Source organism: Cetorhinus maximus, chromosome 21 (genome assembly GCF_964194155.1).
Source record: "Cetorhinus maximus chromosome 21, sCetMax3.hap1.1, whole genome shotgun sequence".
Taxonomy (NCBI): domain Eukaryota; kingdom Metazoa; phylum Chordata; class Chondrichthyes; order Lamniformes; family Cetorhinidae; genus Cetorhinus; species Cetorhinus maximus.
Window position 1 is genome coordinate 12,632,644 of NC_135899.1, and position 71,387 is coordinate 12,704,030.

The window sequence follows — 71,387 nt, forward strand, 5'->3', positions numbered from 1 at the left end:
GTTTTTTAGTGTCACTGGTTGAGGGATAAATAATCGCCCCAGGATAGCAGGGTGAAGGTCCTTGCTCATCCATGAAATAGTGGCACAAGAACCTTTACAACCACCAGGGAGGTCTCCTCTGAAAGATGGATAGGGTGAGGTCAGATAGGGTAGGAGGATGTTCAAGAGGCTCATAAACACCGGCATGGATTGGTTAGGCTGAATGACCTATTTCGGTACCATTCTACGTAATTCTCTAAGTTCTGTTCTCTCTGTAGATGTAGATTGAACCTGCTGCATGTTTTCAGCCTTGAAATCAGACACTGTGAAATACACTGTGGTTCCTTCCACATTTCCTCATCCACTGTAGTGACAAAGGAATCACCCTGAGAGTGAGAACTTTCTGGTTTCCGGAATTCAGAACTTCATACACGTACGTACGAAATAGGAGCAGAAGTAGGCCATTCGGCCCCTCGAGCCTGCTCTCCCATTCAATAAGATCTGTTTGTGTTTTTAATCCCACACTCCCATCTACCCCGATAACCTCAAAATACTGCGGATGCTGGAAATCTGAGACAAAAGCAGAAAATGCTGGAAAAACTCTTCAGGTCTAACAGCATCTGTGGAGAGAGAAAATACTCAACTGTGTGTGTCAAGTGTGTATTTTTCTCTCTCCACAAATGCTGTTAGACCTGAGGAGTTTTTCCAGCATTTTCTGTTTTTGTACTCCAATAACCTTTGATTCCCTTGCCTAACAAGAATCTATCTACCTCTGCCTTAAAAATATTCAGTGACCCCCTCCTCCACCACCTTCTGAGGCAGAGAATTCCAAAGTCGTACAGCCCTCTGAGAGAAAAAAATTTCTCCTCATCTCTGTCCTAAAAGGGTGACCCCTAATTTTAACTCACCCACAAGAGGAAACATCCTTTCCATGTCCACCTTGTCAGGGCCGTTCAGGATCTTGTACATTTCAATCAAGTCACCCCTCACTCTTCTAAACTCCAGTGGAAACAAGCCCAGTCTGTCTAAGACAACCCACTCATTCCAGGTATTAGTCTAGTAACTCTCCTCTGAACCATCTCCAATGCATTTACATCCTTCCTTAAATAATGAGACCAAAACTGTACACAGAATAGGCAGGCACTTTACTCCAGCGCTGAAGTCCTGCCTCGATTTTAAAAATCCTCATTCTTGTTTTCACATACCTCCATGGCTTTCCCACCCAGCCCCTCCTCCCATCCCTAAGCTCTGTGATCTCCTCCAACTCCAACCCCACAACCTTCTCTGCATTTCCCCAATCCTGACCTCTTGAACACGCCCAGTTTTAATCATTCCACCATTGCTCGCCGTGCCTTCAGCTGGTCCGGGCCCTAAGTTCTGGAATTCCCTCCCTAAGCTTTTCCTCATCCTCTTTCATCCTTGAAGAAGCTCCTTAAAACCTACCTCTTTGACCAAGCTTTTGGTTACCCATAGCTAATATCCCCTGATCTGGCTCGGTGTCAAATTGTGTTTGACATTAGTTCGATGAAGTGCCTTGGGAGTTTTACTCATGTTAAAGATGCTATGTTAATTTCTTTTTATTCATTCAAGGGATGTGGGAGTCATTGGCCAGGCCAGCATTTGTTGCCCATTCGCAATTGCCCTTGAGAAGGTGGTGAGCTGCCTTCTTGAACCGCTGCAGTCCATGTGGTGTAGGGACACCCACAGTACTATTGGGGAGGGAGTTCCAGGATTTTGACCCAGTGACAGTGAAGGAATGGCGATATATTTCCAAGTCAGGATGGTGAGTGACATGGAGGGGAACTTTCAGGTGGTGGTGTTCCCATCTATCTGCTGCCCTTGTCCTTCTAGGTGGTAGCAGTTGTGGGTTTGGAAGGTGCTGTCTAAGGAGCCTTGGTGAGTTGCTGCAGTGCATCTTGTAGATGGTACACACTACTGCTACTGTGTGTCGGTGGTGGAGGGAGTGAATGTTTGTGGATGGGATGCCAATCAAGCGGGCTGCTTTGTCCTGGGCGGTGTCAAGCTTCTTGAGTGTTGTTGGAGCTGCACTCATCCTAGCAAGTGGAGAGTAGTACATTGCACTCCTGACTTGTGCCTTGTAGCTGGTGGACAGACTTTAGAGGGTCAGGAGGTGAGTTACTTGCCACAGGATTCCTAGCCTCTGACCTGCTCTTGTAGCCACCATATTCATATGACCAGTCCAATTCAGTTTCTGGCCAATGGTAACCCCTAGGATGTTGATAGTGGGGGATTCAGCAATAGTAATGCCATTGAATGTCAGGGGACAATGGTTAGATTCTCTCTTGTTGGAGATGGGCATTGCCTGATGCTTGTGTGGCACAAATGTTACTTGCCACTTGTCAGCCCAAACCTGGGTATTGTCCAGGTCTTGCTGCATTTGGACATGGGCTGCTTCACTATCTGAGGAGTCGCGAATGGTGCTGAACGTTATGCAATCATCAGCTAATATCCCCACTTCTGACCTTATGATGGAAGAGAGGTCATTGGTGAAGTAACTGAAGGTGGTTGGGTCGAGGACACTACTCTGAGGAACTCCTGCAGTGATGCCCTGGAACTGAGATGATTGACCTCCAACAACCACAACCATCTTCCATTGTGCTAGGTATGACTCCAACCAATGGAGAATTTTCCCCTTGATTCCCATTAACTCCAGTTTTGCTAGGGCTCCTTGATGCCACACTTGGTCAAATGCGGCCTTGATGTCAAGGGCAGTCACTCCCACCTCACCTCAGGAGTTCAGCTCTTTTGTCCATGTTTGAACCAAGGCTGTAATGAGGTCAGGAGTTGAGTGGCCCTGGCAAGACCCAAACTGGGCATCAATGAGTAGATTATTGCTAAGCAAGTGCCACTTGATAGCACTGTTGATGACCTCTTCAATCGCTTTTCTGATGATTGAGAGTAGACTGATGGGCGGTAATTGGCCAGGTTGGATTTGTCATGTTTTTTGTGTATAGGACATACCTGGGTAATTTTCCACATAGCCAGGTAGATGCCAGTGATGTAGCTGTACTGGAACAACTTGGATGGGGGGGGGGCGTGGCAAGTTCTGGAGCCCAAGTCTTCAGTACAATTGCCGGAATATTGTCAGGGCCCATAGCCTTTGCAGTGTCCAGTGCCTTCAGCCGTTTCTTGATCATGTGGAGTGAATCGAATTGGCTGAAGACTGGCATGTGATGCTGGGGACCTCCGGAGGAGGCCGAGATGGATCATCCACTCAGCACCTCTGGCTGAAGATTGTTGCAAATGCAGTTTGCTTTTGTTGTTGAGAGGTGTGCTGTGCTAGCAAGCTACTGTCTTGAGGTAGTGATGTTAAACTGCAGTTCTGCCTGTGTGATCAGAGGCATGTGGAAAGTCCTAGGGTACTATTGAAGTAAAAGCATTGGAAAGCACTTTCACCACAAGGGCTGCAATGATTCACCACCACCTTCTCAAGGGGAACCAGGATTCGGGTGATAAATGCTTGCCCGGCTAACACATTCTGAAAATGGGGACATCACAAAATGCCACGGAACGAGGCCAATTTGTCCATCGTGCCTGTGCTGGCTCTTTGGTGGAATCCTATTCCCCCTGTTCTTTACCCCTGTATCCCTCTAACACTCCCCCCCCCTCCCCCTTAAAGTACTCAACCATTTTTTAAAAATGTTACCACTGAAGCAGAAAACAGTCATCTTACCACTCCAACTCAAAGGCTTCTCTGCAAAATTGTCTCACTTACTGTCTGCGGGATCTTCCTGTGCGTCATTTGGCTGCACTTAAAAAATGATGGGCATGCCCAGGTCCTGACTGGGCATTGTCTAATTGCACAATCTTTATACACAGGTTAACGCTCGGAGCCGAATGCAAGCATTCGTGAAATTGGCGCTTTAAACTACTTTGGGATACTTTTTTTTAAAGAAAAATCCCCAAAACAACGAAGTTGCGCCAAAGTCTCTTGGCGAGTTATTTTAACCTCTTCCTTCATTAATCTTCCTCCCCTGTAAAACCCAGAAAGTTACTCCCAGCAGCAGAGTGCAAATAGTTCCCCGCAAACATGTTATTTTTTGAAATACAAAATCAAGTATTTCCAACGCAATTCCTCCTTGAAATATTTATGTTCATGTTCGGCATTAAGTAACCGCATCCGGATACTGCCACAGACCAGGGGACATCTTTCATGTGTGCTGAACATAATGCACACTTGTTTACACAATTTCTCTCTCTCTTACTTTCCACACACACACACACACACACACAGATTGAATTTCAATCTCTGGACCGAAATTAGCTGCAGTCTGCGTCACAGGAAGATGGCGACTGGCAGGGCTGCTGGAGTCGTGTGTTGTATGTTTTTACCCGAGTTGAAAAACCTCCCTGCAAAGCAGCCACGTGCATAAAGAGAGAGAGAGAAGCTGGGACAGAAGAGAAGGTGCAGCAGTCCATTGTGGGTGTGTGCCCCTGCAGCTCCAGGTGAGTGCTGAGACAAGTGAGGGTGGGTTCCTATACATAGAGATATATACACATATACACACACACGTAATGCTTTAGGGGTGGGGAGGGAAAAAATACTCCGAGCTTGCAGCAGGATCAAGTCTCTGCGCAATTTTTTTTTAATATATAAAAAAACAACTTCTGCAACACAGAGAGAGAGAGAGAGAGAGGGGGGGCAGAGAAATCTGCAGCAACATGTTCCAGTATGAAAGCAGTCTCCAAACAGTTTTGCATCGCAAGATCCCTCAGCCAGAATCAGTGGAGAAGGATTTGGGAGAGGGAGGGAGAGGGAGAGAGAGAGAGAGGGCGGGGACTCCAAATGTGGTTGATTTCAGTGAAATTTATCATGTGAACTTGGCAGAGAGTCTAGCAGAGGGCGAGACACAGACACAGTGTGTGGGACCCGCTACATCCGCGAAATGGTAACATTTTGTATCGTTTCTTCTGTCTGTAGCGGAGCGTCTGATCTGCGGCTCGTCCAAACCGTGGCAGAGGGCAGGTTGGGATCGTGCTGTGCAGTTGGCAGCACCCGGTCCCGTGTGTCCGACAGGAGTAAGCCTGTTCCTAATTAGTTCTTGTTATTCTCTCTCTCTGTACACGCTGTACCAGTGAAGGGGGTGGTGCAGATGCTGGGCTTCAGCACCAGTCCCCTCCCAGCGCCGCCCTCTGTGTTTGTTTGTTTTTTTTTGATGCTGTCGACAACGCGTAAAATCAAAAGTTCCTTCCCGTTCGGTCAGGGCTGCGGAAGTGGGGTTGCCAACTCCTGCACGATTTACCCTGGAGTCTCCGGGACAAGGTGAGGCGGGCAGACCGGCCCGAGTTGCAGAGCCTCCTCCGGGTCACTTAAGACAAAAGCAAAATACTGCGGAGGCTGGAAACCTGAAACAGAAACGGAGAAAATGCTGGGGAAAAGAACTGTTTCCCCCTCCCATCCCCTTGGCAGCGCGTAACCCAGGCAGTTTAAGGGATTAGGATGCCCTTTACTATCTTGTTGCGCCCCCCCCCCTCTCCCTCTCACCCCCTGAGAGTTGCTTTGACTGTATTTAGGAAGTGGTGATGTGCAGAGATTTGGCCAGACCCCCATCTGGACTCAAGTCAGTTCTGGGCAGCTCAGGTAGGAGTGAGTGGAGCAGCACAGATTTCACCAGAATGAAACTGGCTCTAAAAGGGTTAAATTGTGTGTACAGGTTGCATCCAGTGGGTGTGCATTGCCTTGAGTGCAGTCAATTAAGTGGCGTTCTAATCAAAGCATTTAAGATGTCTGGGCTTGATAGGCTAGGTACAGAAAAGTTATTTCCAACGGTGGGGTTTAGGGGTGGAGGATGGGGAGTTTAGGAGACACCTGAATCTTAAAATTAGACTGAGGCCATTCGGGGGTGGGGGGGGGGGGGGGGGGGGGGTTTATGTCAGGAAGCACATTTTCACAAAATGGATGCTTTAATCCACCCCCCCCCCCCCACCCCCCACCCCCCACCTAAGGCTGGTGGTCAATTGAAAATTTCAATCGTGAGACCGTGAGATTAATGTTGGGGGAAGGTTGCCCCTAGTTTAAGAAATGGGGTGGGGGGGGGGCGGGGGAGGGGGGAAGAAAGTTTAATTTTCTGACAAGAGTGATGCCCCCATCAGGAGAAGAGCATGTCATTGCACTGTGACATGTTTACATAAGCAGTTACCGTTATAAATGTGCATACATAGGTTTATAAAAGTTCTGTGGATAATAGAAGTGGGCAGCAAGTGTAAAAAAGATTGTTAATATATTATAGACAACGTTTTAGATATCCTCTGGACCCACTACCCTGACTTATTTGAATAGTCTGGGGTTAATCTATCCATACTGTTCAATGATTTGTACAGCTTGATGCCCCAATTTGAACATTGCACTGAGACACTCCTTCAAGGCCATCCCTTTACACATGGAAATAGTCACATTGCAATCAATTGGCCGTATTGTAAGGTTCAGTTGAACAAGAAATCATAAGGAGATCTTAACTATCCAATGTAAATGAGTACAAGGGCAAGTTGATTTAATTCAACACTAAAAATGTTATTGAGCTGTATAATTGTAAATGCCACTTATTTCAAAGTCACTGAGTTAGTCGATAGTTCAAATTGTTCAGCACTCGATTCCCACTTTGATCTGTTACTCTCAGTAATTAATTCAGATTGTTGACTAATTCAGAATTTATTAGCGTTAAAACTGACTGAGTCATCTGGACTGGTTCTAACATTTGAAATGCATGATTATTGGCACTCTGTATCTAACCCATGCTGTACCTGCCCTGGGAGTGTTTGATGGGGACAGTGTAGAGGGAGATTTACTCTGTATCTAACCCATGCTGTACCTGCCCTGGGAGTGTTTGATGGGGCAGTGTAGAGGGAGCTTTACTTTGTATTTAACCCTGTGCTGTACCTGCCCTGGGAGTGTTTGATGGGGACAGTGTAGAGGGAGCTTTACTCTGTATCTAACCCTGTGTTGTACCTGCCCTGGCAGTGTTTGATGGGACAGGTAGAGGAAGCTTTTCTCTGTATCTAGCCTGTGCTGTACTTGTCGTGGGAGTGTAGAGAGAGCTTCTCCTCACCTCCTGCCTTGCCTCCCTGCTTGCTACGATCTACAGATACTTGAACCCCCAGATTGATTGTCCATTGCATTTTCACTGAACTTCCCTTTATACTTAATCTGTATCTCTTGCTGTGGAGCCTGAGCCTGTGCTCAAGCTACAGTCAGGCCTTTTGTGTTGGATTTCTGACCCAGGCCTGAAAGTTTCACTAGTTCTGTGTCCATTTACCAAAGTTTAACACAGCCTGTGTTGTGCCCATAATCATAGTGACAGTCAGGCAGCAATATTGTCTCTGCATGAATGCTGCTGGCAGTTTGATATAGATAAAGTCCTGAATCCCTATCACCACTCTGCTCGCTGAGGTACACTGGCTCGACCCTGGCTAAGCAAAGTGCAGATTTTAAAATTCTCTTTGGTTTTCAATTCCCTATATCGCTCCCCTATCTCTGCAATCCCCTCTGGCTCCACAATTTCATTTCAAAATAGGAGCAGTAGACCATTCAGCCCATCTGAGATATCTGCGCCTCATTGGCTGCGTCGTTAGTGGCCGAGCCTTCAGTTACCTGGGCCCCAAGCTCTGAAACTCCTTCCCTACGCGTCTTGGCCTCTCTACTTCACTTCCCTCCTTTTAAGGTGCTCCTTGAGACTGACCTCTTCCACCAAGCTTTTATCTCCTTGCGTGGCTGGGTGTCACACTTTGGCTTGATAATGCTCCTGCGGAAGCGCCTTGGGACATTTTCATTACATTAAAGTAGAATTGCTGTGCAGATAGGCTGCGGTGCGACTCCCTCCTCTGCCAGAGTGTCATGCAACCTTAAGCTGGATAAGATGAGACTTGAATTGGCTTCAGTCCACACTCTGCTATGCCTGATCCCACTTTGTACAGAAAGAAATGAATAGGACTAATGGAATGTTGGCCTTTTCCTTGGGTGGGGACTGGAATTCAAAGTGGAGGAAGTGATGACTCAGGTGGCGAGAGCCTTGGTCCAAACCCAGTAATGTATAGGGCTTTGAGTAAAAGGATGTATTGGCCTGGGGTGGGGGGGTGCACTGCGAAGTTGGGGGGGGTGGAGGTTGCGGCGTAGGTTCACCTGGATGATCCAGGGGGCACAAAGGGTTAAATCAAAAGGAGACGCTACGTAGGCTAGGTGTGTAATCCCTTGTGTTTAGATGGTTGAGGGATAATCAAATTGAGGTGTTTGATTGAAGAGTTTTTTGCCATGGTGGTTAGAGCGAAACTCTTTTTTTCCCTGGCGGGGGAGGGGGCATCCGAAACAAAGACGGGGGCGTAGCCTAAAAATGAGAGCTGGGTGGTTCAGGAGTAAAATTAGGAAGCGCTTCTCCACATAAAGGGTAATGGAAACCTGGAGAGCATGCACCCGCTGTAACTTCCAGGAGTCAATTGAAATGTTAAAGACTTGAGGTTGACAGATTTTTGTAGGGTAAGGATATCAAAGGATATGGAGCAACATTGGGTGCATGGAGTTCAAGCACGGATCAGGGCTGACGCAGTTGAATAGTGGGAAGGGTTGAAAGACGGGCTCCAGTTCCTCTGTTTCCCAGGTATTGTGAGGTTGAGTCTGTGGCTGGGCAGTGCTTCTAGACTCCAAGTAATAATTAGTTCTGTTTTGCTCACCTCTGCATCCTGACATGCGATGGTGGGGTGTGTGCAGAGTTTGTACATAAACCGTAGTAAAATGATAGGCTTTTTTCTTTAGCCCTTCCACTCAGCTTGTGTGTCTGGAGAGAGAGCCGTATAAAACCGAGGGCGAACTGTACTCCCTCGGTAGGGATGAATACCCCTCGTGCTCCAGAAAGTGTGGATGCGCTGACCCCACCCCCCCCCCCCCTCCATTCGAGTTCCCTCTCCACATGGTTGGTCCGGTTGATCACTCCAAGAGGTGCACAGTGGATCACACACTTCATTAGAATCACCCTGTCCCTTTAAACAGGGGCTCTCCCTCCTGTTCAGTGGGGTCCACTCGAGGACTGGAGCCGCTGCTCGAATGTGAGAGTAGGGGAGAGACACGTGGTCAAGCAGGGATTATTACTGGAGCCCTCGTCTATTTGAAGAGTCTCCCCCTTTTTCTAAGGGGCAGGACCTGGCTATTTTACTTAAATTTGCGCAAATCTCTCCACTCCTTCAGTTTCCGGATTTCGGAACGTCCGGGGTGTCAGTCGCTTCGCCTTCGCCTGGGCCCTGAGCTCTGGAAAGCCCTCCTTACATCCCTCCTCCTTTTAACTCGCTCATTAACACTCTTTGAGCAAGCTCTTTGTTTGCCTGTCCTAACACTTCCTTGCCTGGCTCCCTATCAGATTTTGTTTAATCGCTCTTGCGAAGTGTCGTTGGGTGTTTTACTATAATCGATCATTTTGAAGGACACATCAGAGCGGCAACAAGACTGATTGCCCAGGTGTTAAGGAGACGGGGGTCATGATGACGCTCTGTAGTTTAGAACAAGTGGTTGAAAGGTGAACTTGCGGAGGTATATAAATGATTAACTGGTATCATTAGGGTGAACCTAGCAAATCAGGCCTGAGAGACTGGATGGAGTTTTTAAAAATTCATTCATAGGATGTGGGCATTGTTGGCTGGGCCAGCACTTATTGCCCATCCCTAGTTGCCCTTCAGAAGGTGGTGGTGAGCTGCCTTCTTGAACCGCTGCAGTCCATGTGCTGTAGGTACACCCTCAAGGTTAGATTCTCTCTTGTTGGAGATGGTCATTGCAGTCGAAAATAGTTGGAAATGATCTCTTTACCTAAATGTTGTGAATCATCTTCAGAGTCAGACCAAGGGGGTCAAAGACACTGATGTCATGTGAGACGTTGATGCAGTTTAAAGACACGGTTGGGTGCTGGGCTAGTTTAGTTGGAACACCAGAGGGACAGCCTCAACATGCCAATTGACCTTTCCTCATCCCTTGGCGCTTTCTTAACCCAAGCTGGCAGGCGATGGGGTTGTCTGACTCTTGCAGGTTGGAACACTGCCACCAGAAGGTGGAACCTGTATCTGCGCGCCGCTGGCAAGCTGAGCATTGACTGCCCATCCTTGAGGCAACGCTGGGGAGCCGCTGCCTCTAAGTTAAGATTTATCCAAGTCATGGGCTTGGAATTGTGTTTCTCGCGTGTCGGTGCAGACTCGAAGGGCCTCTCCTTCTGCACTGTGATTCTCTGAATTGTATGAAGGCCGGACTGGCTTCCCTAAAGGACTGGGAGCGTACAAGATGAGGTTTATAATGGCAATCCAGATGGTCACCATTACAAGCTAGATTACTGATGCTAGATTTCCGCTCTAGATTTTAATTAATTAATTGAATTTAAATTCCCTGGCTGCTGTGGTGGGATTTGAACTTGTGGCTCTGGGTTATCAGTCCCGGCCTCTGGATTACTAGTCCACTGGCGTAACCACTATGCTACCATAGCCCCGTGGGGGTACTGCACCACCTGCGGCCGTGTAGTTGAGGTAAGACTTTAGGGTTGCTTAAACCAGTGGGCTAATTGAGGCGCACCTGAGAGGAGGCAGAATTCGCGGAGGGGTTTTTTTTTGTATCCAGGGTGACAAGTGATTGTGTAATTTCTACACCCCCCTACCCCCCAAATTACCACCTGATTCATGCCGAGGTCAGGGTTTTACCCTCATAATGAAAGTGAGAGTCTGGACCTAGGAGTCGAAGACTATGCTGATCCCCTGTAGTTATGGGTTCTGCGTGGGCTTCCCCTCAGCATTGAACCCTGGCTGATTTTAGTACCCTGTGGCCCAGCGCCTTGACCACAAGCCTGACTGAGATGGCCCAACCTCGTGGCAGGCCGGGGATGGAGGCCTGAGGCGTTTGTGGCCGGGTTAACTTTGAGCATGGACACGTGTACAAACTTGAGCTGGTTGGGCCAATCCTGTGAATGGTTTTATTTTTGCAGGTTGCTATCAGGAAGCAGATAGCATCTGTGGCAGCCCTCCCATATCTTCCCCCTCACCTCTGCCCTCCACGTGCGGTTTGAGTTCCCACGACAACCGTGGCCTGCTGGCTCGATGTGGGTTATTCATTTCTCGATTGTAGCTCAGCAGGTCGTGGGTTAAAATTGTTTCTCTCAGCAGTGCCTTGTTGAGGGTCACTCTGACAGTGACTGGGCTCTTTTTTTTATAAATCTGAAGGCTTTTGACATCTTGCTGCGAGGAACACGGGTTCCCAGCGGGTTAAAATGAGTTTCCTGTCTGATCGACTCTGGCTTCTCGTAAATCTGGCTCTGTAACCTTTTCTGGGATTCGGAGAGAACCGCCCTCTCCATTTTCTGCTTTGCTTTTGTAGTGTTTTTTTGGGCTGTTTTGTGAGGCTTGGAATTCATTACCAACCAGCACAGTGTGTCCTCCTTTTATTGCATTCACAGGACCAAGAGGCTGGACTTGGACAGACACCGAGCATACCCACACTCTCAGATGTGAAAAAAAAACACCCCCTGCTCCACCCTCTACCCACACACACGTACACACAACCCTTTGCAACGTTATACAAGTGTGAATGGCAGAAAGCCAAACTCTGCCTTCAAGGCTTGTGTGTGTGTGTGTGTGTGTGTGTGTGTGTGTGTGTGTGTGTGTGTGTGTGTGTGTGTGTGTGTGTGTGTGTGTGTGTGTGTGTGTGTGTGTGTGTGTTTTTCCTCTCTCTCTTGAAGGCTCCCTGTTGAGCATTGCGCCCAGTAAAATGGTTTTAACCTGGCTTTATATAAGTGTATGTGTGTCAAGCCTTAGGAGTAGGCCTCTTAGGTCCCAGATTTGTTTCAAAGGCTTCTGTAAGTTCCTTCAATTCTAACTTGAATCTGAAAATACCTCCTGTCTTGCAAGTAAAAGCTGAGAATTGGTGAGGGAGAGAGAGAGAGAGAGAAGAGAAAGCAACTGTTAAGCCCAGGAGAACTGAGGGCTGGGGCTTTTTGGACAGCTTTCAAAAGGGGGGGCGGGGTTGGGGGGGAGTTCAAAATTTTTGAATCCAGTAAAAATCAGTAATAGCGGAGTTCCATTTTGAGATGTAGAAAACCAGTTTGGGCAAGTTTTACTGGTACACTTCATTTCCAAGTTTTGCTGTGTTACTTTGTTTTTCTTTTGGGTGGACAATGCAGCCAAGAAGACCTGCCTCTCTCTCAGGCGCTGTCACGACTCAGTACCTCCCACCTTAACAAATCCCATCTAAGGGAACCCTTGCCTGGAGATGCCATCTTAATGGGTGTGCCCAAGCTGGCACTGCACTTGCAGGTTTGCTGCATCCACATGAAAAATTTAGTTGTCATCTATATTTTTGCCCGTGGACCACTGAGGCAGGGGGAAAGACCCTGGGGGAGGAAACCACCTACCAGTTCTACCCCACCCACTGTCGATTGCCACCACAAAAAAAACCCATCAGAATCGATTGGAGGGTATGGAAACTATAAATACATCACTGCTTTTTCATGACTCAATGTGTGAAATCTATGTGTGTTCACTTTTTTAAAAATTAAATATCGTTAGTCAATTATTAATTCATGCCAGAGACACAAGAATAAATAAATTCATATTATAAACATGAATACCATTGAAAAGGAAGATATTCTTTAAATGGAGAGAGACTGCAGAATGCTGAGGTACAGAGGGATCTGGGTGTCCTGGTGCATGAATCAAAAGTTAGCATCCAGGCACAGCAAGTGATTAAGAAGGCAGATGAAATGTTGGCCTTTATTGCAGGAGGGGTAAAGTACAAAAATAGGGAACTCTTGTTACAAATGTACAGGGCGTTGCTAAGATAGCATCCAGAGTACTGTAGAGTCCTGATGAAGAGTCATACGGACTCGAAACGTTAACTCTCCCTTCCTCTCCACAGATGCTGTCAGACCTGCTGAGTTTTTCCAGCAACTTTTGTTTTTGTTTCAGATTTCCACCATCCGCAGTATTTTGCTTTTATCTAGAGTACTGTGTACAGTTTTACAATTACACTGTTACAGCTCCTTATGTTAGAGCTGCACTCATCCAGGCAACTAAAGAGCATTCCATCACACTCCTGACTTGTGCCTTGTAGATGGTGGACAGGCTTTGGGGAGTCAGAAGGTGAGTTACTCTCCACAGAATTCTCGGCCTCCGACCTGCTCTTGTAGCCACAGTATTTATATGGCTAGTCTAGTTCAGTTTCTGGTCAATGGTGACCTCCAGGATGTTGATAGTGGGGGATTCAGTGATAGTAATGACATTGAACGTCAAGAGGCGATGGTTGTATTCTTTCTTGTTGGAGATGGTCATTGCCTGGCACTTGTGTGGCGCGCGTGTTACTTGTCAGCCCAAGCCTGGATATTGTCCAGATCTTGCTGCATTTGGACATGGACTGCTTCAGTATCTGAGAAGTCACGAGTGGTACTGACCACTGTGCAATCATCAGTGAACACACCCACTTCTGACCTTATGATGGAGGGTAAGTCATTGATGAAGCAGCTAAAGATGGTTGGGCTGAGGACATTCCCCTGAGGGACTCCTGCAGTGATGTCTTGGGACTGAGATGATTTGACCTCCAACCACCACATACATCTTCCTTTGTGCTGGACCTGACTCCAGCCAGTGGAGAGTTTTCCCCCTGATTCCCATTGACTCCAGTTTTGCTAGGGCTCCTTGATGCCACACTCCGTCAAATGTGGCCTTGATGTCAAGGACAGTCACTCTCACCTCACCTCGGGAATTCAGCTCTTTTGTCCATGTTTGAACCAAGGCTGTAATGAGGTCAGGAGCTGAGTGGCCCTGGCAAAACCCAAACTGGGCTTCAGTGAGCAGGTAATAGCTGTGCAAGTGCCGCATGATAGCACTGTTGATGACCCGTCCATCACTCGAGAGTAGACTTATGGGTCGGTAATTGTCAGGATTGAATTGGTCCTGCTTTTTGTGGACCGGACATAGCTGGGCAATTATCCACATTGTCGGGCAGATACCAGTGTTGTAGTTGTACTGGAACATGGTGATGATCAGATCAGCTTGGGAGCAAGCTCGAGGGGCAGAATGACCTATTCCTGCTCCCATTTCATATGTTCTTCTGTTTTTACATACAACAGAACACATCTTTGAAACAAAATCATCACAATAATCTTCCTTTTGCGAAAGAAATGCTTGTCTTAACATCGATGCTAATCAAACAGAATCAGCAGTAACATCAGCCTTGCTTTATAAAACTATATTGTTGTAGCTCGCACTTTATGACAAACTCATACTGTGCACATGGGGGTAGCTGGGCTGGTTGTGTGATGTGCGGGCGGTGGGGATGAGAGTTCTGGCCTGTGTTCTCATATGGCGTGGGCCATGGCAGTGTGGGTCATTGGGCATTTTGGAGTGACCCATGGACCACCCGGAGGACGCGCGCAGACCATCCTTTGAGAGCCAGTGTTCTACTTGAGCCAAGGCACGATCCAGTGTGAATGTGGTGTGACATTGCCACCTACTGGTGGTGTTGCGTGTGACACACAGATCATGTGATGGTGGTCTCGGAATTGATAGGTTCAGAGCAAGTCATCTGACATCAGCCACTTGTGGGTGCATCAATAAAACTCACTATCGGCAATTGTGTCCCCAGATTGGTTTAGAGTTAAAGGCAAGCCTCCAATGGATTTCCTGCTGCAGTAAGTGCATCACTGTGTAACCTGCTTGTATTTTCTGTCTGTCAATAAAGCCAATGTGTTTGTTTATCTCTGGCACCCAACCTGCCCTCCTTTGCCTAGTATTATAAAGAACATTGCAGTATAGAAACAGGCCATTTGGCCCAACTGGTCCATGCCAGTGTTTATGCTCCACATGTGACTCCTCCTCTCACTCCTCCATCAGCGTATCCTTCTATTCCTTTCTCTCTCGAGCCTTATCTAGCTTCCCCTTAAATGCTTCTATTTTATCTGCCTCAGCCCTCCCTGAGTTCCACATTCTTGCAGCTCTCTGGGTAAATGAATTTCTCCTGAATTACCTGTTGGTTTTATTAGTGACTATCTTAGACTGATGACATTTGGTTTTGGACTCCCCTCCCCTCCCTCAGCAAGTGGGAATATCTTTACTACCTCTAACGTATCAAACCCTTTCGTAATGTTGGAGCCCACTATTGGGTCACCCCTTGGGCTCCTCTTTCCCGGAGGAAACAGCCCCAGCTTGCTCTGTCTTTCCTGATGGTCAAAGCCTGGCAGTTATAGTGCCACCCTTTGTAAATCTTTCTCTCACTCTCTTTAATATGAAGATCAGAATTTGGATGAACTCAGTTGATCTAACACACACCACAAGCTGTAGAGTTGGGGCACGGGCTGGAATGTTATCGGGTTCAGCACTCTTGTTTATCCTTTGCTACCCTCTCATTTTGTTTGTGTTAACTTGTTTACCCTCCATAGCTTTGAGCATTGGGAGCATCCTGTTTGTACCACGTAATGTTCTCACCGTGCCAGGGTCAGCACTACATACTGTGCAGAGAACTCACTGCTAGATGCCAACCTGAGGGAAGAGAGGACATCTTCGGACCTCAAGCGGAACCCCTCTTTTAAGCCAGTGGATCCCCACCTCAGTGTAAGTTCTTGCTTTTTCTTTTCCTTTCCCTCGAGCGGAGTTGCCCCAGATCCCATGAGTTTCTCGCTAGGCAAGTTAGTTTAAAATTAGCCCCACACCTGCCCTCAGTATTTGTTCATAAAATTGAATTGCTACTTGGCTAATGATCTGTAGATCTCCTCTGTGGAGGCACCCGGAGTGGAGATATCTCTCCAGCATGGAGATCTCTGTCGAGGCACCCGGAGTGGAGATATCTCTCCAGCATGGAGATATCTGTGGAGGCACCCGGAGTGGAGATAACTCTCCAGCATGGAGATATCTGTGGAGGCACCCGGAGTGGAGATATCTCTCCAGCATGGAGATATCTGTGGAGGCACCCGGAGTGGAGATATCTCTCCAGCATGGAGATCTCTGTGGAGGCCCCCGGAGTGGAGATGTTCCGAGCCATTCAATGACAAGTGGTTTGGTTGTACATGTTTAAACCAATTTTTTTCCCTCCTAAATAAATGTTCCGCATGTTCTCTTCTTGCAACGGATTTCTGGTTGTGTTTCTTCCTTGTTTTTTTGACACTGTTTCTCTCTGTCTCTCTGTTTCCTATAGATAACGGCCCACCCCACCCCTTGCCAAACACCATGGAGGGTGGGCCTGTGGGGAAAAGTCCAAAGGCCAAAAGAAACAGCGCGTCAGCGAGCAAATCTAAAGCACGAGCAAGCCGGGCTGGTGCCAAGACACGTCTGTGGGAAGGTCAGGATGTGTTGGCCCGGTGGACTGATGGCTTACTCTACCTGGGGAACATCCGGAAGGTGAGGGACAGTTTGGGTAACGCCGGGGCTGGAGTAGTGGGGCAACTCCCTGTCTCATCTCTCAGAGGTGGGTGTAGCAGAGGCTCACTGTGACGATACTAGAACTGAAAGGTGATCCCTATTGGATAACTCTATGGGGAGGTGATGACCTAGTGATATTGTCATTGGACTAGTGATCCAGCTGTTCAGGGGGCCCGGGTTCAAACCCTGCCAGGGCAGATGGTGGAATTTGAATTCAATAAGAATCTGGAATTAAAAGTCTAATGATGACCATGAAACCATTGTCGATTATTGTAAAATCCCACCTGGTTCACTAATGTCATTTAGGACATTATTAAGGACGAGGAAGCCTGCCGTCCTTACCTGGTCTGGCCAACATGTGACTCCAGTTCCATAGCAATGTGGTTGACTCTTAAAAGCTGTCTGAACTAGGGATGGGTAAGCGATGCTCGCACCCCATGAACGAATAATAAAAAAATGTTTTAAAATTTGGGAAAGGCTACTTCTTCTGGGAAGGCAAAGGGAGATGGAGATTGTGAAAGGCTATGCTAGGGCAGACGTAGTAAAGATAAGGGGAACATGATGAACATAGTGATAATGGACTAGTAGGCTAATGTGCTGGGGACACTGGTTGGACACCATGGCAGCTGGTGGAATTTAAACTCTTAGCAAAATCTGGAATTTAAAAAAAAAACTAAAAAACTAGCAATGGTGACTATAAAACTATCACTGTTGTAAAAACTAATGTCCTTTAGGGAAGGAAATTTGCTGTCCTTACCCGGTCTGGCCTACATGTGACTCCAGACTCATTGCAAAGTGGTTGGTTCTTAACTGCCCTCTGAAATGGCCCTAGCCACTCCGTTCAAGGGCAGTTTGGGATGGGCAACAAATGCTGGCCTTGCCAGTGATGCCCACACCCCATGGAATAATAAATAAAAGATGTTTCCATCTGGGGGAATATTTTTTTTTTTTAAAAAGTCACCAAAGAAAGCTTCTTCTGAAGGGAAGCTAGACAGTGAGATGGTTACAATGGTAGATTAAGATAGGAGGAGGCTCGGGTGCAGCATAAACACCAGCGTGGACTGGTTGGGCCGAATGGGCTGTTTCTCTGCCACACGCCCTGTGTAATCCAATGACTGCGGAGCAACAATCCTGAACGGTTCTGAGCTCTGTGGCTCGACCAGGAGATCTCAGATTAGTGGGAGTTTGTGCTCAGAAAGGTGGTGTGGGGAAGGGTCAGGAAGCTGATCCCTCAGCACCAGGTTGCGAGGAAGGACTGGACAAAATTGGAAAGGAAGCAGCTGAGAGGTGGCCTTGCGGAAGTTATTTAAAGCAGCAGGCGGTTATGCCAAGGTAGAGCGCAGAACACGGCTTCAAACTGAATCGCGAGAGCGAGGCAACGGGCGGAGATTTAAAAAAATAATAAAAATGGGGACGTGGCAAATTGAAGAGTGACCAGGACATGGACCGCACTGCGGGAAGGCTGACACTGTTTGGACTCTGTGGATTCCACATCACAGCATCTCTTTCTCCCCCCTCCCGTTTCTCCCCCCTCCCGTTTCTCCCCCCTCCCGTTTCTCCCCCCTCCCGTTTCTCCCCCCTCCCGTTTCTCCCCCCTCCCGTTTCTCCCCCCTCCCGTTTCTCCCCCCTCCCGTTTCTCCCCCCTCCCGTTTCTCCCCCCTCCCGTTTCTCCCCCCTCCCGTTTCTCCCCCCTCCCGTTTCTCCCCCCTCCCGTTTCTCCCCCCTCCCGTTTCTCCCCCCTCCCGTTTCTCCCCCCTCCCGTTTCTCCCCCCTCCCGTTTCTCCCCCCTCCCGTTTCTCCCCCCTCCCGTTTCTCCCCCCTCCCGTTTCTCCCCCCTCCCGTTTCTCCCCCCTCCCGTTTCTCCCCCCTCCCGTTTCTCCCCCCTCCCGTTTCTCCCCCCTCCCGTTTCTCCCCCCTCCCGTTTCTCCCCCCTCCCGTTTCTCCCCCCTCCCGTTTCTCCCCCCTCCCGTTTCTCCCCCCTCCCGTTTCTCCCCCCTCCCGTTTCTCCCCCCTCCCGTTTCTCCCCCCTCCCGTTTCTCCCCCCTCCCGTTTCTCCCCCCTCCCGTTTCTCCCCCCTCCCGTTTCTCCCCCCTCCCGTTTCTCCCCCCTCCCGTTTCTCCCCCCTCCCGTTTCTCCCCCCTCCCGTTTCTCCCCCCTCCCGTTTCTCCCCCCTCCCGTTTCTCCCCCCTCCCGTTTCTCCCCCCTCCCGTTTCTCCCCCCTCCCGTTTCTCCCCCCTCCCGTTTCTCCCCCCTCCCGTTTCTCCCCCCTCCCGTTTCTCCCCCCTCCCGTTTCTCCCCCCTCCCGTTTCTCCCCCCTCCCGTTTCTCCCCCCTCCCGTTTCTCCCCCCTCCCGTTTCTCCCCCCTCCCGTTTCTCCCCCCTCCCGTTTCTCCCCCCTCCCGTTTCTCCCCCCTCCCGTTTCTCCCCCCTCCCGTTTCTCCCCCCTCCCGTTTCTCCCCCCTCCCGTTTCTCCCCCCTCCCGTTTCTCCCCCCTCCCGTTTCTCCCCCCTCCCGTTTCTCCCCCCTCCCGTTTCTCCCCCCTCCCGTTTCTCCCCCCTCCCGTTTCTCCCCCCTCCCGTTTCTCCCCCCTCCCGTTTCTCCCCCCTCCCGTTTCTCCCCCCTCCCGTTTCTCCCCCCTCCCGTTTCTCCCCCCTCCCGTTTCTCCCCCCTCCCGTTTCTCCCCCCTCCCGTTTCTCCCCCCTCCCGTTTCTCCCCCCTCCCGTTTCTCCCCCCTCCCGTTTCTCCCCCCTCCCGTTTCTCCCCCCTCCCGTTTCTCCCCCCTCCCGTTTCTCCCCCCTCCCGTTTCTCCCCCCTCCCGTTTCTCCCCCCTCCCGTTTCTCCCCCCTCCCGTTTCTCCCCCCTCCCGTTTCTCCCCCCTCCCGTTTCTCCCCCCTCCCGTTTCTCCCCCCTCCCGTTTCTCCCCCCTCCCGTTTCTCCCCCCTCCCGTTTCTCCCCCCTCCCGTTTCTCCCCCCTCCCGTTTCTCCCCCCTCCCGTTTCTCCCCCCTCCCGTTTCTCCCCCCTCCCGTTTCTCCCCCCTCCCGTTTCTCCCCCCTCCCGTTTCTCCCCCCTCCCGTTTCTCCCCCCTCCCGTTTCTCCCCCCTCCCGTTTCTCCCCCCTCCCGTTTCTCCCCCCTCCCGTTTCTCCCCCCTCCCGTTTCTCCCCCCTCCCTGCTGTTTTAGGTGGAACGGTGGAAGCAGATCTGTCTCGTTCGGTTTGAGGACAACTCTGAGTTCTGGGTGTTGTGGAAGGACATCTATCCCTGTGAGTATCCTGAGTGTTCATTGTTTGATATTCAAAGACAGATGGCAGTGGCGTCGTGGTGATATCACTGGAATAGTAACCAGAGGCCCAGGCTAATGGTCTGGGGACATGGGTTCAAACCGCACCATGGCATTTAAATTCGATTAATAAATCTGGAATTATAAAGCGAGTCTCTATAATGGTGACCATGAAACATCATCGATTGTCATAACCCGTCTAATGTCCTTTTAGGGAAGGAAATCTGCTGTCCTTACCTGATCTGGCCTACATGTGACTCCAGACGCACAGTAATGTGGTTGACCCTTAATTGCCCTCTGCAGTGGCTGAGCACTCAGTTCGAGGGCAGTTAGGGGTGGGCAACGAATGCTGGCCCTGCCTGCGATGCCCACATCGCATGGAAGAATAAAGCAAAAAAACACAGTTGGTCAACCGTCCTCCTTCCCCTGGCCCATAGTGATACCTTTCACTTGATGGTAGAATATACAGAACTAATTTTGAATATTACTGAAAAGAGAGATGTTAAAGCTTTTCATTTTGCACTCATCAGGAATAAGAATATCGAACTATCACAACACTTTATACTACAGGAGAAAAAGGGTGCTGATTGGTTGACATGTGGACTCTGACTGAGGCATTGCCATGGAGAACTGTAGGCTTCCCAAGCTCCCAGTTGGAGAGCCTATAGTTCCCTGTGGCTGAGGTTATAGAGGAACATTGGGGAATTAGAGGCTCTACACCTTGAGGACCCTGTAGTTCTTCGTTGTTTTCTTCATGACAACACCTCAGTCAGAGTCCACTTGTCAATCAATCAGCACCCTTTCCCCCTGGGGTGTAAATTGTTGTGACCGTTTGAAATTTGGCATTCTTGTGTTTGTCCTCGTGCGTCACTATAAAACAGTTATACACCCACCCTCACCATATCACTCTCAGTTATAACACAGTCTGTTATACACCCACCCTCACTATATCACTCTCAGTTATAACACAGTCTGTTATACACCCACCCTCACTATATCACTCAGTTATAACACAGTCTGTTATACACCCACCCTCACCATATCACTCTCAGTTATAACACAGTCTGTTGTACACCCACCTTCGCCATATCACTCTCAGTTATAACACAGTCTGTTATACACCCACCCTCACCATATCACTCTCAGTTATAACACAGTCTGTTATACACCCACCCTCACTATATCACTCTCAGTTATAACACAGTCTGTTGTACACCCACCTTCGCCATATCACTCTGTTATAACACAGTCTGTTATACACCCACCCTCACCATATCACTCTCAGTTATAACACAGTCTGTTATACACCCACCCTCACTATACCACTCTCAGTTATAACACAGTCTGTCGTACACCCACCCTCACTATATCACTCTCAGTTATAACACAGTCTGTCGTACACCCACCCTCACTATATCACTCTCAGTTATAACACAGTCTGTCGTACACCCACCCTCACTATATCACTCTCAGTTATAACACAGTCTGTCGTACACCCACCCTCACTATATCACTCTCAGTTATAACACAGTCTGTCGTACACCCACCCTCACTATATCACTCTCAGTTATAACACAGTCTGTTGTACACCCACCCTCACTATATCACTCTCAGTTATAACACAGTCTGTCGTACACCCACCCTCACTATATCACTCTCAGTTATAACACAGTCTGTCGTACACCCACCCTCACTATATCACTCTCAGTTATAACACAGTCTGTTATACACCCACCCTCACTATATCACTCTCAGTTATAACAAAGTCTGTTATACACCCACCCTCACCATATCACTCTCAGTTATAACACAGTCTGTTATACACCCACCCTCACCATATCACTGTTATACCGCAGTCTGTTATACACCCACCCTCACCATATCACTCTCAGTTATAACACAGTCTGTTATACACCCACCCTCACCATATCACTGTTATACCGCAGTCTGTTATACAAACACTCGCATTATATCACTTAGCAAAGTTTATTATCGAATCATTAGAATGCTTATAGCGCAGAAGGAGGCTATTGGGCCCTCCATGCCTGTGCTGGCTCTCTACAAGAACCCGTCAGCTAGTTCCACTCGCCTGCCTTTTCCCGGTCACTCTGCCTGCTTTTTCTGTTCTGGTTGTTACTAATTTCCTCTGGAAGCCATGATTGAACTGCCTCCACTGCACTCTCGGGCCATGTGTACCAGATCCTAACCACCCACTGTGTAAAGCTTTTTTCCCCATGTCACCTCTTGTTCTTTTGCCCTTCCTTCTCTTTAAATTGGTCTGTCTGGTTCTTGACCCTCCCGCCACTGGTAACATTTTCTCTTTATCAACTCGGTCCAGATCCCAAATCTCCTCTCAACGTTGTCCTTTCCTAACGAGAATACAGCCCCAGATTCTCCAATCGATCCACATAGCTGGAGTCGTCCCTCATCCCTGGAAATGTCCTCGTCAATCTTTTCTGCACCCTCTCTAAAGCCTTCTTCCTAAAGTGTGATGCCCAAATTTAGAGACAGTGCTCCAGTTGAGGTGGAACCAGTATTTTATATAACTTCCTGCTTTTGTACCCCATGCCCCTATTTATCAAGCCCAGGATTCTGTAAACCTTACTAATCACTTTCTCAACCTGTCCTGCTGTCGTCAATGACTTATGCACATTACCCCCAGGTCCCTCAGCTCCTGCACCTCCTTTAGAACTGTACCCTTTATTTTATATTGCCTCTCCTCATTCTTCCTACAAAAATCTATCACTTTACACTTCCCTACATCAAACTTCATCTGCCATATGTCTGCTCATTTCACCATGTTCATGTCCTCCTTGAAGTCAGTCCCATCCCCCTCACAGCTTACAGTACTTTCAAGTTTTGTTATCTGCAGATTTGAAATCATGTCCTGCACATCTAAGATTAGGCCGTTAGCAGGTCAAGAAATAAGTTGTCCTAATACCAACTCCTGGGGAACCCCAATATATATCTTCCTCCAGTCCAAAAAGTTCAATACTACTGTCTGTTTCCTGTAACTCAACGAACTTCATGTACATGCTGCCGCTGTCCCTTTTTATTCCATGGGCTTCACCTTTGCTGACAAGCCTATTATGTGGCACTTTATCAAACCCCTTTCTGGAAGTTCCTGTACACCACATCGACAGCATTACCCTCATCAACCCTCCCTGCCTCATCAAAAAACTCAAGTCAAGTTAGTTAACATAATTTGCCCTTAGAAAATCCGTGCTAGCTTTTCTTTATTAATCCACAGTTGTCCAAATGACTGTTAACTTTGTCCCAGTTTATCATTTTTTTAAATAAGTGTTCCCATCACCCAAGTTAAACTGACTGGCCTCTAGTTGCTGGGCTTATCCTTGCAGGCCTTTTTGAACAAGGGCATAACATTTGCAATTCTTCAGTCCTCTGGCACCAACTGAATATCAGAGGATTGGAAAATTATGGCCAGTCATCATTGGGCTGGAAACATACTGAACCAGAAAACTCCCCTGAATACATCTCGTACACTTTTTCCCCTCTTTGTCCTCAGCAATATTACTATTCTGTTCTACATTAGGATAATTAATCCTTCCTTCCCTATTTTTTTTCTGGCCACCGTGTATCCAGGAATACTTAATATCCATTCTTGCCCTATTTTGAATCTTGAATAAGAGCAGGAGTAGGCCATTGGGCCCTTCGAGCCTGCTGTACCATTCAAAAAGATTATGGCTGATCTAGTTGTGATCGCAACTCCACCTTCCTGTCTGCCAACCACCCCAATTACCCTTGACTCCCTCATCCATCAAAATCCATCTAACTCAATCTTCAATAAATTCAATGACCCAGCCTCCACTGCTCGCTGGACAAGAGAGTTCCACAGATTAACGACCCTCCGAGACCCTTCCTCATCTCCGTCTTAAAAGGGAGACCTCTCATTCTTAAACCGTGCCCTCTAATTCTAGTCTCTTCCCACATCCTTCTGGTATACATCCAATCAAGTCCCCTCAGGAGCTTTAGATGTTTCAATAAGATCACCTATCGTTCCTCTAAAACTCCAATGAGTATAGGCCCATTATCAGCACGAGATCATATTCTCACCTGGTCATCCGTGCCTGGAGCTCAGCAACCTTATTTACCACACTCTGTGTTCACATACATGCACCCTGAGCCTAACTTAGACCTTAGCTGCGTTATATGCTCATTCTCACTGTATCACTCACTGTCATTACTCAGTCTGCTGACCTCACCGTCTTGCCTCTTGTGACGTACTGTGATTTGACACTGCTCTCTGTTTTGGTTCCAGCCGCCCTCCCTGGGACAGAACACATCTGCTGCCTCTGCAAAGATGCCACCCCCAGCCAGGGCAATCGGATTATGAACTGCGCCAAGTGCAAGCAAGGTATGGGGGCAGCTACCCAGGGCGCGCTCGGCCGACTCGATTGTTGATGGCTGAATGGTCTCCGTTAGCGTCGCTCGCGAATACAAAGCTCAGAATTGTTTCTGCTGGGTCATTCTGCCTCGTGCTCTATTTCTGTTCATCCTTCGCTCACCGTTGCCTGTCACGTCTGTCTGCCTGGTCGCTCTGTTGTGCATGTTCTATCGCTGTTATACACAGAATTTCCCCAAATGAGAATGGGTAAAAACTTGTATTTAAAACCATTGGGAAATAGTCTTGATCATTATAAAAGATGAGTCACCTTCGCTCTCGTGGTAGTTTTCGGGCTTGAGCCCATCACCCGGGCTGACCTTGCAGTACAGTCGGATGGTATGCCATTAGCTCCCTTGCATTTGCTCTCTGTAATGTGAGGTGTCGAACCGAGGCTGCGCCTGTGCGCTCCTGGATATGCTGAGGGTCCTGGGCCTTTGTTTGAAGAAGACCAGGAAGATGACGTTTCCCCTCTTAACTTGGGCCACCACAAATGAGTTAGCTGACCCCCCAGCATCTCATTTCTGCTTGTGGGCTCTTGCTGTGCAGCGCGTACCACCTACAAGATGCACTGCAGGAATTCACCAAGACTCTTTAGACAGCACCTCCCAAACCCACGACCGCTACCATCCTAGAAGGACAAGGGCAGCAGGTAGATGGGAACACCACCACCTGGAAGTTCCTCTCCAAGTCACTCACCATCCTGACTTGGAAATATATCGCTGTTCCTTCACTGTCGCTGGGTCAAAATCCTGGAACTCCCTCCCTAACAGCACTGTGGGTGTACCTACACTTCATGGATTGCAGTGGTTCTAGAAGGTGGCTCACCACCACCTTCTCAAGGGGCAATTAGGCATGGGCAATAAATGCTGGCCTAGAAATGAATTTTTAAAAATGTAGAGCTCATAGTCGCTCTCTTTAAACATAAAGGTCAGAAAACTCCAAACTAATGAAACTGTAAAGGGAGAGAATGTGGCCAGTGTGTTTGGTTTTGATGATGCACACACTACATGGCAACGTTTAGTTTCTTGGAGCCAAGTAGAGCTAAATAAAGGAGCTATTATTGGGATTGGACAGGAAGCAATAAGACGCCCAATCAAATGTTCATTTGGTGAATTTTGTTGTGGCAGTGTTTTGTTTTCGACTTGCCTGTGTCCAGTGGGGTTCCACAGGGATCAGTGTTGGGTCCCTTGCTGTTTGTGGTATATACAAACGATTTAGACTTGAATGTAGCAGGGTTGATCAGTAAGTTTGCGGATGACTCAAATTGTTAGGTTGGTAAATAGTGAGGAGAATAGCCTTAGATTACAGTAGGATATAGACGGGCTGGTCAGATGGGCTGATCAGTGGCAAATGGAATTTAATCCAGATAAGTGTGAGGTGATGCACTTGGGCACGACAAACAAGGCTCGGGAATACACGATGAATGGTAGGATCCTGGGAAGTACCGAGGATCAGAGGGACCTTGGTGCACATGTCCACCGGTCCCTTAAGGTAGCGGCACAGGTAGATAAGGTTAAGAAGGCATATGGGATACTTGTCTTTATTAGTCGAGGCATAGAATATAAGAGCAGGGAGGTTATGCTGGAACGATATAAAACGCTGGTTAGGCCACAGCTAGATTATTGCGTGCAGTTCTGGAATCCGCATTATAGGAAGGATGTGATTGCACTAGAGAGAGTGCAGAGGAGATTTACCAGGATGTTGCCTGGGCTGGAGAGTTTTAGTTATGAGGAGAGATTGGATAGACTGGGATTATTTTCCTTGGAGCAGAGGAGATTTGAGGGGGGACATGATTGAGGTGTATAAAATTGAGGGGCATAGATAGGGTAGACAGGAAGGAACTTTTCCTCTTGGTGGAGGGATCAATAACCAGGGGGCATAGATTTAAGGTAAGGGGCAGGAGGTTTAGAGGGGATGTGAGGAAGAATTTTTTCACCCAGAGTGTGGTGGGAATCTGGAACTCACTGCCTGAAAGGGTGGTAGAGGCAGAAACCCTCATAACAGTTAAGAAGTATTTGGATGTGCACTTGTGATGCCTTGGCATACAAGGCTATGGGCCGAGTGCTGGAAAATGGGATTAGAATAGTTAGGTACTTATTTGACCAGCACAGACTCGATGGGCTGAAGGGCCTTTTTCTGTGTTGTATGACTCTAAAATGCTGGGAATTTAGCAGAGTCCTGATTGGTAATACTCTATAGATAGGCAGAAAGAAAAGAGAGAATTTCTATTTATATAGAAGCTTTCATGACCACCGGACATCTCAAAGCACTTTCCGGCCGGTGAAGTACCGTTTGAGGTGCTGTTATTGTTAACATGTAGGAATCGCAGCAGCTAATTTGCGCACAGCAAGCTCCCACAAAAAGCAGTGGGGTAATGCCCAGATAATCTGTTTTTGCGATGTTGATTGAGGAATAAATATTGACCAGGACACCAGGGATAACTCTACCCCTCTAACTTCGCAACAGTACCATGGGATCTCAAGGGCCATCCCAGAGAGCAAATGGGGCTCGGAAATCCCTCAGTCCTACACTAGAAGTGTCAGCCTAGAATTGAGTCTCTGTAGTGGGACTTCTTTTCTATTTGTTCATGGGATGTGGATGTCGCTGGCTAGGCCAGCATTTATTGCCCATCCGTAATTGCCCATGTTCAGGGGGCAGTTAAGAGTCAACCATGTTGCTGTGGGCCTGGAGTCACATGTAGGCCAGGTAAGGACAGCAGATTTCCTTCCCTAAAGGACATTAGTGAACCAGATGGGTTTTTTTTAAACAACAATCTGCAAAGGTTTCATGGTCATCATAGACTTGAACCCACAACCTCTGACTCCAAAGGCGGGAGTGCTACCCACTGAGCCACAGCTGGTACAGAATCATTTGACGTGATGTGAACCACTTTTGTTTTCATGCTGTTAGGGTACCATCAGGAATGCCATGCCCCCAAGATTGAAACTGATGGCGGAGTCCTGCCCTCTTGGATTTGCCGTGCGTGTATCTTTGCCGTAGCCACCAAGGTAAGATCGGTGATGCTCATTGGCTTCGGTAATCTCGGTGCCGGAGAGGGGCCGGCACCTTTTGGCGTTGTCAGTAAAAGGAGGTTAATGCTTTGCCTTGGGTCCATTTCTGATCAGCCACACTTGCCGTGAAGGTCCTTTCAGTGGAGCGGGCAGCGGTGCCTTAAGACATGGCCTTGTATCCCAGAATTGGCCCGTGTTTGGAGCCATAGCCAGGCTCCGTGCCAACCTGACCGCTGAATCAGGATTTGGCAGCGATTGTGACCTGCTTCGTGCATATTTCCCTGTGCTCCTGGCAGAGTTTCCTCCAACAGAAGTTCAAGTTCCAGCACTGCACCAGCGCTCAGAGACCCCTCTACGAGTGCAGGCACAGTAAGCACCGATAGGCTGTTTAACATTGTGGGGATCACAGCGGAGGGCAAGCCAGCCCTCGCCTCATATCCACATCTGGGCACTTTCCAGCAAGAGGCCACCATGCAGGTACCAAGACTTGAGGCTTGCTGGATTTGATTTGATACTTGCCTCTCCCTAACCTGGTGACCCTAAGCTTGGTGTAGCCCTGTCACTGCGCCTGTCCACTGACATTCCTGGTTTCCACAGCTTACGTGTAGGTTAATTGGTGCCGTTAGGAATTGTCACTGGGGGATGGATTCTCACTTGTCTATTTTACAATCCTGACATACTAGCAAGGCACTCCAAGAACACCATATCCCCACTTCATGTTGCTTCCCAAATTTGGATCCAGTGGATTTTTTTGGCTTTTGTTGGGAGTAAATGGGAAGGATTTTGAATGGGAAATCTCGCCAAAGGAACAAACGAGAAGAGGCTTTCATCCTTGGGAATTCTGGTGAGAGGGAGTGAAGCAGGAAGAAGGCTGAGTCTAGACTGGAGTGAGTGGGAAGAAACCACTGATGGGGGAAGAATGGGAAGGGGCTCCAAACTGCTTGGATCCCCAGTAATGGAATTGAAGGGGATTTAGTCCATTCTTCTTGGAAGAGAATGGGTTAACCCGCGTAAATGGGAACGAATGAATCCGTTGGGGTTTCTGCCTGAAGGGACTGATTTACACCTGCTGGGTCTCGGAGTGAAATTGGATTGGAAGGAAGCAGATTGGCTGCGGAGAGCCGTGTGTGAGAGGTTGCTGGTCATCCCGTGCGTGCTTAAGTTATAAACGTGTATGCGCGCGTGTGCTTCATCTTTCCGTCAGAAAGGAGGTGCCTTAAAGAAGGGACCGTATGCCAAAGCCATGCTGTCCATGAAACGGGTGCTTCCCTATCAGCTCAAGTCACTCGAGTGGGACCCCCAGCATCTCACCAATCAGCAGCAATGCTACTGCTACTGCGGAGGCCCTGGAGAGTAAGTATTCCATCGACCTTACCTGCCTACTTCATTCTTCTCTCTGTCTCTCTCTGGTGTAAGAAATTGGAGCAGGAGTGGGCCACAGGCCTCCTCAAGCCTGCTTTGCTTTCAGTATTATGGCTGACCGCCTCCTCCCACCTCAGTTCCCCGCCCGCTTCCCTTTCGCCCTGATTCTCCTGAAGGCCTTGATTCTTGTCACGGGCTCGGTTTCCCGAACGCTAGTCGCTTCACGTTACCTCGCCCGACATTCCTCACACGTTGAGCCTAGAATCTGAGAGTAAGCTGGTTACGTCCACCACCAAGACCGACCCTTACATAATATAACATCTACATGCTCACACTGACCGGGGAAATAAAGGGTTTTGGTAAAGTAAATAAGGAGAAATTGTTTCCAGTTTTAGGAGGGTTGGTAACCAGATGACACAGAGTTAAGACAACTGGCCAAAGAACCAGAGAGGAGATGAGAATTTTTTTTAAATACATCGAGTTGTTGTGATCTGGAATGCACTGCTTGAAAGGGCAATGGAAGCGGGGTCAAAAACAACCTTCAAAAAGAGAATTGAATAATTGGGGGTGAAAGAAGATTTTGCTGGAGTGGGGGAAAGAGTAGAGGAAGTGGGCCTAGTTGGATAGTTCTTACAAAGAGCTGGCACAGGTACGATGGACCGAATGGCCTCCTCCTGTGCTTTAGAATTCTATGATTCTGTGCTAATTAGCACCAAGAATCCCAGCTGTTTTTATTTTTTTTTGATGTCTTCATATTTGAGGTACAGTCCAGCAAACCTAACAAAACAACACTCTACGTTTTTATTGAAGAATTCTGTGTTCCATTAAAGGCCTATCATTACCAATGGCTGGCTGGTGGGCCGTTCCTCTGTGGAGTGAGGTAGGAACGTGGGTCCCCATGGATAAAAGCAGACAATGCTGGAAATACTCTGCGGGTCTGGCAGCAGCTGAGGAGAGAGAAACAAAGTTAATGCCATGATCTTTCATCTGAACTGGAAAATAATAAAGATATCCTCAGATTTTGAGCCAGTACAGGGGCAGGGAAAAGGTGCCGGGGGTGGTGGGGGTGGGGGTGTTGGGGGTGGGGTGGTGGTGTTGGGGGTGGGGGGTGGGGAACGAGCAGAAGACACAGCGTGGAGAGCAGGAACAGCAAAGGGATGATGGTGCAAGGCAACGGGGGGATGGTAATGGAACAAGTGAAGAAACAAAAGATGGGCCTAGAGGGGGCGCTGTCTGAGGAAAATTTGAATGATTTGCCGAATTGAGCGGCTGGACTGTGTGTGTCGAGTCTGGAGGTTGTAAACTGCTGGGGGTTCTCTGGGAGCTGGGTTAGCTCTAGGACGATGTACCTGAAGTTGGGAGCTTGTAGCCCAGTACTCCAAGCTCAACAGATCAAGCAGCCCAGCTCATTGACTGAAGCAGGAGACTTTAGACCTGCCATTGAAGGAAGGCAGGGAACACCATGAACACTGGAATAGGAGGATGCCATTTTGTTCCCCCACCCCCCACCCCGAGCCTGTTTAGCCATTCAGTGAGAATATGACTGACCTGCGGCCTATACACCTTTGTCCCCATATCCTTGAAGACCTTAGATTCTTATCCAATCAATCTAAAATTTAAAATGAATAATTGATCTAGGATCAATTGCCATTTCTGAAAGGAAGTTCCAAACTTTGACCACCCCTTTGTGTGAGGAAGTGTTTCCTAATTCCGCTCCTAATTTCTAATTTTTTTGAACCAAGCTCTTTAGCCCTAGACTCCCCAGCCAATGGGAATAGTTTCTCTCTCTCTACCCTATCTACTGCCCTTAATGTCTTGAAAATTTTGACCAAATCACCTCTTAACCTCCTAAAATCCAGGAAACGCAACCCTGCTTTGTGTAATTTAACCCGTTGGTCCAGGTATCACCCTGGTAAATCTAAGCTGCGCTCCCTCACAGGCCAACATATCCTTCCTAGGGTGTGGTGCTCAGAACTGCTCATGGTAACTGCAAGCGTGGTTTAACCGGAGCTTTGTATAGCTGAAGAATGACTTCTACCTTCTTGTATTCTAGTCCTCTAGATATAAGGGCCAGTATCTCATTAGGCTATTTGAGTATTTTTGTACCCGCTCATGATGTTTTAATGATCTGCGTACCTGGCCGCCTCTTTGAGCCTCCACTTTCTAGCTTTACATCATTTAGATGAACTGCGGGACAGAATTGCCCATCAACCCTACCCCAAGCTCATGATGCCTGGAGGAATCCTGACCAGATACTTGCTACCCCACTCCCCCAAGCGGTGTGCAAACTGACTGCCTGCATTCTCCATGTTACACGCAGTGACTCCACTCCACAAAGTACCTAGCTGGCCGCACAACGCTTTGGGGTGTCCTGAAATGGTGACAGATGCTGTATAACCCCAAATTCTTTCTTCCGTAAGGTGGAATCTGAAGATGCTGCAATGTTGTCGGTGTCAGCACTGGTTCCACGAGGCCTGTACCCAGTGCCTGAGCAAGCCGTTACTCTACGGGGACAGGTGAGTTCGCTAGGCTGAGTTGCTGTGCCCACCTTTTGTTTTCTACCTGTAATGTTCAGTGCTGCAAAACCTGTGCCCTGTGTCCTTTTTGCCTCTGTCGATGAGGATATTTACAGACTGCTGCTAAGATAAGGCCACCAATGTAGGAGGCACTTGACCCATTTGATCCCCACTTTCTAGAGCACTCATTTTTCCATCACAGCGCAGTTCACTGCTTGCTGCCCTTGATCATCTCTCTGCTGTTCTTGACATCTTCCTGGAGGTTTCCCTTTCCAGCCCTGACCCTGTGTACCTGAAGTGTTGCTACAGGTTTACGTCTTCTGTCATGTTCGGTATCTTGTGCACCTCCTGTATAAAGCTTCCTTTGGGGCTGGAGGTTTCTTACTGAGCCGGTTATTAGAGATTGGAAGCGCATAGGCTATTCAGCCCAAGTAGCCAGCGTCTCCATATTCTGCTTGGGTCATGGACTGTACCCCATCTATAGATTCAACTGAGGGGTCCCCTCCTCCAACAGATCAAGAACAGCCATGGACTCTTAACCCATCTATAGGCTGCCCTGAGGTAGCTGCTCTCAGACACTCATGTAGACTGCATGCTCCCTATAGAACAACCTTGGCGAGAATTATTCCTAAACACTCCCAAATATTACCAACCAAAACTCAATGATTTCCCTCTATGTTCACACTCCCCCTCCCCTCCCACCCGACCCGATGCTCTCTAACAAAGATCCATTTTCCCTACCTGTATCCTCAATACCTTGTTACCTCCACTCACAACCAAACAGTCTTCAAACTTTGCTCTATTTTCCCACTGCTTTCAGAGGGAGAATAGCGTATTAGCCAAACTTTGACCTCTTGTCAAAGGACACTGGTTTTTGGAGTCAGTTTCCATGGTTACCGGTCACCCCGCATCTCACTCAAGCCCCTGTTCTTAGTGATAGACTGTTAAGCACTTATAATCTAAGCCTCTATTCCCACGGCAGCACTGAGGGAGTGCTGCACTGTCGGAGGTTGGGGTCGGGAGCAAAGTGGATATTTTGAGGCTGGAGTCACCCAGAGGCTTGAATTAATGATTTGGAGACATGGGGCAGAATTTTACGGCACCGTTGCGGCGCCGTAAAATGCGGCGAGCTGCTCAGAAGTCCATTGACTTCGGCGGGACTGTAAAATGCTGCCGGCGTAAAAGTCCACCCATGAGTTCAAATCCCAAGACAGCAGCTTGGGGGAGTTTAAATCCAGTTAACTAAAATAAATCTGGAATAAGTGGCTGGTATCCGTAATGGTGACCGCAAAACTGCTGGATTGTGTTAAAATGCATCTGATGCCCTTTAGGGAAGGAAATCTCCCATCCTTACCTGGTCTGGCCTACATGTGACTCCAGAGCCACAGCTACGTGGTTGACTCTTAACTGCCCTCTGGAATGGTCTAGCTAGACACTCGGCTGTATTCAAGAAGGTGGTTCACCGCTGCCTTCTCAGCGTCACGTTGCCGGTGACGCGCTCGTCCGTGACTGGATAAATATTTAAAATAAAAGGTGGCTGCCATTTGGATGAAACGTTGAACCAAGGCCTTGCCTGCTTCCTCGGGTGGATGTAAAAGATCCCACGGCATGGTTTCGCAGGAGAGCAAGTGAGTTCTCCCTGGTGTACTGGCCAGTATTTACCCTTCAATCAACATCACTTTGTTTAAAAAAAAACTAAATTCAGATGATCAGGTCATTATCACGTTTTGATTTAAATGTCTGATCCAAAGGTCTGCACCTCGACCTGTGCAGTGCTCCCTGTGCACAAACTGGCTGCTGTGCTTCCTACATTGCAACAGTGACTATATTTTAAGGGTATTTCATTGGCTTTGAGTTGCCCTGTGGTTGTGTCAACCGAGACAAAACATATTAGTAGGCCGATTTAACTGTGGAGGTGGGGAATTGTATACCTGCTGCCTGCCATATTAATGAAACCAACAAGTGATTTATCTTTGGCTTCCCAGCCTATAAAATGTGGATTAATCTAGTCTGTTGATCCAACATTGACTACTGAGGTTATCTTTAATTCTACCTCCACCCTGTCCCATTAAACACTCCCAGGGCAGGTACAGCACGGGGTTAGATACAGAGTAAAGCTCCCTCTACACTGTCCCCATCAAACACTCCCAGGACAGGTATAGCACTGGGTTAGATACAGAGTAAAGCTCCCTCTACACTGTCCCATCAAACACTCCCAGGGCAGGTACAGCACGGGGTTAGATACAGAGTAAAGCTCCCTCTACGCTGTCCCATCAAACACTCCCAGGACAGGTACAGCACGGGGTTAGATACAGAGTAAAGCTCCCTCTACACTGTCCCCATCAAACACTCCCAGGGCAGGTACAGCACGGGGTTAGATACAGAGTAAAGCTCCCTCCACACACCCCAGGCTCTCTTCAAGTCAATGTAGTTGCCTTGTTATGTCAATAGATGTGATGTTTTGTGCTCTGCGCTCAAAAACTAGTTTCAAACTGCCTAAAGCGTTGCTGATTTAATATTTGGCTTTCTGTTGTATTTGTAGATTTTACTTATTCATGTGCTGTGTCTGTACTGGTGGCGCAGAGTTTGTGAAGCGACTACCGCTGGAGTGGTAAGTACAGTGTCCTTAACGATAATGTGTGTGTCTTTATAAAAGACCAGTCACACACTGGTAACCACTGGTTACGCACCACACCTGAAGAAAGATTGGAGGGAGAGCAGTGTAGGTTTACCAGAATAATGAGAGTTAAATTACAAGGAGAGATTAAACAAACTAGGGCTGAATTTCCTAGAATTTAGAAGGTTAAGGAATTATTTAATTGTAATTTTCAAGATAGTAAGGAGAAGAGAGGCGCTAGATTGGGAGAAGCTATTTCCATTGACTGGGGAGGGCAGGGTGTGGTCTAAAAGTTAGAACCAAACCTTTCGAGACCAGAGTTAGGAAACGCTTCTATAGACACAGGGTCAACAGAAGTTTGGAACTGTCTCCTGCAGATGTCAGGTGATGCGAGATCAGTTGTTAATATTACATCTGCGTTTGATTTCTTCGTTACCCAATACCGTAAAGGGAGATGGGACAAAGTGCTAGATGGAGCTAGGTTGCAGTTCAGCCATGGCTCCATTCAATGCTGGTAAAGGCTCGAGGGGCTAAATGGCCTCCACCTGATCCTATGTAAGTTGCAGAGGTAAATCTTGCCTCTTGCTGACTTTGTCTGCTGCTTTCGTGCTGCTGTTCCCACTGATACTGTGTTGAAGCAAAGCCATTGTAGATTGCCTGTGCAGCAGTGAGAGACGACACAAACTCGAGGCTATATTGTACCTTTACGGCAGGAAAACACCCCAAAGGCATAGTTAGCGGCAAGTGCGGATAACATTTTTGACCAAACGGGTAGTGACAAAAGCAGACAGAAGCGGAATCAAATTTTAAAAGAAAATATTGCGCTCGAGACCTGGGTGTCACTGGCAAAGCTGGAATTTATTGGCGCTCTCCCTTGTCACCCCGGGAATGCCATGGTGGTGAACCCAAGTCTAATAACCGAATGGCTTTGCTCGACCGCTTCAGAGGGCAGTTAAGAGTTAACCCCAGTGTGGGACTGGAGTCATGTGTAGGCCCAGACCAGGTAAGGACGGCATGTTTCCCTCCCTTTCCGGAGAGACGTTAGCTAGCTGGTTGGATTTCTGTGGTGATCCGACAGCAGGGCCACTTTTACTGAGACCAACTTTTTATTTCTAGATTTTGTTTTCTTTTTTAAACTGAACTCGAAGTCTCGAATCGCCCTCAGTTCTGGACCTGGGCCTCTGTGTTAGTAGCCAGGCAGCATAGTCACTGCACTGCCCTATTCGCTGACTTTCACTTCACGTCTATGTAGGGTTACACAGAAACAGCCCATTCAGCTCAACAGCTCCGTGCTGGTATTTCTGCTCCACGTGAGTCCCCGCCCGCCCTTCTCTACCTCACCTATCAGCACATCCCTTTCCTTTCTCCATCATGTGTTTATCCAGCTTCCCCTTAATGCATCTGTTTTAATCACCTCAACTACTTCTCCAACGGTAGTAAGCTCCACAACTGTCTGGGTAAAGACGTTTCTCCTGAATTCCCTATTGGATTTATCGCTGACTATCTTATATTGATGGTGCCTAGTTTTCGTCTCGCCCATAAGTGAAAACATCTCTTATCTCTGCCTCTATTGAACCCCTTCATAGGTTTAAAATAAAGCCAGACTTGCATTTATATAGCGCTTCCCACGATCACCGGATGTCTGAAAAGAATTTTACAACCAATGAAGCACTTTTTGAAGCCTAGTCACTGTTGCAGTGTAGGAAATGTGGCAACCAATTTGTGCACAGCAAGCTCCCACGAACAGCAATGTGGTAATGACCTGTTTTAGCGATGTTGGTTGAGGAATGAATATTGGCCAGGACATTTGGGGGTAACTTCCCTACTCTTCTTCCAAATAGTGCCATGGGATCTTTAACATCCACCCAAATAGGCAAATGGGGCCTTGATTTAGCATCTCATTAAAGACCTCTATCAGGTGTTATGATATGGCAGGTGGTATTTGCCAGGCTGACCAAATCCACAAGGGAAGCTTGACCACGCTATCACAATTTTTATTTATTACAAGGTGGTTTGTGCACTGAAGTCAGAAGTAGAGAGTCCACTACCACCTTCAGAGATTTTAAAGATTAAATTAAAACATTTATTAACAAAAGAACAAACTTATAAATTTATAAAGTCATCCAGCAACTTTACAACATGCACCCACTGGACAATGGACTTCCAAAGGTTTTTAACACAACTTTGGTTACTGGAATAGCAAACCCCTGCAGGGTGGCTACAGGCGTCTCCCTCCCTAAGTGTGTTTTACACAGTCACCTTTCCAGATCTCTCTCAGCCACTCCCCACCCAACCTTCCATTCTTCTTCAAATATATTTTATCCCTTTTGATTTGTAAATCCCATTGTTTCCACTTGTCTTTAGAAGTTACTTTACCCAGAATGTAAATATGTTTCATGTTCTCATGGCCAGCACTTTTGGGGAAAAATCAACGTGATAACCTTGCCTTAAGATTTTTGCAACTGGTAAAATAAATGTCATGTCCCTTTTGAAAATCAAACACCTTTCCCAATCATTTAAAAATGCAAATTTCACTCACACTATCTGTTGGCCTCAACCTAACTTTACCCGTCTCCATTTCAAACTCCTGTTTTACACCTCGCTTCTTTGGTAAATTAAACCTTCCAGTCTAATTATCTCTAGTTTAATTAACTTAGCCACACACAAGCTTGCTTTAAAATATCCCACAATAATATTAGGAAAAATGTGATAGTTTCTTGACACAAGTCGCCCCTCAGCCTTCTCATTCCTTGAGGTATATAAAGTGCACTAAGGATTAGAACTGCACTGTAATTACAAAGGTAAAGCAGCTAGTTGTGCTGAGTCAATGGTGGAGCAGGTTTGAGTGTCCTGGTGGCCCATTCCACGTCCAATGCCTTGCTTTTGATTTGTTGCCAATTCCCCTCTTTTTCCATTTGTGAAAGTGCAGACCCTCTTCTCTCCCACCCCCGCCCTAGCTGAGGGAATGATTTCACATTGCTAGCGCGTGTGAGGTGAGACGGCGAGCGACTGCATGTTGCTCAACTGTGGAAGGCACCACAGCCCTGTCCTCTCACGGTGTCCACACTTCCTGGCAGGAGTGGGCAGATTGTAAACGAGGCCAGGATTTTTCCTCGAACCCACTCCAATCCAGAGTGCGCTTGAATTGAGATCAGCTAACTGGCCACGGACTGCGCCGGAAATATTTGGGGGGTACCTTTTTTTACCTACTGTTTGCCATCAGGGATACCAACAGCTGTCTGAGTACAGACCAGACAGTGAGGGGGACATGAGATGGTTTGGATGGGTGGGTGGAGATGGAGGAAAAGACCATTTTACTAATTGGTTTCAATAACACTACAGCCTAAGAATTTCTGTGCTAAATAGAGGGGAGGCGGTGGCATAGTGGTATTGTCACTGGACTGGTAATCCAGAGACCCAGGGTAATGCTCTGGGGAGCCGGGTTCGAATCCCACCATGAAATTTGAATTCTGGAATTAAAAGTCTGCTGATGGCAGCAAAACAATTGTTGTAAAAACCCATCTGGCAGGAAATCTGCCGTCCTTACCTGGTCCTATGTGTGTCTCCAGACCCACAGCAATGTAGTTTACTCTTATATCCCCTCTGAAATGGCCAAGCAAGTCACTCAGTTCATGGGCAATAAATGCAAAACCCACATCCCAAACAAATTTTTTAAAAGTCCTTTTGTGAGTCAAAACATGGGATGTGCAGGTCAAGCGTGCTGGAAATGACTGTGTCTGTGTAATGGGGAGTTTTTTATCCAGCATCCACTGTGGCGGAGACAGCGCACCCTGCCAATGATGTGTGGGTACCTGGATCAGTACATCCCTCTCCCCAAAAGGGACCATGGGATAGCAATGGACTGGGAAACCCGACAAACAAAGTAGAATTAGGCGTGATCCCAGGTGTTTGTGAAACCAAAGAAGGCACGCTGCAGGAGATGCAGCCGATCCCAGGATATTTGGCTCACCCAAGGAACAGGAGCAGCTGTAGCCATTTGGCCCCTCGAGCTGTGCCGTTCAGTACCACTGTGGCTGATCTCCTCCCTCAACTCCACCTTCCCGCACTGACCCCACGTCCGCAGTTAGCCTTGGTACCCAAGGTCCCTGTGTGATTCCCTCAGGAGGCCCCCTCACCCCGCACTCCCCCGCCCGCCCGCCCAAAGGGGGAGTCTCTGATTTACGGGTTTCAGTGTAAGTTTGGTTTGAAGACACCCAGCTGAGGTTTGATCGGGTGGGGGGGGGGAGGGTACGCTGGCGAGCGGCGATTAACCTCTCTGCGCTCTTGTGTGGTTTCCAGGGTCGACATTGCGCACCTGATCCTCTACCACCTCAGCACCTGCTGCAGGAGGAAGTACTTTGACTTTGAGCGAGAGATCTTGGCGTTTGCCAATGAGAACTGGGAGAACCTGCTGGTTGGCCAGGTATGTGCATGACAGGAGCTCGGGGGCGACAGACCCTTCCCGATTGTCCCCGTATCGCGCGCCGGTGGGGGTGGGGGAAGGGGAGTGGAAAATAAAATCATCGCGAAAGTGAAGACGGAGCAGTACAGCAGAACCATTTTTTCTGATTTTCGGTATCCCTCTCTCCCCTGCCCCCCAGTTTTCTGGAAGGCTGACTCCCGGGATGGGATGGGGTGGGGGAGGAACATTACCCTAATTTACCGGGTGGCAGTTCCATGGGATCGAGTGGAATGTTTACCCTCTATTCGAGTCAATATCAAGTGGACTGTAAAAGCAGTGTTGCTGCCAATTCCTTACAGCCAGGTTAAAATTGTTTCACAGCTTAGAGTGTCGCCCCTTACTTGAGAGAGCGCGTGGATATGGAATGAGGGTGGAGCCTGGAATTCAGGGTCACCTTAGGGTGGGGAGAGGGGACGGGGTATGGAGATACTTTTAGGCCAGGCCTGGTCTCCCTCGCCTCTCACTTCCCCAAAGGACATCAGTGATCCAGCGAGAATCTTAAAGGCTAGTGGAATACGGTTTTGTGACTCAGCTACAGGGGATCAGAATCTGAGCTGGACTAGCCATATAAATACTGCGGCTACAAGAGCAGGTCGGAGGCGAGGAATAGTGCATCGTGTAACTCACCTCCTGACTCCCCAAAGCCTGTCCACCATCTACAAGGCACAAGTCAGGAGTGTGATGGGATACTCCCCACTCGCCTGGATGAATGCAGCTCCCACAACACTCAAGAAGCTCAACACCGTCCAGGACTTGATTGGCACCCCATTCACTCCCTCCACCACCAACGCACAGTGGCAGCAGTGTGTACCCTCTACAAGATGCACTGCAGCAATTCACCAAGGTTCCTTAGACAGCACCTTCCAAACCCACGACCACTACCCTCTAAAATGACAAAGGGCAGCAGGTAGATGGGAATCTGGAGATTGCCCTCCAAGTCACTCACCATCCTGACTTGGAAATATATCGCCATTCCCTCACTGTTGCTGGATCAAAATCCTGGAACTCCCTCCCTAACAGCACTGTGGATGTACCTACACCTCATGTGCTGCAGCGGTTCAAGAAGGCAGCTCACCGCCGCCTTCTCAAGGAGCAACTAGGGATGGGCAATAAGTGCTGGCCCAGCCAGTGAAGCCCACATCCTGTGAATGAATTTTAAAAATCATAGTGTCATAATGACTACACAACCCCCACCCTAGCATGCCGACGCTGCCTGTCTGCACTGAGTGAATGGATGCTCCGGGTGGAAGGGGTGAGGTTTGTGATGGCAGCTGATACATATGGATCCTTACCCAAGGATCATTCGGGGCGCTCAGGTGCGTTTACCTTTACCCCTCCCCCGACAGCATCGTTTTGTCTTCTTTCCTCTCCCCGAAGCTGTCGAATCCTGCTGTGGAGTAGCTCCGTGATCGGCCGCAATACCTGCCTCATCATTCAACGGCAGCCATTGCTGAGCGGCTGTTCGACTGGGTGGGGGGGCATCACTCCGCCACCAGACCTTGACCTGTCCCAAACAACCATACCAGTTTCCAACAGGTGGGGTGGGGTGGGGGTGGTGGTGAGGTGGATCAGGAACAGACCCCACCCTGGCTGCTGACATTTGTCAGCCCTCCCTAACTCTAGACCTGCTGCGATGTCCCTGCCTCTGCCCAGTGAAACCACTAAGTAGCACAGGCAGGGGATCAAACACAGGTCCTTCCTGATCACTAAAGCTCAGATATTCACCCAGTAAGTTGAGACTTTGGGGAACTCTTGTGTTTTGATTTATCTCACTCTCGCGCCCCCGCCCTCTCGCACCCCTGCCTGCCCGCATGTGCCCTTGCCCTGTTGCGGCTGAGATTCCTTGCTGTCAGTTTTATAAGAACAATTTAGGTGGACACTTTTGTTGCTGTTTGACCTCTGCCACTTCCTGTTTGCAGTTGTCCACCGCCTCAAAGTCGGTCCGCTATGAACAGATCCTAAATGCCCTGAACAGCCATAGGAACAGGTAAGAAACCAGTCCTTTGTAACCCTTAGCCAACGATAAAGATTGCGGGTTTGAGTACTACTCCGGAGGCTTGAGCATGTAATCCAGGCCGACATGCCCAGCGTAGCACTGAGCAGCCTCCTGGCTGACGTTTATTCCTACGTTTTAGGGGAACATTAAATATATTAAAAGAAAACACAGTAAGAATTTGCTGATCACACTTCAATCTCCAGGCAGCCATTGATGTTAAACTTATTAGCAGTTGAGGAAGACCAGATGGACATTGCACAGCCTTGAGAGCCAGGCTGGAGATAAAGTATGACATAAATTAGATTACGTGTGCTCCTTTCTCAGACAAGGGAAGGGACAAAATGGTTTCAGCTTAGATATGGGAAGGTGAACAATGGACAAAGAGGGGGCTTTAATGAAACACAAACAGTCTTGAGTTGTAAGAACCAAGGTCCTTGTGTATGTGTTTTAACTCTGATTGGATAATATAATTATGTATACATCCTTTAGAATAATTGGTTAGCAAAATCGCATGTTTATGTACTCGATAGTATGGAACCGGTGTGTCGGTTACCAATTGGATGTATTCAAATATGTTATAAGAAAAAGTACAAAAGTAGTGAAATGTAATCAATCAGGGAGCTGGGTCTTTGTCCTTGGGAATGATTGCAGCTCCCTTTCATATGCTTGAATAAAACCGGTTAAAAGGAAGCCTGAGTCTCATGGTCGTTGCGGGATCGGAGAGTGTATCTTCTCCTCTTCACTACGTAAGAAAGTAAGAAGCAGGAGTTGGCCATTCAGCTCCGTCATTTGATAAGATCATGGCTGCTCTGACCGTGGCCTTAATCTCCACTTTCTTACCTGCCCTCCATAACCCTTGACTCCCTTGTCGATCAAAAACCTGTCTAATTCAGCCTTGAATATGTTCAATGACCCAGCCTCCACTGGTCTCTGGAGAAGAGAATTCCAAACACTGATGACCCTCTGAGAGAAGAAATTCCTCCTCACCTCTGACTTCAATGGGAGACCCCTTATTTTTAAACTGTGCCCCTTCAATCAACATCATAAATTTAGTTATTATCTCCTTCTTTGTGTTCTCCCTCCCTTGTGTCCCACCCCCTTGCCAATGTCTTATTAATTATATTAAGGCTCAATGGCAATCACATTATTTAATGGCAGTTACATTGTTAAACAAGTGATGGGTATTTGTACATTTATAAATGGAGACAGCTGGGACACTGGGCGGGGAGCAAGAGTGTTGACTGTGAACTACTCTCTCCAGTATGCAAAAAAGCTGTGTCTCTGTTTTATCTTCAACCAGTGTGGTGATTTTCCCATCTATGTTTCACCTTATTATAACCAACCATTAATAAATCCCAAACCCTGCTCTCGCTGACACAGTCCCAAATCCTCCCTCAGCTCCCCCTTCCTTTGCTGCCCCGCTCCTTCCTGCCCCGTCCTTCCACTTCTGCAGTTTTAAGCTGACAAAATTGACGTCACAGGACTAATAATCCAGCGGCCCAGGCTAACGCTGTGGGGAAATATGTTCAAATCCCACCGCAGCAGCTAAAATTCAATTAATTGAATTAAAAGCTAGTTTCAGTAATGGTGACCATCAAACTATTATTGATTGTTGTAAAAGAAAAACCCATCTGCTTCACTAATTAATTCCTCTTAGGGAAGTAAATCTGCCACCCTTACCTGTTCTGTCTGCATCTGACTCCAGACCCACAGCAATGTGGTTGATTCATAATTGCCCTCTGCAATATCTTAGCAAGCCACTCAGTGCAAGGGCAATTAGGGATGGGCCCATTCTTTTTGCTCTTTTTTTCTTTCTCTTGCTTTCTATCTTTCCCACTTTTTTTCCTACCACTCTTTTCTCAACTCTCCTTCCCTCTTCACCCCCTGCCCCTCCCCCTTTTTCCTGATCACTCATATTTTTCTCTTTTTTTTTTAATATTAAATCCCCCTCTCTCTCCCCCTCCCTCACCAGATTTGTGTCCGGGAAAGAGATTAAGAAAAAGAAGTGCATCTTCGGCCTGCAGGAGAGGCTCCCACCTCAGCCTCCGCCCGCTGCCACGCTTTGCGAGATCGCCAACCAGCTGATGGCGACCTCCGCCAGCTCGACCTCCAACAGGTTGGTGTAGACCAGGCCAGGGAGGGAGCTTAACCTAAACACAGACTCGCGGCGTTGAAGATATGCGTTCCCCACCGGATATGGCAAGCATGTTTGTGTCAATGTGATTTACCCACAAGGCCAGTATATACGTCGCTATTACTATATAGCTGAAAAAAGAGACCTATCTAAGCTTTACAGGGCCATGTTCTTTGCAGACAGAAAGAATGTGTGCACACATTGTGCTTGTTTCAGCTAAACAACATAAGGGATAGTCATTCGCTGACTCATTCCTCAGGGGGATGCCTTACCCAATCAGGGTCAAGCTGCCTGGTTTAAATGTCAAACAATGCTTGGCAGTTAACTGTGAGTCACCATCACTGGTGCATTCTCCATGGCAAGGCCACTTGCCCACCAATCAGCACTCTCTTCACATACAGTATAAATTGTTGTTTTCCCTTTTATACTGGTATTCTTGCGAAGTCCTGATGAGTGCAAGACAAAAAGCTTCGACATATCTCTTTTTTTTCAGCAGCACTCAAGTCCTGTACTGCCAAATGACATTTATTTATTTATTAATTTCTTAATTACTATATAAGAAGCACCTTGTGGAGAATCTTTCTGTTCCCAGTTCCACTCTGATCAGTGGCTTTAAACAGTCGTGAATATTGACACTGCTGTGATAACCAACACTAGCAACAAGTTACATAGCGGTTTTAAGAGAGTAACATGTCCTGAGGCATTTCACAGCAACGGTTATCAAACAGACACCAAGCCACATGAGATGTTAGGCACAGGTGTCTAAAAACTTGGTCAAAGAGGTAAGTCTTAAGGAGCATCTTAAAGGAGCGAAAGAGAGGTGGAAGTTGAGGGGGTGGGAGGTGGAGGATAGCCTTAGTGGGGTTGGGGGGAGGGGGGGCGGGGGTGGAGTGGAGGATAGGTTTAGTGGGGGGAGTAGAGGATAGTTTTAGTGCGGGGTGGGGGGGGTGGTGGATAGCTTTAGTTGGGGGCGGGGTGGTGGATTGCTTTAGTTGGAGGGTGGGGGGTGGTTCCAGAGCTTTAGGGGCTTAGATGCTGGAGACCCGGCTGCCACTGGACACAAGGCAGTGCGCTGGAGGCAAACAGTCTCCCGGTATGAGCAGGGTTGTGTCTCCAAACAAATTCAATGAGTGGAGCATCATTACAGAGGAACACGGGGACAGGAAGAGAATGTTCAGCCCGCCTAGTGGGGACATGTGTGTGTTTGAGACCATAATATCAGATATCAACTAAAACGTAGAACTTAGTCTTGTTGAGCCACAACATCAGCATCCCTCTGGTGGCCAACATGCTTGCAGCCCCGCTCGAATCACTCAAACTCACCTCGGAGACCCCCAGGATCAGTCTCCCATAGGCTGCCCTAGATATAAGGGACACTAGGCACGGGTCAAGCACTCAAAATGAGGGGCAATCCCCTTAAAATATGGGAAAGGTGGTCACCTTGTCTTCATGCATGATTAATCAAGGCCATAAGACATAGGAGCAGAAGTAGGCCATTCGGCCCATCGAGTCTGCTCCGCCATTCGATGAGATCTTGGCTGATCTGATAATCTTCAATTCCAGTTTCCTGTCTTTTCCCCATAACCCTTGATCCCCTTACTGATTAAAAATCTGTCGATCTCAAACTTGAATATACTTAACGACCCAGCCTCTACAGCCCTCTGCGGTAAAGAATTCTACAGATTCACTACTCTCTGAGAGAAGAAATTCTTCCTCATCTTTGTTTTAAACGGATGACCCCTTACTCTGAGTTTATGCCCTCTGGTCCTAGACTCCCCCACAAGGGGAAATAACCTCTCGCCATCTACCCTGTCAAGCCCCCTAAGATACTTTTACGTTTCAATAAGGTCTCATTCTTCTCAACTCAAAAGAGTACAGGCCCAACCTACTCAACCTCGCCTCATTAGAAAATCCCTCCATGCCCGGGATCAACCTATACCCATTCAACAAATGGACGTTCCTTCACTCAAGAAAACTGAGATTCTAATTGTTTAGCAATGACTTGAACTCGTTTTAGTGATGCTAGTGGACAAATACACCATGTGTTTGTATGAAATTCCTGGCTGCCTTATAGCTTGAAGTGTTAGTCCATTATCAAATCAGTGGATTGATATCTCTGCTTGAATACAAAGAGCAGCACTTCACAAACATTCATCTGCTAACATCACCAATGCAGTTCGAAGCCAGTTATCACATCAAGCGATGGGACAATTTAGGGTATGGTGGTTAATGGTTGAGTTATTGGGTCAGTAATCCTGAGCACAGAGGAAGATATATAATAATATGGGGAGATATCGCCCAGTCATTCAGCCTGGAGTCTGTTCTGTCACTGTGTATGCAGCCGTAATTAAACACCAGTCATTGTTCAATGCAAACTGTAACTCCACCCGCTTGGGGGACAGTTGGAAAGGCTGAAGGACCCCAGAGGTAATTGAACATTAACCAAGTGTTATTTACTTAAGTAAGAGATGGAAGAAGGTGGAAATGCTGAGCGATGTGGAGCGAGTGAGAGAAAGGTGGAGTTAATGGTCCAGGTCAATGACCTTTCCTCACAGCTCAGAAGTTAGAGATGAGAGGTTTTAAGCAAGTATAGAGGCAGGGAAAGGGGGAATGGAGGAAAGAACAGAAGGGGTGTGGAGGGGGTGGGGGCCTGCGGTGGACAGGAAAGATTAAGTGACAAGTGATGGTGCAAGAGGGATGGTAATGGGACCAATTATTTAGCCGTGTTTGTTCTTACGTTTTTCACTCTTAATGAGGTGCGCATTAGTGCTGTTGGCACAACTGTTTCTGCCCAGAGTTTACGCAGCACTGAATACACTATAACCGGCAACCTCGGAGCTCGGCATCACTGCAAATGGTTAATGGCTGCCGCTCTTTTGGCAGATGTTCGCGGTTGCCAGTTTGGACAGTGGAAGGTTTTAATTGGCGAGGGACTCTGCTGGCCAGAGTGAGGGGAGGCCCCCTGCACAGATTAATGCCAGCCTCCCCTTTTCATAGAATGACATGGCCTAGAAGGAGGCCGTTCAGCCCATCATAACCTGTGCCACCTCAGTCAGTCCCATTGGGGCTATTCCTCAATAAGCCTATACTTATACCAGCTTCAGTGCTTATCCAATTTCCTTTTGAATGTTATTATTGAATCTACTTCCATCGCCCTTTCGGGCAGCGCATTCCAGGTCACAGCAACTTGCTACGTTATAAGATTTTTTTTTTTTTTAATCCTCACCTCCGCTCTGGTCCTTTTTTTATTGGCATTTCCCTGAAAATGACCCCTTCAGATTAATGCTGAGAGGACATAATTTCTGCTCCTCGCCCTTTTGAAGCCGTCTAGCCTGAACCGGCTGTTGATCCGGACTCTGAGTTGGAGCTGGGAGGTGGTGGGTTGGAGCAAGGAGTTATGGGGAACCTGGTAAAGCAGCATTGTGCCCCCCTGCCCACCCAAAGCCCCCCCACCCCCGCTCCCCTATCCTCGGCTCTGTGCAGTGCCCGCCACGTTGTGTACCGTCCCCGTGGGAAGGTGTGATTCTGAAAGGGTTTTATATTATTTTGCACCCCCCCCCTTCTCCCCCCACTCCCTTCTGTCCCTCCCCTCCAGGTCCGTGCTTGACGGGGTGAAGAAGCAGAAGGCCAAGAGACCCCCTCGCCACCGGGACCCCCAGGACCTGTACGAGCTGAAGACCAGGCGAGCACGTCGACTGCTGCAGAAAGCAATCACTCAGGTGACCCGCCCTGGGGGTTTGGGGGTGGATGTTGGGGGCCGCTGGGTTACAGAGAGAGAGAGGGGGAAGCATGTGGGCATTCGGAGGGAGATCTGCAAGAGGGTGAAGGGAAGCAGTCCTGAGGCACTAGGTCCCTCAGTTGAAGGGGTGAACGCCTGAGAAAATCCAACAGAGAGAAGAGGAGGGAAGAGGAATAGACCATTCAGCCCCTCGAGTCTGTTCCACCATTCAGTTAAATCATGACCGGTGTTCCACTTACCCACCTAGGTTCTGTAACCCTCAACACTCTCACCCAGCAAAGATATCTACAGATGGGAAAACAGGGGAAAGGTTGAGAGAGGAATCATGTAAAGCAGTTAGAGTGTGAGTGATATGAAGGGAATGAAGAAAATAGGAAGAGGAGGAGGCCATTCAGCCCCTCTAGTCTGTTCAGCCAGGATCTAACCGAATGGTGGATCTGGATCTCGATTCCGTTTGCTCTCCTTTGCTTCCTCAAATACTGCTGCCCAACAAAAATCTATGGACCTCAGTATTGAAAGTTTAAGCTGACCCTCACCACCCATAGCCCTTAGCGGGTGGGGGAGGAGAGAGTTCCAGATTTCCGCTCCAGCCTGTGCGAGATCTGATTTGTAGCTTTCAAACCTGGATGAGTGAGAAGCAGAGATCTGGACAGTTTGGTTTTGTGTGAGCGATTGACATGGGGACAGGGTGAGAGAGAGTAAGCGTTGGCGGGTTGTTGATATGGTGTCTCAGCCCTTTCTCCTTCGCTGTGGCGTGCGGTTGCTCGTGGTCAGAAGGTGAGGGTGTGAAGTGCCGCGCACAAGCTGATGGTCGGTGTCTTTGTGCCTGCAGAACGTGGTAGCGAATCCTTCCAGCCCCAACCAGTCCTACCAGGGCTGCAGAGGCAGCGCCAGCACATGTCCCATCCGGGAGAACACAGAAAGGTAAGTGGGCAGCCCACAAATGGTGGGATGGGGTAGGAACCTCTAGATGCTTGTCCTCACCCTCCTGGCTTTTGGCCCATTATCTTGGCTGATCATAGACAGAATAATGTAGTGGGGTGAGGACCGCACCCTTGCTGGACATTCCTTCTGTTTATCCTATTGGATTTACCCAAGGGAGTTTGTGCGCTACAGATTATACAACAGGGATAGCTGGTTAGAGGACAGTGGCCATTGAGACACAGAGTAGACATTCAAGCCCTTGAAGTAGTGAGTAAAGCCACAAGGCTAGACCCTGACATTGACATTAGAAAGAACCATAGAAAAGTTACAGCACAGAAGGAGACCATTCGGCCCATCTTGTCCATGCCAGCCCGAGGACACCCAGGTGCCCTTTCTAATCCCACCTCCCTGCATCCGGCCCATAGCCCTGCAGTTTACAGCACTTGAGGTGCAGGTCCAGGTACTTTTTTAAAAGAGTTTAAAGTTTCTGCCTCTACCACCAACTTGGACAGCGAATTCCAGACACCCACTACCCTCTGCTTAAAAAAAGTTCTTCCTTATGACATCAATGGCATTTGCACCACACAAGTGCCAGGCAATGACCATTTCCAGTAAGAGAGAATCTAACCATTTCCCCATGGCATTCAATTGCTTTAACATCACTGAATCCCCCCAATATCAACCTCATGGGGGTTACCATTGACCAGAAACTGAACTGGACCAGCCATATAAATACTATGGCTACAAGAGCTGGTCAGAGGCTAAGAATCCTGTGGCGAGTAACTCACCTCCTGACTCCCCAAAGCCCGACCACCATCTACAAGGCACAAGTCAGGAGTCTGATTGATCTCTTGATCTCTCTCCTCTTGGCTGGACAACGTCACTCAAGAAGTTCAACATGATCCAGGACAAAGCAGCCCATTTGACCAGCACCCTATCCAATGCCACAGACATTCACGCCCTCCACCACCGACGCACAGTGGCAGCAGTGAGTACCATCTACAACATCCACTGCAGGATGTCACCAAGGCTCCTTCAAAGCACATTCTAAACCCGCATATATAAATAAAAGCAAAATACTGTAGATGCTGGAAGTAAAAACAGAAAATGCTGAAAAACTCAGCAGATCTGGCAGCACCTGTGGAGAGAGAAACAGTGTTAACGTTTTGAGTCCATATGATTCTTCTTTAGACACCTTCCAAACCCATGACCACTACCATCTAGAAGGACAAGGGTACCAGACACTTGGGAACATCACCACCTGTAAGTTCCCCTCCAAGTCACTCACCATCCTGACTTGGAAATATATCACCGTTCCTTCACTGTTGCTGGGTCAAAATCCTGGAACTCCCTAACTAACAGCGCTGTGGTTGTACCTACACCACATGGGCTGCAGCGGTTCAAGAAGGCAGCTCACCACCACCTTCTCAAGGGCAACTAGGAGTGAGCAAAAAATACTGGCCTAGCCACGAAAAGAATAAACAAAGGACCAAGGCTGTCCTGGATTAAATGGAGGCTTCAGAAATCCAGAACAACTATAACCGAGAAAGCATCTATCCCGGGCCTTTTGCAACCTCGGGGTAGCCTAGAGCACTTTAGGGCAACTTGTGTAAAGTGTACCTGCTGTTGTAATGTGGGGACAGTGGCAGCCTGTTTGACAGTGGCAGCAAGATCCCACAAACACCAATGTGCTCAGTGACCAGATAACCTGCTGGTTGGATAAATATTGGCTGGGAGACCGGGGAGCACTCCCACTGCTCTTTGTCCAAATAGTGGCCGTGAGATTTTCGCCGTTTTCCCAACCCCCCTCCTCCCCCGAGAGGTCCCTTGCCGCAGCCAGGGGATGGTGGCAGAGGTGATATGCAAGGCCTAAACACCCTCTGGTTGTAGGAGGGAGGGGATAATAAACCAACCCCAACTGGCTTGGGGCATCCTCGTTTGTGGACATTTTGAGTGAGGACCCCGACTGTGGTCCCTCTGCCGTGGTCAAAATATCACGTGTGGGAGGGAAAAGTCACTCGGGTGAGACCTCTTGCCATGGAAGTGCTCCCCTCGATGCCTTCAGGTGAGGAAGGGCACAGGTTGAGTAAGGACGTGTGTGCAGGTGGCTAAAGTGGAATGCACCACTTCAGAAATGGGTGAGAGGTGTGTGTGTGCTTTATTTGGAATGAACCATCCTTACTCCAGTGGTTGGGGGGGCGGAATTAATCTATTTGATCATTTTCTCCGTTTAGTCTCAGCCCTTTCCTATCTCTCACATCGGGGGGAAAACAGTGGCATTGTGGTAATGTCACTGGACTCGAAATCCAGGGGCCCAGGCTTATGCTTTGGGGTCATAGGTTCAAATCCTACCAATTTAAATACAGTTAATGAAATCTTGAATTGAAAGTGACCGTGAAACTATCATCGATTGTCATTAAAAACCCGTCTGGTTCAGAGATGTCCTTTAGGGAAGGGAATCTGCTGCCCTTACCCAGTCTGGCCTACATGTGACTCCAGACCCACAGCAATGTGGTTGACTCTTAACTCCTCCCTGAAGTGGTTGAGCAAGCCACACAATTCGAGATGGGTAACGAACTCTGTCTTTGCCACTTCCCATGAAAGAATTTTTTTAAAGAGTGAAGTGTGCTATTTTTTTTTCCCCGTCACTCATTGCACAGCTGTGGCTTAGTGGGTAGCACTCCTGCCTCTGAATCAGACGGTTGTGGGTTCAGGTCCCGCTCCACAAAGTTCAAGGTTGACCCTCTAGTGGCTGACTCCCTCGATGCTGCATTGCCAGCGGGGACAGTCTCATCTTTAGGATGAGGTGTTGAACTGAGGCCTCGTCCGTTCCTTCTGTAATTTAGTGACATTCCTTTGGAATTTTCCCTGACATTCTGCCTGGTGCTTTTTTAAAAAAAAAATCACTCAATACCTGGTCCTTTATTGCTGTTTGTGAGACCTTACTGTGTGCAGATTGGCTGTTGCATTTCCTAAATGACTAAAGAGGCTCCACTTCCAAAAAAAAATGCTTAATTTGGCTGGAAGGCGCTTTGGGGGCTTCCTTTTCATTCTCGGGATCTGGGCATTACTGACAGGGCCGTCGTTTATTACCCGAGCCTAATTGCCCTGAGGTGGTGGTGCTGGGCTGCCTTCGTGAGCCACTGGTCGCAGGTTTGCTACAACTGAGTGCCTCTCGCTTGGCCCCTTCAGAGGGTGGTTAAGAGTCGACCAGATTTGGTGTGGGACTGGAGTCGCGAGTTTGGGCCGGAGCAGGTTGAAAAAGGACGGGTTTCCTTCCCTGAACGATATGAATGAACCGGTCGGGTTTTTAACACCCTCCTGCTGAGGCTAGACGTCAAACTCCCTGGTAAAGATTCTGTGAAGCAGCTTGGAATATTTTGACTGCAATACAGGCACGATGTTTATGTTGAGGTTAAATTCAGTGGACAGCGTGTGGTGGAGGAATTGAAGGGGCGCAGGAATTTGCGAAAGAATACGATGGGTTAAGTGATGCATGCCAGAGAGTGCTTTGTGCAACTCAGTACGGTCGCATGTAACGTCATCCACTTTAGACCCGAGAAGGATAAATGGGGAGCATACGGTGGGTGAGCAGGAAGGTTTTGGGAGACCAAGTGCACAAACCACGTAAGGAGAGGAGGAAGTGAGGCGAATCGAACTGTATTGATTGCAGAGTGATACAGGGCAGAAGGAGGCCGCTCGGCCCATTATATCTGTGCTGGCCCTTTGAAAGAGCAGTGCAGTTAGCTCCACTGCGCCTTGTTTTCCCCACAGCCGTACAAATGTTGTCCCCTTCAGGCATTGACAGAGTTCATTTAGACCCAGGAGGAGGCTGGTTGGCCCATTGAGTGTGTGCCACCTGCCTGCCAGGCAGTGCGTTTATTATAATTGGCTGTGTAAATAGGCCCGCGGATTGTTGTGTGGGGAGATTGAGGGAGACTGGATGACCTTTTCACTCTTCCCTCTGCTTTGGCTAGGACGCCTCCAAAGATGATGTACGCGTCGTTTCAGCCATCCTCGAACAACGTTCGCAGCCTGGAGTCGTCCTCGTCATCCTCGCTCGAGTATGGGTGAGAGCCCCTCATGGTTGTTCAGTCAATGTCCTTTGCCCACACTCCATCTACACCGCCACCCCTGCCCCCACACCTCACCTCCACATCCTGCTGCACCAGCCAAATCTAGGGGCCCGGTTCTGGCGAATCAAAAGAGCCATTTGAAATCGGGAAGGTGACCTCGCCAGAGGAAGCCTTTCAGCCCATTACAAGCAGCCTCGGACTAACCCCACACAGTTTATCAACATTCACCCTGGCCCTGCACATTCCCCGCTTCAAGCATTACCTAATGTCTCCTTTAAAAGGTTTCAATAATGTCTGGCTCGAGTTCTGCCTGTGCATAGCGTTCCATGCTTTTTCTACATATATAATAGACTGTGTGCTACAGGGTATAACACTCCTGTATATTAGCACACTGTGTACTACAGGGTATAACACTCCTGTATATTATATAGCACACTGTGTGCTACAGGGTATAACACTCCTGTATATTATATAGCACACTGTGCTACAGGGTACAATACTCCTGTATATTCTATAGCACACTGTGTGCTACAGGGTATAACATTCCTGTATATATATTATATAGCACACTGTGCTACAGTGTGTAACACTCCTGTATATTATATAGCACACTGTGCTACAGGATATAACACTCCTGTGTATATTCTACAACACACTGTGTTACAGGGTATAATACTCCTGTACATATTATATAATAGAATGTGTGCTACAGGTATAACACTCCTGTGTATATTATACAACGCACTGTGTTACAGGGTATAACACACTCCTGTGTATATTATATGACACTGTGTGCTACAGGGTATAACACACTCCTGTGTATATTTTAGAACACATTGTGTGTTACAGAGTATAACACTCCTGTATATTATCTAGCACACTGTGTGCTACAGGGTATAACACACTCCTGTGTATATTATAGAACACATTGTGTGTTACAGGCTAAAGCACTCTATATATTATATAACTGTGCGCTACAGGGTATAACACTCCTATATATATTATATAACAGTGTGTTACAGGGTATAACACACTCCTGTGTATATTATAGAACACATTGTGTGTTACAGGCTAAAGCACTCTATATATTATATAACTGTGCGCTACAGGGTATAACACTCCTATATATATTATATAACAGTGTGTTACAGGGTATAACGCTCCTGTATATATTATATAACAGTGTGTTACAGGGTATAACATTCCTGTATATATTATATAACTTACTGTTACAGGGATAAAATATCGGCCACTCTCCCTGCCGCCCTCCCCACCGCGGCCCTTCCGCTGATCTCGACACTGCCACCTGCTGCTCACAGGGCTGATTCACTAACTCCACTTCCCCTCTTGTCTCTCAGTGAGAACTCGGGCAGTCAGGCCAAGGCTGTCGGCACTGGCGTCCGGCTATCGGATGGCGAGGAGGGCGCGGACGAGCATCCACTCGACGCTGCCGAGACGGAGCAGGAGGACGAGGAAGAGGAGGACGAGGAGGAGGAGGACGATGGTTCCGACAACCTGATGGACACCCGGTCCCAGTGTGACTCCAGCGACGATGACCTGCCCCTCTCCTACCTGCGCTCGTCCGTCAACAGTTACTTCGGGGCGATGGGCAGACTGGCGCGGGGCGAGACGGTGCGAATCCTCGCCCGCAGGCTCACCCTGGACAACAAAGTGCAGTACCTGGTGGAGTGGGGCGGCTCCTCCATCTTTTAGCGCACATTCAGATTCTGGGAGGTTCCAGCAGGCGGGGTGGGACGGACGGGGGGAGGTGGGGAGAGATCAGGAGCCAAGTGCCAACGTGAGGCAGCTTATTTCAAATTGGACTCTGATAGGCGTTGGGGATCAACGCGCACGGTTTTTAATCTTTCAAGGTCTTTGCGCTTGATTCTGATTGTCCACTGTGGTAGGATCCTGGAGCACGTGCTCACTCAGAGGCAAACCTACCTCGGGGCGGGGGGGGAACTGACTGATGATGAGCTTTAACGTTGAGGAGGAAGTGGAATGAAAGAAGAGTTGGCTGATTATTTAGCGTGGGTTATGGGCCGAGGGGATATGGATGGGACTGTGCTGTGGTCCCAGGGGGATGTGGGCGGGTTTTTGCCGGGGGGATGCGGGCGGGTTTTAGCCGGGAGGTCCCGGGGGGTTGCGGGCGGGTCTGTGCCGGGAGGTCCCGGGGGGATGCGGGCAGGTTTTTGCCGGGAGGTCCCGGGGGGGATGCGGGCGGGTCTGTGCCGGGGGGATGCGGGCGGGTTTTTGCCGGGAGGTCCCGGGGGGTTGCGGGCGGGTCTGTGCCGGGAGGTCCCGGGGGGATGCGGGCGGGTCTGTGCCGGGGGGATGCGGGCGGGTTTTTGCCGGGAGGTCCCGGGGGGATGCGTGCGGGTTTTTGCCGGGAGGTCCCGGGGGGATGCGGGCGGTTTTTGCCGGGAGGTCCCGGGGGGATGCGGGCGGGTTTTTGCCGGGAGGTCCCAGGGGGGTGTGGGGGGGTTTTTGCCGGGAGGTCCCGGGGGGATGCGGGCGGGTTTTTGCCGGGAGGTCCCGGGGGGATGCGGGTGGGTCTGTGCCGGGAGGTCCCGGGGGGATGCGTGCGGGTTTTTGCCGGGAGGTCCCAGGGGGGTGTGGGGGGGTTTTTGCCGGGAGGTCCCAGGGGGGTGTGGGCGGGTTTTTGCCGGGAGGTCCCGGGGGGATGCGGGCGGGTTTTTGCCGGGAGGTCCCGGGGGGATGCGGGTGGGTCTGTGCCGGGAGGTCCCGGGGGGATGCGGGTGGGTCTGTGCCGGGAGGTCCCGGGGGAATGTGGGTGGGTCTGTGCCGGGAGGTCCCGGGGGAATGTGGGTGGGTCTGTGCCGGGAGGTCCCGGGGGCATGTGGGTGGGTCTGTGCAGGGATGTCCCGGGGGGATGTGGGCGGGTCTGTGCCGGGAGGTCCCGGGGGAATGTGGGCGAGTCTGTGCCGGGAGGTCCTGGGGGGATGTGGGCGGGTCTGTGCCGGGAGGTCCTGGGGGGATGTGGGCGGGTCTGTGCCGGGAGTTCCCGGGGGGAATGTGGACCGGACTGTGCAGGGATGTCCCGGGGGGATGTGGACAGGTCTGTGAATGATGTGTGTCAGATTGTGATGGGAGTCACTGGGCTTGTGCTTGAGGCTGTTCCAGGCTCTCCTCCATCTTGGCCCTTTGTAAATTAATTTTCACTTTTATTTTGAATTTGAAAGCACTTTCTACGTAGTTGTTCTCTCATCATCCATCGACTTGTGACTTCTGCCATGTTCCTTCTCTATGTCAGTCACACCCTCCATGTCGGAACCCCACCTCCTCTCCTGGACCACCTCCCTCTGCTGCTTTTAAGGTTGTTTGTTTGTCTCCTTTCTCTGTTTGTTTCTCTCTCTCACTCTTCTCTCTCTTTGGTCGTCTTTATCTCCCGTTATTTTTATCTCTTACCCCAGCACCCGCCCTCTCGCTCTTTCTGTGTCATCTTCCCATGTGCACTTCTCCTCCCCATTGGTCCTCTCTCTCTACATGCTTTTGTCTTTTTTTCTTTACCTCCAGGATTTGTTTCCACTTTCCCCTCTGCCTTGCTCTCTTTTACTCTCTCTCTCTCTCTCTGCTCTTTGTGTCTCACATGCTCTCTTTCTCTCTCCCTCTTTCTCTCTCGCTCTCTCTCTCCCCCTTGCTCTCTTTTTCTGCTCTTTGTGTCTCATTCTCTCTCTGCCTTGCTCTTGTGCGCTCTCTCTCTCTCTCTCTCTCTCTCGCTCTCTCTCTGCGCCTTGTGTCTCACATGCTCTCTTTCTCTCTCCCTCTTTCTCGCTCTCTCCCCCTTGCTCTCTTTTTCTGCTCTTTGTGTCTCATTCTCTCTCTGCCTTGCTCTTGTGCGCGCTCTCTCTCTCTCTCTCTCTCTCTCTCTCACTCTCTCTCTCTCGCTCTCTCTCTGCGCCTTGCGCTCTCTTTGTTCCCCCTTTTCAACGTATATCTTTTTCTTATTTTCTCTTTCTCTTCATCCTTCACTGTCGCTGGATCAAAATCCTGGAACTCCCTCCCTAACAGCACTGTGGGTGTACCTACACCACACGGACTGCAGCGGTTCAAGAAGGCAGCTCACCACCACCATCTCAAGGGCAACTAGGGATGGGCAATAAATGCTGGCCCAGCCAGCGGCACCCGCATCCCATGAATCAATTTTTAAAAATCTGTCTTTTTCCCTCTCCCCTCTTTGCACTTTGAAATTCTGCTTTCTCCTGTTCACATTCTCTTGTTCCGTATGCCTTGCCTCCTCCTCGTGTCTCCATCTGTATTTCTTTTGCCGCACTTGTCCTTTTTCTCTCAGTTCCTTTCACTGCGGGGTGCTGTCTGTAAGTCAGACAATCTGAAACGTCTGCTCTTTTATTTTGAACAGTGGGTCGGTGGGGGATGGAGGGGGGTGTTGGCGTGAAGAGGAAGTTCAGGGAGTACCATGCAAAATGCACCTCATTGGAGTTAGAATTGAGCAAGTCTGACAGTGTTTTCCTGTCAGCGCACCTTTATTCATCTTTTCCTTTTGAAGTTTCCTGTTCATTTCTGCAAAAGCTGGACAGAGATGTGGAGAATGAAGTTTGCTATTCCCCCGCCCCACTTCCCCAATCCACACATGTATATCCACCGAGATGTTCAGGGAGCGATCTTGGCGAGTGGAACGGTTTCTATTGATAGACCAAAAAGAGTTATAATCCATTTTCAAGGTGGGGGGTTGGGTGTGTAGTACTGCAGAACAAGATGCCCCTTGAGCAGGGTTAATGCTGCCTGTGAATCCCCTCAATGCTTCAAACATGCCTCGTTTGACCATTAGCTATTTAGGTGAGAAAGAGGGCAATGATATCACTTGGCAAGTTGACGTCACTGCATGTTGCTTTACCATTGGTGGCCACTCCCGGTCGACCTGGCAATGTCACGGTCCTGATACAATTCCATTCAGCATAGAAACAGGCCGTTCGGCCCAACCACTCTATGCTTGAGCTCCACGTGAGCCACCTCCTATCCATCCTCCCTTTCCTAACTCCTAACTTCCTCTTCCTTTTCTCACTACCCCCCCCACCTCCCCCGTGCATTTGCCTAGCTTCGTCTTAAAATGGCATTCGCCTCACCTATTGAGCGCTGTATCGTGAGTGAGTTCCCCATTCTCGCCACTCTCTGGGTCAAGGCGTTTCTCCTGCGTTCTGTTGGATTTCTTAGTGACTATAACTTACATTCGTGGCCCCTCCTCCTGGCCTCCCCCCAGCAGTGTGAAACGCTGTGTCCACTCCTTTTGAGGGGGGAGGTGGGGGTGGGGGGAAACCTTTGATAATTCCAAAGGCTTCTATATGCCCCTCTTCCAAAAGAAGAGAACCCCAGCCTGTTTTGTCCTCTGCTGATAGTGTAACCTTGCTGTTCCGCTTCTCTGTGAGTTGTAAGTGCCCTCTACAGCCATGTTGTTGTATCCCCCCCCACCACCCGAGGTCTTGTTTCCCTCCCCACCCCACCCCTTGCTTGTCCAATGGCAGGAGATCTGCTTTGGGTTTGGGAGGCTGAGTTACGTCATTGTTTTGAAAACCTAAGTTGTCGCAATGGGCCAGTCACCAAGGTGGGAACAGGGCTGCTTCCTCGATGCTTGAGGTCCTTTTGGGGAAGAGATTATTTTGCTATTCTGTAATTTAAAAAAAAATTCTACACACACAAACACACACACACACACACACACACACATACACATATATACGCACATACACATTCACACATATATATATAAATATATATATAGATATATTATATAAAAATAAAGTTCTTGTTTTTGTGTAAAAAATTTATTTTGTAAAATGAAGGAGTTTATTTTTTTTCCTTTTCTGTGTTAAGCTGCTGTTTTTGTTCTACTGGCTGCTTTGGAATGGTGAGAGATATTTTCCTGTTTTTATTTCGCCTGTAGTGCTCTCTTCTTCAAAGGTAAAGACTTCCAAAGCATCTAGTGTGTCCTTTCATAACTCAGCTTTCGATAAGTCATGTCTGTGCGCCGAGGGTTGGGACACAACTAAGTCCATTCGCCCCCCCCCCAACCCAGGTCCATACTGTGCCACTCGATTAGACCGTGGCTGATCTCCGTCTTCACTCTCTCTCCCCTGCCCTCGTTCTTGATCCCATGATAACGTTACCCAAAAAAAAATCTATCCATCTCAGTTTTGAAATTTTCAATTGATCCCTTCGGCTCAACAGGTTTTGGGGGTGAGTGTGTTCCAGTTTTGTGTGAAGTAGTGCTGGCTGATATACCCCTAGCTCTAAATTTAAAGTTATGCCCCCGTGACTCTTGATTTACACAGGCAGCCAAAATTCATTATCTGTTGGCATGAGGCCTGGCAGTCTTGCCCACCACCGTATGCATTCACTCGACTGCTTGCCTGGGTGAGTGCAGCTGCAACAACACTCAAGAAGCTCAACGCCATCCAGGACAAAGCTTGTTTGGCACCTCTCCCCCCTTAAACATTCAATCACCCACCCCTCCCCACACTGTGCCAGCAGTGTGCACCATTTACACAATGCACTGCAGCACCTCACCAAGGCTCCTTAGATAGCATCTCCTGAACCAGTGACCTCTGCCATTTAGAAGGGTAAGGCCAGCATATGTATGGGAGTGCTACCAGCTACAGGCTCCCCTCCAAGCCACACACCATCCTGACATGGAAATATATTGCTGTTCCTTCACTGTTGCCGGAATGCAGCTCTGGAACTTCCTAACAGCACTGTGGGTGTACCTGCACCACATGGACTGCAGTGGTTCAAGAAGGCAGTTCACCACTGCCACCTTGAGGGCAATTAGGGATTAGCAACAAATGGGCTCATACCCCATGTACAAATATTTTAAAAACCCCATGTACAAATATTTTAAAAAATCAGGCTCTGTGTTACTAACCAATAGGCCCCTGGGTAGAGTCACAGCTGGAGAGGCCCTCCGATTTGGTCACTAACTGACCAGTCCTGAGGTTTGATCACGACCTGAAAGGCTCTGGAATTTGGTCATTAAGGGATAAGCCGCAGGGATCGGTTACTAACCAATAGGCTCCAATTGTGGCTCTGGTTGTCCTTTCCTGGGGTTGGGATTGGCTTGTTTTGCTCTGTTAATGTGGCCAAGCACGCAGGAGGTGAGTGAGCAGAGCGAGATGACAGCCAATCAGGCCACTGCCTGAACCTGCAACTTCGACATGCCTGAGGAGCACCGAGTGAGGAGGCCGCACGGATACCATCCATGAGTTATAGAGCATCCTGAATCGACTCCCTAAACCACCATCCCGGAATGTAACAGCGACACATGTAGAAGCGAAGACATAAACTGACATTCCACATGTTGGGATCCTTCCAGTTCACCACAGGGACCTCTGCCGTGTTGTACAGTCAGCAGCCCAGCATCGTATCGAGCACCACTCCCTCAATTCACCCCTTCGTCCCCTAGAGGTCCAGGCTAAATCTCTGGGGACATGGGTTCGAATCTCACCATGGCAGCTGGTGGAATGTAAATTCAATTAACTAATAAATCAGGGAATTTAAAGCTAGTCTTGGTAATGGTGACCATGAAATGGTCATTGATTGCTGCAAAAACCCATCTGGGTTCACTAATGCCCTTTAGGGAAGAAAACCTGCTTTGGCCTACATGTGACTCCAGACCCACAGCAATGTGGTTGACTCTTAACTGCTGTCCGAACTGGCCTAGTAAGAAACTCAAGTGGTATCAAACTGTTCCACCACCTTGAGGACAAGCAAATGCTGGCCCTTCCAGCAATGCTTACATCCCATGAAAATAAATTTTTCAAAATGCAATTGTGTCTGGACAGGTCATTAGGAGACCAGGCTAATGGGTGGAGTGGGGTGACGCAGGGGTGTGGGGAGAGTAGGCGCTCCACTCCCATCGGACGCAGATAGCTCACCAGGATTCCGAGACCAACACCCTTGGCTCCGTGAGGAGGCGGGGGCAAAGGTTCGAACCCATAACTGCCTGCACGAGCTGCAAGTGGGAATGCCACCACTGAGGAAATCGCCCAGCCCACCCAATTCACCAACCATCACGGGCAATATGATGCCGCCCTGTCCAAGTGCAGTTACCCTGCCAACTGCTGTGATATTCCCGCCGGCTGCAGACATGGAACATGGGGTTCCGTTCACACCTCCTGGCTTTTTATGTGAACGAAAAGGAGTTTTAGTTTTTTTTTTAAGCAAGGCCTCAGTAAAGGTTTCTCGCATTAATAACAGCAAAAGATGGAATTTAGAGAATAAAGGAGAAAAGGGTTTCGACAGGGCTAGTGTGGTATTTTCCATTTATTTGAAAGATACCAATGGAAAAGAGATCCAGTCTGTCCATCCTTTCCTGATACGCATACCCACACATTTCTGGTATCATCCATGTATATCGTCTCAGCACCCTCTCCAGTGCCTCTATACCCTATTTATAATGTTGTGACTAGAACCCATGCAGCACTGTTAAGTGTGGTCTAACCAAGGTTTGATACAGGTTTAACATAGCTACTTCGCAATTCTATTGAGAAATAAACCCTCGTGCTTGATTTGTTTTTTTTAATGGCCTTGTTAACTGGTGGCACAATTTTTAGTGACTGGCATATTCTTTACAGACATACATACGAATTAGGAGCAGGAGTAGGCCACTCGGCCCCTCGAGCCTGCTCCGCCATTTAACAAGATCATGGCTGATCTGAATGTAACCTCAACCCCAAATTCCGGCCTACCCCCGATAACCTTTCACCCCCTTGCTTATCAAGAATCTATCTAGCTCTGCCTTAAAAATATTCAAAGACTCTGCTCCCACTGCTCTTTGAGGAAGAGAGTTCCAAAGACTCACTACCCTCTGAGAGAAAAAATTATCCTCATCTCTGTCCTAAATGGGTGATCCCTTATTTTTAAACTATTTTTAAACTGTGACCCTTAGTTCCCACAAGAACAAACATTCTCTCCACACCCACCCTGTCAAGACCCCTTAGGATCCTAAAGGTTTCAATAAAGTCACCTCTTCCTCTTCTAAACTCCAGATGATACAAGCCTGGACTGTCCAGCATTTCCTCATAAGTCCATTCCACATTTTCTGCAATAAGAACAAAGAACAAAGCACAGCACAGGAACAGGCCCTTCGGCCCTCCCAGCCTGATCCGATCATATTGCCTGTCAAACTAAAACATTTTGCACTTCTGGGGTCCGTATCCCTCTATTCCCATCCTATTCATGTATTTGTCAAGCTGCCTCCTAAACACCACTATTGTACCTGCTTCCACCACCTCCTCTGGCAGCGAATTGCAGACACTTACTACCCTCTGTGTAAAAAACTTGCCCCGCACAGTTCCTCTAAATTTTTCTTCTCCTCACCTTAAATCTATGTCCCATAGTAATTGACTCTTCCACCCTGGGAAAAAGCTTCTGACTATCTGTGCATGCCACTCATAATTTTGTAAACTTTTATCAAGTCGCCCCTCAATCTCCGTCGCTCTAGTGAGAACAATCCGAGTTTCTCCAACCTGTCCTCATAGCTAATAACCTCCAGACCAGGCAGCATCCTGGTAAACCTCCTCTGCACCCTCTCCAACGCCTCCATATCCTTCTGGTAATGTGGCGGGCTGGGAGTTATTGTACTTATCACTGGCTTCAGGGTGGCAAAACTTAGCCCTTAGTTATGGCCTGGCTTTGAGCCTCTCTCATGCCCACCACTCCAACGATTGGTTGGTGAGACGCTGGCCTATGTCCAGGTTCCCGATGTGCAAAACCTGAGTCTCCGGCCCCAAGTTGGGAAGAGTGGGATTGAAGACCTCACTGCAAATCAGTTCTTCACCCGGTTCGACTTCGAAGAACACATGCTGGAGCAAGAGAGCTCAGCCCTCTTGACCACTAACGCAGCCGATGTGCAAGTCCAGCTTCGATGAATCGAGGGCGATGGTGTTGCGAAACCTGGGTTGCCGGGTGAATAAGGTTAAAAAGAAATTAACTGTGTAAGCAAAGCAGGCATCAGCTTTTTAAAAGCTTTTTGAGCTGCGGATAGCAGCATTTCTGTCAAGCGTCTTAATTATTCACAGTAATAGGACAAATAAAGAAACAAAAGATCTGTCTAGGGGCGGTCTAGATGGGAATAACAGAATCGCCGTCAGCTGCCATTCAAGAAACTGGAGGCAGGGATCATGATCTGAAATTGTTAAACTGCATGTTGAGGGCCGGAAGACCGTAAAGTGCCTTAAAAAAGATGAGTTTAGAAGAATGAGAGGTGATCTTTTCGAAACATAGAAAATGCTGAGGGGGCTGGACAGGGTGGATGCTGAGAGGATGTTTCCCCTCATGGGGGAATCTAGAACCAGAGTCACAAATTAAGGGGCCTCCCATTTAAGACTGAGATGAGGAAGAATTTCTTGTCTCAGGTTGTTAACATTTGGAACTCTCTTCCACAGGGAGCAGCGGAGGCTGGGCTGTTGAATATATTCAAGGATGAGTTAGACAGATTTTTGATCTACGAGGGAGTCAAGGGTTAATGGGGGGTGGGTGGGTGGTTGTGGGGGTAGCAGATAGGAAAGTGGAGTTAAGACCACAATCAGATTAGCCATGGTCTTATGGCAGAGCAGGATCGGGCCGAATGGCCTACTCGTGCTCCTATTTCTTAAGTTTCTTTATGTTCTTATGAGGTGCAGTTCCTGGAACTTATGTTGAGTTTCAATGGAACAGTGTAGGAGGCTGAGGTCAGAGTGGGATTTAGGATTAAAATGACAGGTAACCAGCAGCTCAACATCACACTTGCAGACTGAACGGAGGTGTTCCGCCCAATCTGTGTTTGCTCTTGTTATGACTGATGCAGTTGGTAAAGCGGAGTTATTTAAAAATCCCAGAGGGAAACTTTAAATAACTGTCGGAACCTATAATTTTAAGTGTTATGTTTGAGATGCGACTCTAAACTCAGGAATCAGACCACCAGTTCTCGAGGTTTTACATTAAACTAAATGAAACATTTTATTAACTTACACAGGTTAAAATATATTTACACATGGCCACAAATCACTACTATCATAACTTTTAACAAATTCCCAAACTAATCTTCATTAAGGCAACAGCAACCCATAGACTTAACCAGACACCAGGCAAAGCATTTTCATCTTACAAATTCAAAATGAGGTTCCTTTCACTTTGTTTGCTGTGGAGTCAGTTGGAGTCTTACAGCTGCTGTTGATCTCATATTGCCTATGCCCTGCACACACAAAACTGCTGAAGTTATACCTAGCACCATTCATTGAATGTAAACTCTCATTGTATCACCAGCCTCTATCAACTCCACCTTTTAACAATAAAACCCCTTTCATAGTACCAATTTTATTAGTAATATAAACATATGGCTTGGTCTCTGCTAGCTAGGTGCCAGATTGCACCCCACTTCTTGAATGGTCTATTCAAAAAATGCAAATGCATGCTATCTCTCTTACATATCAAAACTAGTATGCAGCAAAGCACCCAGACTAGCTGGCTTTAATCCAATTAAGACACACCCACAGACTAAACCTTAATTTTAAAGGAAAAACATTTTCCAATAATATTATATACATTAATAACTTCATGACAGGTCTTCCCAGACTGCATTGTGAGCAGGAAAAGACAATATACTAAATTGAAACAAGTACAAATAAATCGCTGTTTCACCTGGAAGGATCGAGTGTTTGTGGTCTTGGATGGTGAGAAGGGAGGAGGCAAAAGGGGCAGGCGTTGCAACCCCTGCGCTTGCATGGAAAGGTGCAGTGAGGACAGGAGCGGTGGTGCCAGCGGAGATTGCGGAGTGGGCCAAGGTGCTGAGGAAGGAACAGCCCTTTGGAATGCTGAAAGGGCAGAGGGAAATGTGCCTGGCGGTGGCCTCATGCAGGAGGTAGTGGAAATGGCCGAGGATGGTCTGGGCGCATGTGGAGCCCGGAGGTGTTGGAAGGTGAGGGCAAGGGGCACCCTTAAATGAGGTTCTGGGACAGACTGCAATCGTCGAGCCTCGGGGAACAAAGGCAGGGGAGAGGGTTTCAGCAGAAGACGTCAAGGAAGGGACTTAACTTATGACAAGGCTTTAGACAAGCGATATTCAATCAGCTGCCTGGTGCACACTCTGCCCAATTTCCTCATCCATTGAAGACAGCAGAAAGGGAAAATTGGATGCGGTGACTAACGGCACATTAATACGTGACACATTAACCCTTTCAGACTGCTTCACAATGGTCCTGCGCACCAATATGCCCACCCACCCCTCACCTTCATGGTCCTGTCATTTTGCAGACCATGTTCAATTCCTGCCCCATCGATGTCTCAGGGTTCTGACAGCTGCTGCCAGAGTTATCAGCCTCGCACACCTCCTCTTCCTCATCCACATGGCGGCCCAATCCCCCAGACACTGGTTATGCCTCTGACGCCTGACTCTATCTCTCCGTCACTGCGTCACCCTGTCTGACTTTAAGCTGGGTAAACCGTTATCCTCTCCGGTTGAGCTCACCTCCCTCGCCGCTGACACAAGCCCTTGCCTGCTTCCTGTTTGAATCTGAGGCAGGACTCAAAGCCCGACTCTGAGTCCATCGCCCATGAATGCTTGTTTCCGCCTTCGCAATATTATCCACCTCCATCCCATCCCATCGAGCCATCACAGCCCATGCATCAAGTCCAGCTCTCTGTAGAAAAATCCAGTCAGTCCCATTCCCATAGCCCTGCAGCAGTGATGAAGCAGGAAGTCAGTAAAATTGGAATCCAACAGGAAAGTTGCTGATTTGCACCCGACCTCCAAAATCCCACCTTGGCTTGGTAGCCCTTACAACCGTCAACCAACAAAAGTGTGGTAAATCTAAGTTTAGAAACTTTCCATCGCCACTCAGGCTCCTCAGCGTATTTCGGGAGAGAGAAATCTAGATCTTGCCATGCTTTGGGTGCAGAAGTTGCCCCCTGACATCAGCCCCAGTGCGCCATTACATGTTGCCACACTTTGGGGGCTGGGAGCCTGGTTCCCAAGTGGCCGCAGCTGGTTTTTTTTGCAGTCCCGGGCTTTGCAGTTACGTTAAAGCTCGGCGCTTTCACCAGATCACTGTTGACACTGTGAACCCGTTTATGTGCTGACTCGAAGGTAAACGCAGCTAACTGGCATGGTGGCAGCGTTGGGACATTTTCGCACCTCCCATCGAAGGAGATTGGTGAGCTTATGCGGCACGTGGACACGGGTACGACCTCAACTTAGTCCGCGGTATTACAGTACTGTAACAGCGGTAACCATGGCAGCCACGCTTTGGGCACCAAAGCAACGATGCTTAAGGGAGAATGAGGCAGTCAATTCATTTGATCACTGGCGTCAGAACCTAATCTACATTTTGACCCTTGACCTTAACTTTGCCCCCTTCCTCCTTGATGATTTCACTTGGGAGAAGAGAACGAAGGCTGACCCTCTCCATGGTGTCAGAGACACAGAAAGTGATATCGTGCCTCTCCAGGACTCGCCACTCAACTAAAGGTGAACTTATTAGACCAAATGCTAGGGAAGAGAGTGAATTATTGCCCCATTATATCATGGAACTTTATAGTTAAAGCATCAACATCACTTCAACATGGCAGATCATCCGCCTGTATTATGGTCTCCAGGCCATGAGTGCCCACCCCTTAGACCTGGCTGATCTCAAATTGCAGTCAGACGAAAGGCATGAGGATCTGTATAAACATCAGACAGCCTTCTTTGAGGATAACCTCTTACTGAATGGTGGACTCAGTCACCACGGTCGTCCTCTTGATGAGGATGAGGAGCTGTAACCTCGCTGGAGAACAGAGTGGTCCTACGTCGGCTACAACTCACGCATCCCAGCCTTTCACGTCTAGTGAAGCAGGGGTACGGCACCGAGTTCAGATCACGCATCCTGGCATCCGTCCAGCCAGAGATCATCCAATCCAATCATCCAATTGGATTCGCTGAAGGATGAGATTCACGCATCTGCTGATGCTAAGGCTCTCCGTGCTGCTGCTTTCCCCTTCCAGAAGCACCAGGCAATTTTGCCCTGGCCTAACAAGAACAGACTCCATATGTCCCTTCCGTCGCACATACTTGAGAGGTGTCATGCCCTTTATGTAAGTAAGTGGGTTGATCAGATAAATATTTCTGCAGCAAGTGTAATTTTCTGACAGATCAAATCTGCCAATACATGGTTAAAGCCCGTAAGACAGTTGCTATCCTGGGGGGAGGGGGTGGGGTGGGGTGGGGTGGTGGCGGGTGGGGAGGGTGGAGTGGTGGTGGTGGAGGATGATGATGCCATTGCAATTGCTGGTTTCAATGAAGGGGATGAAGGAGCTGCTGATGCTTTGTTGGAATCGGCTGCACTCCTTGTATAGATTCATCAGTCACCCTATTTAGACACATTCTTCAAGCACCATGCTCTTTGACCATTGAAAGTGGAGCCACTGGTTTCCACAGCTATGAGACTCGGCGTCCCAGTCAAGAGTCCATCTCAATCTGCTCACGAGGCTGATGGTTCATCACCTTTACATGTGCTTGGTGAATCACACGTCTCTCTCTCTCTATCCAGAGACCATCACAACATTATCTTCGGAGGCCTGGTCATGGGGAACCTTGATGTTGAGTTACTTGTGGACATTCTGTACATGGAAACCAATAATGTGCCAGTTGACTGGCAAAACGGCAGGTGCTATTTGGTGACTCCACTACTTATGTTTATGGATCTCATGCTTCCTCCAGCCCATGCAGAGTGAGATGAGCCCATGTCCTTTGCGTATCCTCAAGGACAATGGAAATCTGGCCAGGCGATTCACTCAAGATGACCCTACTGGATCATCTTGCAGACTTCACGATATTGCAGTTAAACCTTCCTTCAGGACCAAAGTGTATCAAGCTACCCAATGCTTGGGTTGGTAAAGGTTTTTTATCATTTGGAACTGCACCCATCCAGGCGAGTGGAGAGTGTCCCATCACGTTCCTGATGTGCCTTGTAGATGGTGGACAGGCTTTGGGGAGGTGAGTTACTCACCCACAGAATTCCCAACCTCTGACTTGCTCTTGTAGCTGCAGTATTCATATGGCTGGTCTGGTTCAGTTTCTCGTCAATGGTAACCCCCCAGGATGTTGATAGTGGGGGGTTCAGCAATGGTAATGCCATTGAATGTCAAGGGGAGATGGTTAGGTTTTTCTCTTTTAGCACTCCTAGGCAGCCATCTGCACTAGCCTCAGTGTCTGCTTTGAGAAGCTCAGCTCAACAGAGACACCTCCCAAAACATCTAGCAGATCTTATACTGCAGGAATAATGTTAATATTTATATCAATGACTTAGATGAGGGGAGCGAGGGCATGGTAGCTAAATTTGAAGATGACACAAAGATAGGTAGGAAAGTATGTTGTGAAGAGGAGATAAGGAGGTTGCAGACAAATATAGATGGGCAGAGTGAGTGAGCAAAAATCTGGCAGATGGAGTATAATGTAGGAAAATGTGGAGTTGTTCACTTTGGCAGGAAGAATAAAAAAGCAGGGTGTTACTTAAATGGAGAATGACTGCAGAATTCTGAGGTGCAGAGGGACCGAGGTGTTCTCGTGCATGAGTCACAAAAAGTTAGTATGCAGGTACAGCAAGTAATTAAGAAGGCCGATGGAATATTCTCCTTTATTACGAGAGGAATTGAACATAAAAGTAAGGGTGTTATGCTTCAGTTATACAGGGCAATGGTGAGGCCACATCCAAATATTGTGTGCGGTTTTGGTCTCATTATTTAAAGAAGGATGTAAATCCATTGGAGGTGGATTCAGAGGAGGTTTACTAGATTGATACCTGGAAAGAGTCAGTTGTCTTATGAGGAAAGGCTGGACAGGCTGGGCTTGTTTCCACTGGAGTTTAGAAGAGTGAGGGTTGACTTGATTGAAGTATATAAGATCCTGAACGGTATTGGCAAGGTGGACGTGGAAAGGATGTTTCCTCTTGTGGGTGAGTTCAGAACAAGGGGGCACTGATTTAAAATTAGGGGTCGACCTTATAGGACAGAGATGCTGTTTGTTGTGATTCCTATGCATTTGTTTGGATTGCTTTTCATAAACTCTTTTGTTTCTTACGTTTATGATGTTGCATTCCATGGGCACCAGAATTCACTTTGAGATTGCATTTTGATGGGAAGAAGCTGTTTGCATATTTTCAGCTTGGTTAGATTTTTTGGGCATTGTTAGTTAATACAAGAAGGAAGTCTGATGTACGAAGAGCTCAGAGATAGGTCACACCATTATACGTTATCACCCTCTGGTGGCTGGGAGCCCAGTTCCCATGTGGGCAAGGCCATTTTATATTGTCTCATGTACAGCTCGATTTTGTGTTTGCATTACAGCTTGACGCTCTGACCTCATCACTGTTGGTACTGTGATTCGGTTTATGTGCCAACTTGAAAGTAAACACAGCCTATGGAACTGAACAACCTGTGGCTGATTGTCTTCCCCTTCTGGATCCAAAGCTATGTCCAAAGCATGCAGAAAGATAATCAATACGGGTGTAGCTGTGCCTTTCTATTTCAGTATCAATGACGGATGTTGATGTATCTGTTATATTTCAGCGTCAGTGAATCTGTTCTATTTCAGTGAGGATGTACATTTTTCTGCTCCAGTTTTCCTTCTATTTTGCTCCTGGTTATGCTCCTGACTTATACACCCATTTTTATCGGGCAGTCCACATTTTTAAGTCCGATCACAGATTTCCTGACACTTCCTTAAACAGTAGCAAATTGTTCTGTATCGTCCTGATGTCTATTGCATTTCATAACTACCGATTTCACCAAATGGCTTTTGTACCTGAAACAAAACCAGGGGTAAACATGGGGTCATGTTATATTGATCCAAACTGATTTAGGAGCTATATTGTCATGCGTATGTAGACATGTATATCTACAATGCCACATCACTCACTACTGCACTACAGTCAATGTTGTACCAAACCAACATTGCAGCATGAATGCATTCCACCACACGCATGGGGAGATGTGATAATACATGATGTAAGCTCCAGTATCTGTATTAAAAAAGTGTGACTATTTCGAATTCCTGGGAACCACACGGCATAATAGGTAGGTTCAGTGTTTCGTAATGAACACCGAAATGCTATTGTGTTCACAGTAACGTACGTACTGATGCTGAAAGGTGGGATAGTTGCTCTGTTGGGCAGCCTGACTCAATGCTCCATCACAAACCATTGCAAGGCTGTAACCCCATACGCAGTTCATTCATTCTTTACTGCGGAAATGTTGCAGAAACTTCACTGTTCTTTTAAATGATGACCTCCAAAATCACTTCATGCAGCTGACAACAACCAGGTAACTCAGGATACGTGTGCAGCACCTTTTTTAATTGCTCACGGTGGCTGTAGTGCCATTCCTCAGCATCATCGGGCAAGAAGACTCAAGGAGGCTGAACAAAGTGAGTGTGCAACTCCAACTGTTTCAGATTCTTTTGTGAAGCAAAACACTGAAGCTAATCAAATATATATTTTTTTATTCATTCCTGGGATGTGGACGTCACTGGTTAGGCCAGCATTTATTGCCTATCCCTAATTGCCCATGTTCAGCAGGCATTTAAGAGTCAACCTCATTGCTGTGGGTCTGGAGTCACATGTAGGCTAGACCAGGTAAGGATGGCAGATTCCCCTCCCTAAAGGGCACTGGTGAACCAGGTGGGTTTTTGTTATTGAATTCAAATTTCACCATTGGCTGTGGTGGGATTCAAACCTGGGTCCCCAGAGCATTACCCCGGGTCTCTGGAATACTAGTCCAGTGGCAATACCACTACACCATCGCCTCCCCCATAGATGCAAATGAGGGGCCGTTTGCTAATGATATTGTGCTCAGCAGAGGCACCAGATATTGTAGCTCCCAGCTTATTAAAAACCTTTACCGACCCAAACTTTTGTCTCTGTGCACAAAATCTGAGGTGATAGTTTTCAACATATCAGCTCCATTATCGACAAAAAGAACTGCAGCGTCATTTAGAGAAGTGTTCGTTGATCACACTTAGTGCGGATGCATCAAACACAAAGGTCCAAAACCATTCCCTGTCTGCGGGTGCTAATCTCTTCCAACTTGGGGGCTCAACACGAAACATTATCGAGTTTTCTTCAGTACCAGGCGAAACTTCTGATGCGCACTTGCGAATTTCTACATCCATTGACTGAGAAACATTCTCTCAGTGAAAAGCTTGTTGGGCTTTGCGCAGACAATACCAGTACACATAGTACACATTCCAGTGGTGCTCAACCCACTGGGAAAAACAAGGTGATACCTGACCTAAGGGTTGGTTGCGGTGCTCATGTCATTCATAACTGTCCTGGAAAGCTGAGAAATACATCCAGGTTTACACTGTTAATGTCAAAAAACGAAAAGATTTCTGCTGATTTGTTGACCTCGATTGCTCTAAGTTGCTGGAGTGCGGCAGCGCACGACTGCTCTGTCTTGGACCAGTGCTAGACAGAATTTTGTTGCTTTTTGGTGGGCTCAAGGCACACTTTTTTTCTTAATTCAGGCAAACGCCCAAAGCTAAAGTAAAGGCAGAACACTGCGGATGCTGGAAATCTGAAACAAAAACAGAAAATGCCGGGAAAAACTCAGCAGGCCTAGGCAGCATCTGCAGAGGGAGAGAAACAGAATGAATGTTTCGAGTCTGTATGATGCTTCTTCAGAGCCGATGCTGTTTGAAGAAAGTCTTCAATGACCCTGGCTCGAAACTGGGGCTTTCCTTGGCTTTTAAGCAAAGAGTCACATTTCAGAAGAGAGCAGGGGCAATCGAGAAAAACGACGCTCCAGTGAAAGGTGTTTGTCCTGCACGTTCGTACCCTTGAAGCTAATTCAGGGGAGAGGTTCGTCAGAGAAACATTTGTTGCCTCAGCAACAAAGCTCCCATAGCAGTCTTTGGTTGAGAGTGGGGAAATAAAGGGGGAGGAATTTTTTACAGTGCGGTCGAGAATTATTTCTCAACATCTCGGAATTACTCGGAGCGCCGGAAGCCTGCCTTTGAGTGCACAGGCCAGTGGGCCCTGTTGAAAAGCATGCCAGTGCGGGATAATGTACAAAGCAGCCTTGCCAGCTGCTGCACCAGGCTCCCCAGTCTACGTTTGGTAGCCGAGAGTCACCTTTTTGATGAACAGCCAGATGCAACATCAATCAAATAACCTTCCATCACACGTCTGACTGGAACACTCAGCATCCGCTTCCGAAAGGTGGCAGAATGCATTTCAAGCGATGGACAGCAAGGCCGTAGAATACTCAAATCTGGCAAAGGCATTGGAGTACAGCTTCGTATTCGTCAGGCACCACAGCCCCTGCTGAGTGTGCCGTCACCTGATAGATCACATCTCATTGTTTACACCATTCAGGCTATTTTGTTTTGAGTGATTGTATTTTGAGCTGGACTGCATCGCATTCTCCCACCAGGACGTGGTGGGAGAGGCTTGTGTGCTCTGACGACCCCCTTGGGCGATGCCATCGGGAGCTCTTTGCTCCTGGCAGGGCCACCCGTGGCAGCAAGGTTGGGGGAGGTGCCAGACAAAGTGCAGTCCAGAAAGCGCTCAATGGCAGAATAGGCAGAGGAAGACTGTGCGTCTCACCGATTACAAAGGCAGGAGAAGGCAAGGCAGTCCCGGTCATTGTGGCTCAACACATCACCGTAAACTGAAGACCAAACCATCAAGACAATGTGGACAATGACGGCGCCCAAAGGTCCCCAGGTTAAACAGAGTCATGCACCGGGTTCTACCAGGGTCCATTTACCAGGCCCAGTGGTGATGGAGAATTTGTGATAGGGAAGGGGCTCTGAATCTGGGAATCCCTAGTCAAGAATGAAGGTCGTTGGACTCCTGTGTTGGGACAGCGGTGTCTTTGGCAGCAGCATCTGTGACTGAGCAGTTGTTCAGGACACACTCTGCTCACCCCAAAATGGGGAGGGGGCTAGAAATGGTGCCCTAAAAATAGGCTGTCCCATTTTCTCCTGTCTGCAGAACCACACCCTGCAGGTCCAAATGCCTTAATGATAAGACTATAAGACATAGGAGCAGAAATTAGGCCATTCGGCCCATCGAGTCTGCTCCACCATTCAATCATGGCTGATAAGTTTCTCAACCCCATTCTCCCGCCTTCGCCCCATAACCTTTGATCCTCTTACCAATCAAGAATCTACCTATCTCGGTCTTAAATACACTCAATGACCTGGCCCCCACAGCCTTCTGTGGCAATGAATTCCATAGATTCACCACTCTCTGGCTAAAGAAGTTTCTCCTCAACTCTGTTCTAAAAGGTCTTCCCTTTACTCTGAGGCTGTGCCCTCGGGTCCTAGTCTCTCCTACTAATGGAAACATCTTCTCCACGTCCACTCTATCCAGGCCTTTCAGGATTCTATAAGTTTCAATCAAATCCCCCCTCATCCTTCTAAACTCCATCGAGTATAGACCCAGAGTCCTCAAACGTTCCTCCTATGTTAAGCCTTTCATTCCTGGGATTGTTCTCGTGAACCTCCTCTGGACCCTCTCC

General features: G+C 48.2%; 1 protein-coding gene across 3 annotated transcripts; it reads left to right on the top strand.

The window, feature by feature from the left end:
• Window positions 1-4,254: 4,254 nt before the first annotated feature.
• Window positions 4,255-52,830, top strand: phf1 (PHD finger protein 1). Of its 3 annotated transcripts, XM_078566627.1 has the most exons (17): window positions 4,256-4,446; window positions 4,922-5,019; window positions 15,384-15,555; window positions 16,136-16,338; window positions 19,539-19,620; window positions 23,917-24,012; window positions 26,953-27,050; window positions 28,258-28,406; window positions 30,836-30,931; window positions 33,474-33,542; window positions 37,848-37,971; window positions 39,930-39,997; window positions 41,979-42,122; window positions 45,736-45,859; window positions 46,712-46,803; window positions 50,781-50,873; window positions 52,238-52,830. In XM_078566627.1, exons 4-17 carry the CDS (start codon window positions 16,168-16,170, stop codon window positions 52,590-52,592), a joined length of 1,761 nt encoding a protein of 586 aa, XP_078422753.1. In that variant the 5' UTR covers window positions 4,256-4,446; window positions 4,922-5,019; window positions 15,384-15,555; window positions 16,136-16,167; the 3' UTR covers window positions 52,593-52,830. The 3 variants fall into 3 exon arrangements, with proteins under 3 accessions (XP_078422755.1, XP_078422753.1, XP_078422754.1); XM_078566629.1 differs by lacking the exon at window positions 23,917-24,012 and having other exon boundaries at window positions 4,255-4,446; XM_078566628.1 differs by lacking the exons at window positions 4,256-4,446; window positions 4,922-5,019 and adding an exon at window positions 5,098-5,263.
• The last annotated feature ends 18,557 nt before the right edge of the window (window positions 52,831-71,387 follow it).

Excerpts from the sequence above, each read along its gene's own strand:
- phf1 (XM_078566627.1), top strand. The coding sequence starts at position 16,168 with ATGGAGGGTGGGCCTGTGGGGAAAAGTCCAAAGGCCAAAAGAAACAGC. Across the intron at positions 37,972-39,929 it reads AGAACCTGCTGGTTGGCCAG|TTGTCCACCGCCTCAAAGTC; the intron begins GTATGTGCATGA and ends TCCTGTTTGCAG. Across the intron at positions 39,998-41,978 it reads CTGAACAGCCATAGGAACAG|ATTTGTGTCCGGGAAAGAGA; the intron begins GTAAGAAACCAG and ends CTCCCTCACCAG.